The 72,089-nt window shown below is 38.8% G+C and overlaps 4 protein-coding genes across 4 annotated transcripts; all 4 read left to right on the forward strand.

Annotated features, from left to right (window-relative positions):
- The first annotated feature begins 7,082 nt into the window (after positions 1-7,082).
- Positions 7,083-8,114, forward strand: LOC129761058 (uncharacterized). Its single transcript, XM_055758761.1, has one exon. The coding sequence runs from the start codon at positions 7,083-7,085 to the stop codon at positions 8,112-8,114; it is 1,032 nt and encodes a 343-aa protein (XP_055614736.1).
- Positions 8,115-27,727: 19,613 nt separating this feature from the next.
- LOC129761059 (uncharacterized) lies at positions 27,728-29,380 on the forward strand. Its single transcript, XM_055758763.1, has one exon. It carries the CDS (start codon positions 27,728-27,730, stop codon positions 29,378-29,380), a length of 1,653 nt encoding a protein of 550 aa, XP_055614738.1.
- A 36-nt stretch (positions 29,381-29,416) lies between these two features.
- On the forward strand, positions 29,417-30,320 carry LOC129761060 (uncharacterized). The gene is made up of 2 exons (XM_055758764.1): positions 29,417-29,845; positions 29,892-30,320. Exons 1-2 carry the CDS (start codon positions 29,417-29,419, stop codon positions 30,318-30,320), a joined length of 858 nt encoding a protein of 285 aa, XP_055614739.1.
- A 430-nt stretch (positions 30,321-30,750) lies between these two features.
- On the forward strand, positions 30,751-32,193 carry LOC129761061 (uncharacterized). Its single transcript, XM_055758765.1, has one exon. It carries the CDS (start codon positions 30,751-30,753, stop codon positions 32,191-32,193), a length of 1,443 nt encoding a protein of 480 aa, XP_055614740.1.
- The last annotated feature ends 39,896 nt before the right edge of the window (positions 32,194-72,089 follow it).

Here is a 72,089-nt window from a genome sequence, read left to right on the forward strand (position 1 = left end):
GCTGAGATATATAATATTGTGTCGTATCTTTAGTAATCAGTCTCTGCGTAATTCACCACAGATAGGGTTTTGTAGAATCCACCTACTGAGATATAAAAATGTAGCACGATGTAAAATGAAATGACGAATGTCAGTAAACGGGATTCAACACAAAAAATGCATGAGTTTCGTAATCGTCATCGCATGGATTTCGCTGTGATAAACTCCCATATTTCGGTTTTAAGTCTTCAAATTTCTAAAAATATTGCGACCTAAGTTCGTGTGTGCCAATAATCCAAACTTAAATCGCAATACACCGCTGAAAAGTGTTTTATTCGTAAGTTCAACGTGCAACGGATAAAAGCACGGCGTGTTTGTGCGCATAACATGAAGTTTTCGGAGAATTAATTTGTTATTAGCTGGAAATAAGATGTTAACTTATAATTTGGATTGTTCGGGTCGGTTCAGCTGAAGTCGAGAGTGAGAATTGCGTTGAAGTGTCCGAAATTGTATCTGCATGTGATTATTTCCTTTATTCGTTTCAAGTGATGGTCAGCTATTATCCAAAGGAGACATGAGATCGACATTTATGATAGGGTGCAAGAGGAATACGAGAAGTCATACACTGTTCAGAGTTCCCAGGTAAATCTAAAGTTCTTGAGAGAAACATATGTATATAATATGCTGGAATCGATATCACACTACCGATAGTAGGTGTTAAGGTGTGCACATTTTTTTTTAAATATTATTTCAATTTGTCAATGAGTTTCAATTTCTCTAATATTTTGTTTAATTTGTTTGATCATCAATATTGAAAAATTGTACTTAAATTGTGATAATTTGTGGAAATTGTTGAAAAATACAAGTGACAGCATTCGTGAAACAAACTATCTACAGTCGTGAACATATTTGTTGGTTGCTTGAATGATGTTTCACCATAGGGTGAGCTGCTTAGCATTGTAATTCGTGTTCAGTGTATATTAGTTCTGACTGCTCTCTTATTAGTCAATGATTTTGGATTTCGTTTTTTTTTGTTTAAATTCAAGGGTTACGTAGAATACCATTTTACCCGGTGAATAGATGAATAACTGGCTGTACAGTTATTCTCAAGCTAAAAAAAACTTTTCGTTAATGAACATCGTATTTTTTTATATTGTTTGAATTCAAGGATATTGAAGTTCCATCTGGTTGTTGTGCTTTGGACATTTGAATCAATTTAAATGTCAGTAAAGTTCTAAGGAGCTTTTGTAGTATATGCATACAAGTTGTGATAGTTTTCAGAAAAAAACTTATTCAGAATTGATTGTTCAGAAATCGGTGCATCGCGGAAGATTTTCGGACAATGTGACGGTGATCTCTCCGAAGACATCATCCAATCTACGTTCGGCAAGGCATCCAGTTGTGCAAAGCTTCCACGATCGGGTTTTCGAAGCGTTCTCAGCGGTCGTACTGATGCCAGGAAGCGTGAGCCAGTCATGCTACAGCTGGTTGATGGCAACTCACGAGTTACTTCGACGAGAACGCGAGGTTGTTATCGAACTATGTAGGAAGAATCAGGTCACCGTTATTAAAACAACAAAAGTATCGAGGCAATGCTCGGAAGCCATGGCAGCGATTGAGAAAAAAACTGGAAGAGATTCAATTTACGAGGAGATTTAATAATCTACAAGTGACTATAGGAGTAGAGGATGGCCAAACGAAACTGAACAGAGATATACTCTCTTTTGTCTCCAGGAGCATTCCCTGTACCAATACCAGAGATTCCAGGAGTTGGCGGCGAGTGAACGGTTAAAATTCGCTGTCTGAACACCCCTCATTTTGAAGGTGTGTGTGTCGAATGTTGCTCCTATTTTGATTTTGGAATTCACTCTTCAGTTTTCAAAATGCCGCCCAAGGAAGAAGAGAAGCGTATCAAAATTTTGCTCGCGCATCACGAAAATCCAAGCTACTCGCACGCAAAGCTGGCAAAATCGCTAAAAGTTGCCAAATCAACCGTTACAAATGTAATTAAAGGGTTTGGGGAACGTTTGTCGACAGCCAGGAAGTCTGGATCGGGGGTAAATCGAAAACCGGAAGCCGCTGAGACGACAAAGAGATTAGCCGGTAGCGAAACCCTAACCTCTCTCTCCGAGATGCCGCAAATAAGCTGGGTGTATCGTCTACAACCGTGCATCGAGCCAAAAAAACCAGCCGGACTATCGACTTACACAAGAATTTAGTGACTCCAAATCGCGATGATAAACAAAATACGACGGTAAAAGCGCGATCACGGAGGCTGTACACGACGATGCTGACGAAGTTTGACTGCGTGGTAATGGACGACGAAACCTACGTCAAAGCCGACTACAAGCAGCTTCCGGGACAGCTTGCCATTACGGTAAAAATGCCATGGAGTGGTACGCCGCCAACAACGTGCAGGTGGTTCCCAAGGACAAGAACCCTCCCAACACGCCAGAGCTCCGCCCAATTGGGAAATACTGGGCTATTGTCAAGCGGAACCTAAAGAAGACCAAATAAACTGCAAAGGACGAGCAGCAGTTCAAGGCAAACTTGCTTTCTGTGGCGAAGAAGGTGGACAAGGTGGCTGTACAAAATCTGATGGCAGGGGCTAAGTGTAAGGCCCGGCAATTTGGATTTGGAAAAGCGGAAGCCTAACTGAATATTTTTCCTGAATTTTATACTAATTAAGCTTGAAAAAGAAATTTAACATGGTTTTTTAAATAATCGATTTCACCGATTTACACGCGTTTTCCCTTGACCAAATTTTGACCGCATCACCCTTTAGGAAAGATTAGGATTTAGAATTTTGAGGCTAATTTATCGTTTTGCTGTCAACGAGGTTTATTGTTTTTCTACAGGGTCATCATTTGATGTATTTGTAGCTATTGGCATTGGTGTCAAAGTATCTCGTGTTAGGATTCCGGTAATAATTGGTTTGTTGTTTTGAATATCGATGGGTTCAATCGAGACGTATTGAGAACGTTAATTTCTAGAACTTGTGACAATTGAGGTCGATAGGGTGTCATGTCGGGAATGCCTGATCATTGAGATCAGAAGCCCATCCTAGGCACCGTCATTTAGAATGGTGCGTGGAGTCTATACGCCTATACGCCTCACACGAAGTGTATTTTAGCCTGAAAAATTGTCTAGCTGATTGTTGATCGGAAACGTTTGAATTCGATAGAATGCAATATTAAGAATTGAGTCTGTAAAAAGATTGAATTGAGTGTGTAAGCCATTGATTAGTTAGGATTTGAGTTTGGGTTTGTGCGAGAGAGTCTGCAAATGAAATTTGGTTCAAATGTCAGCTACATGTTGAAGAGCCTGGGAACTACTGTGTTCAGCTCATTTTTGAAGTTTTAGTAAAAAACATTGAAAAAATCAGTAAAAATTTGAGTTAAGGAGTCTGGGAACTAGAACGTTTAGCTCAACAATTGGATGGTCTTAAAAGACGAGTATGGGCTGAAAAACTGGCGGAGGCCAAATTTGAGCTTCAAATCAGCACTAAGTCAGCATTGGAGCGCTGATCATGGTCATGGGAATCAGATCAGTGCTCATTGACGGATTTCCAGACAATGAGAACTCCACCCCCACGGATCAGGCTGCTGGTTTCAGGATTACGGTCGCATCAAAATACTGTATAGCTGATGGCAAATACGACATTGTTGATTTTAGGACAAAGCCTGGTTTCGGTCAGTACAACTTTGTCACCGTTGTAGAGCGAGAAGAAGATCGTTTATTTTTGGGCGGATTCCACGGACGGAAATCAGGAATTCGCGTTGTTTGGCATCCGTGTTTCTGCTCGTGATAGGATTCATCGAAACTGAGTCGAAATTCTCGATGAAGGCTTCCAAAAACCTCTAAGATAAGATATTTTTCTACCTGGTTAAAATAAATAAATTCTTGTCAGTCTCAAGAATAATTTCTATATACAGGTTCTTCCCAGGTGCTTCCTTCTCTTGACACTGCAATGAAATAATTACAGCTAGAGACAGTCCTTCTTTTGCTTACTTGCACCGAGCGAGAATAAACAGTACAGCGAAAATGACTCTTTGGGAGCTGCGGTATTATAATTTTGCTCGTTACCATTGTTGGGAGAGATAGTTTTTATTCATCTTTTTGCAGCTTATTCAATTTATACAAAAGTGAGTTCGGGAGCAAAGGAGCTTAGCGGTTTCAAAACAGCAGCCATTCTTAATGGAAGAATTCTCCTTCGCCTTCGCCTCATTGTACCCAATGCACCCTCTCTAAAGTCATTCATGCAAACTATAGAACTCAAGACAAAGATTCGAAAACGGACGCCTCAACGTTAAGTAATTAAGACTGTATTCATCGGAGGAGATGGAAAAAAAAGTAAATTAAGTTGAAGAAGAATTCTCTTGTTCACAATTTCAATTATGAGGGAAATAGTGCCTTAATTAGAAAATTCCTCCCTCGATTGCATTTTATGGTTCTAAAGCTTAGTTCTTTTAGAAATGGGACACTTTCTTTTGCTAATAGCTCGTTTACTTGTAATCGGACAATCCAAATTTCGACAGCATTTTGTTGACTTAAAAAAGTACTATCCGACCTATTTTTTTCATAATTTAAAATTTACGCGTTTTTGAGATATTAACGATGCAAGAGAAAAAGAAAAAAAATAATTTTGCACAGTTTCATTCAAAATCCATCATTGTCAAATTGATAGCCGACAAAACCGTTGATTATTCAAAGAACTACTGTATGTGAGTGGTGGAAAAGTGTGGAAATACTGTCAAATATGTCCACAAAGTTCAAATCAACCATTTGAGTGAAGCATATGATCGGGAACTTCGGCTAAGGGTCATCAGGGAAGTCAAGTCTCAGACCAACATTTTTCATTTTCAAAAAGCGAAAAACTAAGGGTAGATCGCTGAAATTTCAAAAAAAAAATTCTCCGATAAGCTGAAAGTGTTGCCTCTTAATGAGTCATTCAAACCTAACCCAAACAATATTTTTTTTGATAGATCCACAGCTTGTAAGCTGTATATCTTTATCCGAGGCTATGGGACAGATGATTTCTGATGAACGACAAAACTTATGAAATACCCTATTTTATACAAATTCCAGCGTTTGAATCCTATACCACGTCTGCTCGTGGCAAGGTCCCGAGTATATTGAAGTATGTATTTGCTTATTATTTTGTATAAAATAGAATGATTAGCCAAAATTCTGCTCCTGTGGAAAAAAACAACAATTTTAAAAACGAAAACTATGGTTTTCACTCTTTCCAAAATCCTAAAAAGAGTAATCTTTTACGTACCCTTCGCAACCTACGATCTATACTAACCGATTTTACTTTAAGTTCAATCTCCTCATGGTTTTACTTCGTTATTGCCAGATTTTGCCAGCAGAAATTCCATTAAAAACGCTCAAAAAGTGGCTCAAAAATAATCAAATTTGTTAATTTCGAAACAGCGGTATCCACTAAAGTGGCCTCAGTTTCTTTTAAAAGAGAAACATTGGTCCGAAAAGTATCAGAAATTGAAGGAGGGGGATGTAGCCACCTAAAATACAGATTAGACGAAGTATTAGTTTGAAAAACTGATCATTATCATGACTGAAAAAAGTGTGCGCTGGCCGAAGGGAGGTACCAAGAATAAAGTAGAATTTATTCTTCCAAAAAAACGATAAATAATTTTTTTCAAATTTTTTCATGAATTATCATAAAATAACCTTCATTTCCTTCATAGAAAGTATTTAGATCAAACGAAAGGTTTTTGAGATACACGCATTCGTAACTGTCCCATTTCTAAAAGAACTAAGCTTTAGATCTACAAGGTGGAATCTATTTTATATTTCAGTCGAAAATAACACAATTGTACCGAGTGCAGTAAAACTACTCAATCTACAATCAACGTGTTGCTATCATCTTCAATCTCGACCATAACCTTGAAGTACATTTTCTCGAACCGAAACAAAATCAATCAAAAGTAGGATGGCTCGAAACCAAAAGTCAGCCAGCGGTCCGTAATCACAAGCCCAAAGATCATTCGGAATAGGTTCATCATAATAAATTATGTTATATGGCATATTTACTTTTGCCCGAACGTTGATCGCGATCATCATCATCAACATTATAATCATCATAAAAGTGAGTCGCCACGTTGACTCACTCACGGGTACCAATTACGATTATCAATTGGCTTAATTATTTCATGTTTTTCTCCTGCCACAGGTTGAGTTGTTGGGTTCCTGTTTTTATCCCGAGTCGAGTCGAATCGAATCCAAGGCAGGGACCGAGGCCGCCGGAATGTGTTGAATCGTAAATTGCAGTGAAGCCACCGCGTTTCGCTTCGAGTCTTCAATTTCTTTCATTGCTGCTCAATGGATGCCGTGGATGCGTGGTAAAGTCGTATGAGTCCAGGCCAGATATATCCTTTCGCTTCGGTGAGTTTTTTCTTAAAAGTTTCATATCGAGAGCTGGTGGCCACGCAATTAGGCCAAAAAGCCAGAGAGCCCGAAAGGGATGTGTACAGCAGCACATAAGCCATACTAAATTCGGCCTCCGGGATGGAAAATGATGGAAGCAGAAGAAAAGTCAGAGGAAGAAATTGAAATAATGATTTAATTGCGCGCCGGGCTTTCAAGCCCCCTCAAGGGACTCACTCGAGAGATGATGAGGACCAATGTCTGTCCAAGCGAGGAGAAAAGAAAAATGTCTTCGTTACATCGCCGCGCTCAGAGCTTTTTGTCCTTTCGATGATAAACAGACAGAAGGGTTTAAGTTTCAGAGGGAAAATGGACGTAGGTATTACCAAGTTTTAAAATTGGTGTTAATAATTTCATCGAAAAAATAAGGAAAAGCATTAAAATACTAGATTTGAAGGTGTCTGCAGGAAATACCGGAACACGAAGCCTCGGAGCAGGTGTTTTCTTACCCACTACATACCCACGGAACACCTAATCAGGTTGTACTAAGCCGAAAATTGCAGGTCGGTGCTATCGTTTATCTTATTCTTTCCACGTTCGCGCTATACTGTCAATAACCTGTATAGATGCTGCGGTCGATTCAGCACCGAAGAAGTGCAGCAAGCTCATATCTAGTGTTGATTGTTTTGTTTTCTACCTACCAGAAGTTGAGTATGTCCGAAGTGGAATCTGTTTTGTGCGCGATTTGCTCGAAACCGGAGAAGGATCCCAGCAAAGTGATCGAATGTTTGTACTGCTACAAGTCTGAGCATTTCAAGTGTCGGAACTTGGCAGGCGAAGCCATCCGTAAGCTTCGCAAACAACCGTTTTACTGCTCGCTGGAATGCCGGAACTTACATGCAGCTACATCGAAAAGCAACGACGAGGAGTCCCGTGTGCTTAAAGAGCTACGTACTGTGCTGACTGAGATTCGCGAAACAAAATCCGAACTTACCGAAGTTCGAAATACGGTCAAAGAGATTGAAAAGTCGCAGGATTTCGTCTCTACCAAACTGGACGGTATTTTGTCTGAAATTCAGGAGCTGAAAGTGAATCAAAACAAAATGAAAAAGGATGTCTTTACTCTGCAAAGTGACCAGCGAAAAATTGAAGAAACTGTGTCTAACCTGGAGCTGGAAGTCGATCGGATTAATCGTTTGGCATTATCGACGAACGCAGTAATTCTGGGTGTTCCTTTTAAAGCAAACGAAAATCTTAATCAATTAGTTGGACTGATTGCTAGCGCTGTTGGTTACGATCTCCCCCCCAATGCTATTACGGACTGTAAGCGTTTGATTTCAAAGGAAGATACAGACAACGGAAAAAACAAAACCATCCCGATCCGCGTTGTTTTTGCAAGTGAGAAATTGAAGGAAGAACTGTTTGAGAAGAAAAAGGCTCACGGGCAATTATTGTTATCGGCAATAGGTTACGAATCCACAATTGCCAGGAAAATTATCTTACGGGACGACCTAACATCCTATGGAATCAACCTGCTCAAGACAGCTCGTGAAAAACAAGCTGAAGTTGATTTCAAATACATTTGGCCTGGTCGAAACGGAGTCATCCTTGCTAAGAAATCCGATGGATCCAAAATTGAGGTCGTGCGATGCCAGAATGATCTCTCAAAATTGGAACGTTCTACTAACAGGCGGCAACTGGATATTTCTAGTGGCTCATCCGGATCACCATCAACTCCTCATTAAAGCTTAGTTCTTTTAGAAATGGGACAGTTACGAATGCCTGTATCTCAAAAACTATTCGTTTGAACGAAATAGTTTCTATGAAGAAAATGAAGGTAATGTTATGATCTTTCATGAAAAAATTTGAAAAAAAATATTTACTGTTTTTTGTTAAGGAAATTTCTACTTTATTTTTGGTATCTCCCATTGGCCGGCGCACACTTTTCTCAGTCATGGTATTGATCAGTTTCTTCAACTTATACTTCGTAAAATCTATATTTTAGGTGGCTTCACCTTCCTTCTTCAATTTCTGATACTTTTCGGTCCAATACTTCTCTTTTAAAAGAAACTGGAAGCATTTCAGTGAATATACAGTTGTTTCGAAATGAACAAATTTGATTATTTTTGATCACATTTTTTAACGTTTTTTTTTTGTACCGGTTTAACAGCTTAAGAGCTTTGGAACTATCAAAAAATGGTTGTTTGAGGTTGGGTTTCAATGAGTCATCACTAGGCAACACTTTCAGCTTATCGGAGAAAATTGTTTTGGACATTTCAGCGATCTACCCTTAGTTTTTCGTTTATTGAAAATTAAAAAGGCTGGTATGAGACTTGACTTCCTTGATGACCCTTAACCGTTGTTGCCGATCATGTGCTTCACTCCAATACTTGATTTGAACTTTGTGGACATTATTGACAGTGTTTGCATACTTATCCACCACAAAAACTCAGTAATTCTTTGAATAATCAACGGTTTTGTCAGCTATCAATTTGATAATGACGAATTTTAAAGGAAACTGTGCAAAATTATTTTTTTCTTTTTCTCTTGCATCGTACATATCTCAAAAACGAGTAAATTTTAAATTTTGAAAAAAATAGGTCGAATAGTACTTTTTACAGGCAACAAAATGCTGTCAAAATTTTTAATATCCAATAACTAGTTAACGAGCTATTAGCAAATGAAAGTGTCCCATTTCTAAAAGAACTAAGCTTTAGTCCTCATGGCTATCCGGCAGCAAAGCGTTAATAAATGATGATTCTTCGCAACATCGATATTTCTTCGAATATTTTAATCATTTTCCCTTATGTCTAACACTACTATAAAAAAAATTCAACATCACTGTATACAAAATTGGATAAATAATAAAATCAATATTGATAACAAAATGGGTCTACAAATTCTTCAATTGAACATTCGAGGCTTGAATGATCTTCCCAAATTCGTCTGCGTAAAAGATATTCTTAAAAGGTATGCGAGAAGAATAGATATTGTAATCCTGTCTGAAACGTGGATTAAACCTGAGAGAACTTGTCTGTACAGTCTAGATGGTTATCGGAGTTATTTTTCCTGTCGAAATGAATCTCATGGTGGTCTTGCTGTTTTCATTCACACTGATCTTGATGCACTTATTATTCAAAATCGAGTTCTGGACGGTTTTCATCACATCCATTGGCAGCTGCATACGCACACGAGACCATTACACTTGCATGCGATTTACAGACCCCCATCGTTTGAAGCTAGAAGATTTTTGTCCGAACTTGAAACTATCTTATCTGGATTGAAAAGCGAAAAGGATTTCGCAATATTTGGTGATATGAATATTCCTGTAAACATGCCATCAAACAATGTTGTCTCCGAATAATTGAGACTGCTTTCTTCATACAATGCTATGGTAACAAACACTTATACAACACGACCTGCTAGCGAGAACAATTTAGATCACGTTATCTGCTCTTTACGAATCGCAAACACTGTTCAAAATGAAACGATAGACACCGATCTGAGTGATCATTGTATGATTTCTTCCGTACTAGAGCTGCATTGCAAACGAAGTTCTACAACGCTTGTTAAAAAGATAATAGATCACAATAAACTAAGCAACCTGTTCCGTAATTCGATGAGTACAATTCCCACCAATTTAGATGCAAATGCAAAACTCCTTCACGTTATTAACACCTATAATTCATTGATAGCCCAATGTACCAAACATAAAAAAGTTAATGCCAAACTTAAAGATTCGTGTCCTCGGATGACATTTGATCTATGGTGGTGGGTGCGACTAAAGGAAAAAACTCTCAAGAGGCTAAAAAGGTTCCCTAATGATCAAACGATATCCGAGCTTCTTACTCACGTTTCAAAACATCTACAAAAAAGAAAGCAGAGTGTAAACGCGATTATTACGAAAAACTGCTCCTAAATTGTTCTCCACGCAAAACATGGGTGAACATAAACAAAGTTTTAGGACGTAACCAACGCAACGGAAATCCAACGAAACTTATAGTGGACGGAACCACTTTCACCGATACTAATCAAATTTGTGAAATATTCAACGACCACTTCTGTAACGTGGGTCCCAATCTAACGGCTAGTTTAGATAGCGATAGAAATTTTCGTAAATTCGGTACAATCACTCCAAATCATCGTAGCATCTTCCTCCAGCCAGCCACCAATTCCGAAATAATTTTGCTGATCAAAGATCTGAGTAGCAAAAAAGCAACAGGTCCTGACAACATTCCAGCAGCTTTTATCAAACAAGAGCACCAAATTTTCGCCCCATTAATTTGTGATATTTTCAATGAGATAATACGCACCGGAGTTTACCCATCCTGTTTAAAGACTGCTCGTGTGGTTCCTGTGTTCAAATCAGGCAGTTCTACTGATGTAAACAATTAAATACCGATTTCATGTTTATCTGTCCTTGATAAATTGATTGAAAAATTGGTAGTTCAACGGTTGGAAGATTTTACAAAAACATATGATCTTATCTATTCCTGTCAATACGGATTTCGCCAAGGTTCCAGCACTCAAACGGCAACTTCTGAGTTGATCCAGGACATATACGACTCCCTAGACAAAAAGGAGCTTGTAGGTGCACTCTTCATCGACTTGAAAAAAGCGTTCGATTCTATTGATCATGATATTCTAGTACAAAAATTAGATTTATTGGGTATAAGAGGAGTCGCAAACGACTTAATATCAAGCTACTTATCCGAACGACTGCAATATACCACGATCGACGACAAGAGGAGTTCCCTTGGGCACATTTCCACCGGAGTACCTCAAGGTAGTAACCTAGGTCCAATACTTTTCATATTATTCATCAACGACCTGGCAAAATTGCACCTTTACGGGAAACTTCGTTTATTTGCTGACGACACCTCAGTATTTTATCGTGGTGCAAACTGCAATGAAATAAGGTTAAAAATGGAGTACGACATTTTGCAGCTGAAACAATATTTTGAATCCAATCTTCTATCCCTGAATCTTTCCAAAACGAAACACATGTTCATCCGATCTCCAAGGTGTGCATTGCCACCCCACGATCCCGTACAAGTCGGAGACCGCATTATTGAAGAGGTCAAGGAATATCCGTTTCTCGGATTGGTTTTAGATTCCACCATGTCATGGTCTGCCCATATCACATCGTTGAAAGGAAAACTAAGTGCGTTTTGTGGACTGCTCAGGAAAATTTCTGCTTTCGTTCCTGAAGTTTGTCTGAAGAAAATATACTTTGCCATGGTACACTCACGGCTGAGCTACCTTGTTTCCTGTTGGGGAGCTGCTAGTAAATCAACTCTACGAGAACTTCAAGTCATTCAGAATCGCTGTATTAAAGCCGTATTGCGCAAACCATACTTGTATCCAACGCGCCTCCTCTATGCAAACGAAACAGATTCCTTTCTTCCAATAAGTGCGCTGTATGAGCTCCAGATCTTACTACACGTTCGGAAAATTGTGACTTATCCTAGTCAGTACCGGAGCTCGACCCTACAAACTTCATTGAACGCAAGATCATCAAGAAGAGCCGTTACCTTCATTCTATCGCGAACAAGCAACGAATTCGGACGCCGGAAATTATCGTTCATCGGTGCAAAACTGTACAATCACCTGCCCACACCGCTTCTCAACTGTCACACCATCGAGAATTTCAAAAAACTCCTGAAGCTGAACTTCAAAAGAAAGATAAACTCATATCTTACATAAAATTTTCTTTGCTCTTCTCTTCCGCCTCCCCTAGCCACCGCCACACCTCGCCAGCCACCCTCCACCGCCAACCGCCCGCCCACCAAATCAACATGCACCAGAATCACGCAGCATATAAAGAGAAACACATTTCCTTTTACATATTTTGTTTAATGTAAAGTGATAACTGATAGCTAAGTTACAAACCGCCAAAAGCAATCCCTTAAAAGAGTACATCTCACTGGGATTGTATCTGCCTAACTGAAAAACTATTGTAAAATGATTGTAAAACTGATTTGAAGGGTTTTTATGCCAATTGAAGAATAGGTTTTAATATAACTTAACTTCAACTGGCTTTTCCCTTAAGAAAAAAGCAGAAATAAAAAATAATAATAATAATAAGGAACTACCGAGATTAACTTAACTCAACTTTGTTTTACTTTACGCTCAGAAGTTTATGTTTGCTCTCGAGTGATAAGGAAAAAATCCTTTGATTCATCAAGGAGGTTTATGGGAGCGATCGCTTAAGTCAGGCGAAAGTTTTTCAAAGGATCCAAATGTACAATCCTCAAGAACCCCAAGAAATTCTGGGTATATGTAGGTACTGCAGTATGTATACTGCATCGTGATACTGGTCATAGCATTTGTTAAAAGATGATGGGTGGCAACGTGAAAATGATTCACTTTGTTTAAACTCAATCCATTTTTGATTTCTCACGGGAATTAATTTCAATATCTTCTATAAAAAGGTTAAATTACAAACTTAGTACTTGAGTTCAAGTATTTCCCCTTGGTGATTGATGACGGCTCATATGTAGAGCTCGGTTTCTGCTGAAGACGCACGCAGGTCACGTCTTTTTTTTCGGACGAAAAAAAGTTCACTCTAAAGGCAACATCGAACAAGCCAAATGACTGTGTTTATCGAGCCTAAGTATTTTCGTGATATACATATATAATACCAGCCGTTTAGAAGCAGCCGAGCGATATCAAATACCGTATTTTTTTTTACCTGGAGACAAACCAGAGGCAACCTAGGTTCGCTCTAACTGCTGTCATCGTGCTCATTTATTGCTCTAGAGGCAACCTAGGTTCGCTCGAAAACCGGACGGAGTCGCCCTGAGAAGAAAGTCAGTTTTGCGAGAAGTTCACCAATACTCTCAACGTTGTCGTCAAAACATTAAACAGCTGTTTTTGAAAGCAAAACAGTTGAAATAATGAACGGGAAAATGATTATTGCCGCGATTTTGAACCTGCCAGCCAAGCAAAATCGTACTATCTGCTGTCCAGTGCAATCCGGACACGGGGTCCGGATCCAGGGCAATCCGGATGATGAAGAACCGAGTGAAGAAATCCAGAAGGGAAAACAAAATCACAGCTGCATGTAAACATTGCGCTCGTTCTCACGCATAAATACCTACGTATGGAATAACTCTAAACCCGAAAGTCGTTTTTTTATTCGGACGGTTCCATAGCCAAATCCGGAATAAAAAAATGGCCAAAAGACTGGCGAATGGTGAATAATGTACAACACAAGACCCCAGAGTGATCATATCACCTTTTATTCAGAACTCCTATCTCAATCTCTCCGTGGTACCAGCTGGGATGCGTATAACCTAAGCGGAGATCGGGTACCCAACCCCAGTGGATGCTTTGGTCGCATGCAGACTGAAAAGGTGGCCACACGCGCCCGTTCTCCAGGTCAGGGGCGGTTCTTGCCCAGTCAGATAAGCTGACTCAACTTGCTAGAGAAGCTAGCTGCCTCAAGCTAGAGATATTGGGACTGAGCGAAGTCCATAGGCCTAACACTGGAGAACACAAGACACAGACCTCGCAAGTACTTCTTTAAAGCTTAGTTCTTTTAGAAATGGGACACTTTCTTTTGCCGATAGCTCATTTACTGGTTATCGGATATACAAGTGTAAATCTCTGAAATGTCAAAAAAAAAAGTACTCTTATAACCCGTAAGTGTTGCGGCCTGATTATGAGTCATTCAAACCTAACCTCAAACAGCAAGTTTTTGCTAGTTCCAGAGCTCGCAAGCTGTATAGCCCGCACCGAGGCTATGAGACAGATGATTTCTGATGAACGACAAAACTTATGAAATACCCTAAATCAAACAAATTCCAGCGTTTGACTCCTATAACATGTCTGCTCGTGGCAAAGTCCCCAGCAGATTAAAGTTTGTATTTTTTGGTTGTTTTGTAAAAAATATGATAATTTGCCAAAATTCTGCTCCTGTGGAAAAATACAACAATTTTCAAAACGAAATCTTAGCTTTTCGCCATTTTAAAAAAATCGAAAAAGAGTAATCTTGTATGTACCCTTCGCATCCTACGATCTATACTAACCAATTATACTTTAAGTTCAATCTCATGCTGGTTTTACTTCGTTATTGACAGATTTTTCCAGCACAAATTCCATTAGAAGCGCTTTTAGAAGGCTCTAAACTTATCAAGTTTTGTTAATTTCGTAAAAACTGAATCCACTGAAATGCACTTAGTTTCTTGAAAAAGAGAAGCAATGGACCAAAAACTAGCAGGAATTGAAGGAGGAGAATGCAGCCACCTAAAATACAGATTAGACGAAGTATTCGTGGGAAAAAATGTTCAATATCTTGACTGAAACAAGTGTGCGCCGACCGATGGTAGATACCAAGAGTAAAGTAGAAATTTTTCTCACAAAAACAATAAATAATTTTTCTTCAATTAATTCATGAATTATCATAAGATTACCTTCATATTCTTCATAGAAAGCATTTCGATCAAACGAATGGTTTTTGAGATACACGCATTCGTAACTGTCCCATTTCTAAAAGAACTAAGCTTTAATCTGGCATACGAAGAGAACACGCTACTTGGGAACGAGGATTTGGTTTCCCATTGAGCTCACAGGCCCATGGGCCCTCATAGATGTAACATAAAAATATCATGTCCCATTAAATAAAGTTAATAAGAGCGTAGAGGCTAGGGGTAAAAAAGGGGCGGTTCACCACGCTTGGGATCCACTGTGTGGGAAAACGCACTCCACAACATCTTGGAGTTTGCGTCTCGGATGGAGTTTGCGAACTCCCAACACAAAAAAAAAAACACCAAAAAGGGAAGAAAAAACGGAGCTACGCTAGTCTCTTGCCTGCCACTACCGAAGAGCCAGGACGTGTTAGTTCGTGAACCCGCTCAAGGTCCGACAGGCTCCGAATTAAAAAAAAACATGCCGCGACGACTCCGGAATTCGCCCGTAACGGTAGCACCTTTAACCCGTTGTCGCAAAACTCGGTTCGGTCGCGGTTTCTCGAGCACCAAAGGAGCCTAGACCTGGAATTTTAGTGGCTATAGTGAGAGCACGTGTAGTGTCCGAGAGCAAATCTTGTGGTCCAGTGAGATTCAGGAAACACCAAGAACCGCTAAAGAAACGCCTCAGTGACCTAAGAGGTATTCCGGTTTCCAGCTGCCATTACCGGCGGTCCCCAAACGCCTCCAGGCCAACAAAAAATCCCAAATCAAGCGTAAGAGCCCCGAAAAGAGAGTATAGCCGATAAGTCTTATTTAGACCCGCCGTAAAATTGTGTATAAATTATAAACCCTATTTATTACGTAAGATGAGAACCGATAAACAAATGAATAATCGTAGCCAGATTCAAAACACGGGCTGGAAACCTTACAATGGTCCAATGTTATTCGCCTACTGATGTTGCCGATTTGCAGGAGAAAGAGCATTTTTACAGTGAATTGAACAGCGTGGTTGAGAAAATTCCAAAGGGTGACATTCAAATCCACTTAGGCGACATCAACGCAAAGATTGGCTCCAATAATCAGGACTTTTAGCGCATCATAGGGTGCCATGGCCTAGGACAGATGAGCGAAAACGGAGAGTTGTTTGTAGAGTTTTGTGGCAACAACAACATGGTGATCGGAGGATCATTCTTCTCGCATCGACAGCACATAAGATCACTTGGGTACTCCGAGATGGTTAAACAAAAAATAAAATTGACCACATCTGCATCAGCCGAAAATGGAGAAGGAGCCTTCTTGATGTCCGAAAGTAACGAACCGCAGACATTGCATCTGACCATCACCTCGTATTTGGTGAGATAAGACTGAGAATCGCCCGTGTTTAGCGGCGAGAGGAGAAAGTCGGATGTCTATACGACATCCGCCGGTTGGAGAATCCAGATGTGATAAGGGCATACGTTGAACAGGTTGAATCCCAAGCCTCGGAATTGCCGACAAACGGAACTGTCGAAGAACAGTAGTGTGGAATCAAGAATGGCTTTATCGCGACGAGCCATGTTATTCTCGGTAAAGTTTGTGGAAGACATGTACCGGGTCAGCCAAAGCAGCCGCACCCTTACGATATGCGAAGCTGGAAAAGGCAGTTAAACGAGCTTGTAGACGAGACAAGAGAGCCTGCACAAACTCCCTATCCGAGGGAGGGAAAAAGAGCCGCCGCCAATGGAGATATCCGATTACTTTATGACATTTCTCGCCGCCTTAGTGGTGAAGGACTAATGCTGGAATGCCGCTAAAAGACCGAACAGGTCAGCTCAAGCGTTTTACTGAGCATTTAGAACGACTTTCCCGAGTCATAAATAGCGATGGCCAACAAAACTCGCAGCTCGAAGCGCCAACAGTCAGTCGCATCAATGGCGTCAACTTGGAAGCGCCCTCACTGGCTGAAATAGAAGTAGCAATCAAGAACATGAAATCCTTGGAATCGGTTCAATTCCTACTGAGATGCTCAATGAAGACCTTGCCTTGACAGCACAAATGTTGTACCGTCTTTTCGCTGACATCTGGGATACTGAAACATTCCCGGCCGACTGGATGCAGGATATCCTCGTAAAGGTCCCGATGAAAGGAGACCTGACCTAGTGGGGTAACTGGCGTAACATAACTTTGATCTGTACAATTCTCAAAGTACTCTGCAAAGTGATCCTGAACAGGGTCCAGGAGAAAATCTACGCTACACTCCGACGGCAACAAGCTGGATTCCGATCCGGACGATCATGTGTGGAGGGCTGCATTTAAACGTAGAGGAGACCAAGAGAAACTAGTCCATCTCATCGAAGCACAGTAAGAGGCATTTTCTCGGTAACTAATGGAGTGAGATATGGATGTATTTTTTCACCGTTAATTTTTCTCATCGTAATGGATGAGATTCTGACTGGATTGATCGACTGTGCATCGAACCGAGTATTGCCGTGGAGTCCTTCAATAATGCAGCAACTAAACGACCTTGACCTGGCTGACGATATTGTTTTCGCCCAATGGAAACCGGATATGAGGAACAAACTCGACGACCTCATAGAAAGCTCCAGGCAGCAGGTCTCGAAGTCTATGTCGGAAAGATCAAGTCGATGGAGATCAACACAGGAAATCTCTCCAGTTTCATGGTAGCAGGGCAACAAGTTGAGAAAGTGGAGTGCTTCCAGTACCTTGGTAGCCAAATAACGCCTGATGGTGGTACCAAGAAAGACATCGAAAACCTGATCAGAAGTGCTCGATTTGCTTTTGCAAGTCTCGGAAACATCTGGGCCTCACGTCAGATCCTGCAACGAACCAAAATTTGAATCTTCAACTCAAACGTCAAATCCGTACAACAGTAGGGGAGAATGAGGATACTTGATCCCTGGGGATACTTGATTCCTTAGCTATATCTCGAAACTGGAATGTCTTACAAAGATCAAATGTTCTAGAAAAATGTGCCAAAATGAGCAAAATAACAATGCTTGCAGTTTAAAAAATTTTAACAAAATAATTGTTTGAGTAATTGAACTTTGTTTGAAAAATTTCACAAAATGTAACTTGAAGATCTTTTTTCATCACTTTAAAATGTTCCTTACATGGGAAAATTATGAAAAAAATATTTGTTCCAATTTATCAATCGTTCGAGCGTAAAATGAACTTCATAATTCCATATTTTCAAAGCAATGAAAACTCTCAACTTTTTTCAGAAAAAGTTTTCTAAAATGTTGATTATGGGTACAATTGATCCCCTAGAGTTGGGTACAATTGATCCCCCTTCCAAACGGCATATTTTTTTTCTGAATTGATCGTTATGATTGCTGATTACGAAATTACTAATATTTATCCAAAAACTAATATTTATCAAACAATTATCTGAAGAAAAGAGCAACAATAATTGATTTTCTCTTAGTTATAAAAAATAGCGCCTGTAAGTATGCAATAATATTAGCGTTGAGACAAAGTTATAGAATTTTCTGCTATAAATTGTTAAATGAGAACAAACATGACCAAAATAGTCAATTAACATTCTATCTTGGGGTTTTGTTTGATTTTTATACAAGGGTTAGGGCTTCCTGAATAAAAGATCAAGTCTCCTTCAATAGGGGATCAAGTCTCCCCTAACTTCAGAAAAATCGCAATTTTTTTACTCCCACGAAAATGCTTCTAGTTCATCAACGGCTTCAAGTATCGTTCTAATTTTTGGAGCATAGAAACTTGAAGTTACAAGCTGTCAGAAAATGTCAAAGACGGCGAATTGCTAATTTGTTGTTAATAAGAAAAGGGGATCAAGTATCCCCACTCTCCCCTACAGATTCGACGCTTGGTGCACATAGGCGGTAACGACGCGAAAACTTCAAGTATTTGTGAATCGCAGCCCGAGGAATATCATCCGCGCTTGGATCGCTGGTGTCATCGAAAGCCGCTTGAAATCGAATTTCAAGAACGTTAGTGAAGATGGATTGGGCACATGTTGCGAAGAGATGAAAACGAGATTTGCAGAGAGGCGCTTAAATGAAATCCAGAAGGACATCGCAGGAGAGGCAGACCCAAAAGCTCATGGCGGCGCAGCTTAGCCGCCGAAATCCGAACTGTCGACGAGAACCTTAACTGGGACCAAAATGTACTCGCTGGCTCCGGATTGTCAATAGTAGAGGTTTTTCATCACGGGAGCCGGACAATCGACAGGGATCATTAAGTAAGTAAGTTTAGAAATGATGCACCTTACTCGTTGGTGCATGATACCAGAATCATTCATATTTGTTCTCAAAAATTTTCATTGTACATATGAATTAATTATTCAAAGTTCTTTACGAACATTTTTTTAAATTATATTTAAACCACCTTTGTCCAAGGAACGGAAAGCTCACCGGTTTGATTGGCACATAAATTCAAATTACCTCCCCATTTGCAATGTCTTCATCTGGCTCAGGTGCCGACAAACAAACCAACTGGACCACACACGCGCTTGCAGTCTTCCAGGTTCCAGGGAATAAAACGAGAGAGAGAGAGGGGAAAAACAAAAACAAAACCTAAAGTAAACATCGAGCGCGGCCATAACATATCCTCGTCCAGGCTGCAGGACCCCAGGAATTGCACAGACAGAGACCCCCGGTTGTTGTTGTTCGGTTGTTGATTGCCTATCACAATAAAGCGAACTGACAGCTGCCCAGCTTTCTGTCAGAGACGTCCGAATAAATGCGGTCCCCGGTAATTACGCCGGCAAAATTTCACGATTCATTTCATTTCCCAGAGTGCTCTCGGACTCGACTCGATGCGGCCTGGCGGCTTTCTGGGCTGCGCAGGATTATGCGAATGCAACCAGCAAACAAACATCCCTGGGGATTTCTGGCGGGCGAATTCCTTCTTCTTGGGAGTTTTTTTTAATATTTTTTTTTTATTTTGATCGCTGACCAGTGCAATGGATTAATTTTTGTCGAAGCCCAAAAGGCGACTTTTCTGGTTCTCTGCTAATGAAGCTATTTAGCGTGGAGAAAGATATAAAATGAGTTTACTGGAGAAAGGGTTTTTAGTTGTCGTTGGGAAAGATTTCATTATTGTTATTTGATGATGTATCACAGATTATTTTATAATATGAATCTACGAAAACATTTTCAGTATGCAAGTTTTGAACTTGTAGAAGAAAGATGCTTCTGAGCAACATCTTTTAAGATAAACGATGCTTGTTGGAACTAACCCATTAATGTGCAGGGTCCCTTTCAAACTTTAGTAAGAAGGCAGTCTGGAAAAAAGAGAGACTACGATAATCGATTATTACCCAAAAAAAGGAACAAACGAAACTCTAGATGACTTAATAGAGGAAAATTTATTTCACCTAATGAATACTTTTAAGCTTCGACATGCAAGAAGTAACTATAATGATGGTCCCTTATATGTCCTCGGATGGCAGAGGAAGCCCAAAACGCCTTGTCGTGTGAAAAGGATCGGTTTAGCTGCCAGGGATGCTGTCGATATTTATGTTTATCGAAATTTAATGACATACTCACTCCATTATAATTAGCGCCCATCAGCTTGACGAAGATGTGGCAAAAGAAATTGTTTTCCAAGTTGTTTCGCGGGTTTCAATTGATTTGTATCACTCAAGAATTTCGGGAAAAAAGAAACTATCAGAGTACAAATTTCCACACACATTAAAATTTGAGCTTTTTTTTTTATTTTTATTTTTTTTTTTTTTAAAGATGTAAATTTGACTTCAAACCATAACAGCCGGGTGTTTGCTGCCGTGTGTGGGTTCGTCCCACTAAAACCACCTTGGGCTTCGTGTGCCAGATGTGCCCCTTGGTTTCACCCTATGATACTACATCAAGGGGTAGGCTGTGCTCATGCACTTATACATCTCACCCTTTTCCTCTTTCTCAATTTTTCCTCAATTTCTCCTTGATCATCGTTCTGCTTTATCCTTCTTCCTCCTTCTCCTTTTCCTCTATCGTCGACTTCAGACTGGTACGGAAGACCCCGAAACGTGTGCCGGTTAGGTAACGCTTTCATAATAACTCACGCCCGTCACAGCATCCACTATCCCGGGGACCTCGAAACGTGTGCCGGTTAGGTAACGCTTTCAAAGTAACTCGCGCCCGTCACAGCAACCACTTCCGCAGGATTTCCAACCACCAAGGCATGGCCGATTGAGAAACTACCAAGCTAGAATCCCGACACGACCACCCCGAATGGTATCTCCGCTTCCTTTTGCTGCAGGAAAGATCGTAGCTGAGTACGTGAGACCTTTTAAGTCCCACCACACGTATGAGTCCAGATTAGGGTTATACCGCGCCCTAAGATCGCGTTGCTTTTGAATTGAAGTGTCATACGAGGCCCAAGACCTTTCATTAGCTTGTCAAATTTGGTTGACTATCTCGCTCTCTCCGTTCATCATCTTTCCTGATCCTTATCAGATCGCGCATGATTTGCGAGATTTCGTCGACTATAGCACGCCATGACTGTTCGTCGCGACACATTTCACTCACTATGTTTTCAGCGTTCAAATTTTGAAGTTGTTGACGCCTTGAATTGAACCTGGGGCAGACAAAGATAGCATGTTCTGCCGATTCCTCCGTCTCTACGCATTCCGGGCAATAAGGCGAGCTGATAAGCTTAAACCGATGAAGGTATTGCTTAAAACACCCATGACCCGAAAGGAACTGCGTCAGGTAGAAGTTGACCTCTCCATACTTCCGATTTACCCAGTCTGAAAGTCTCGGGATTAGCCTATGCGTCCATCTTGCGTTGTTCGATGCGTCCCATTGCTCCTGCCACTTGAGCATTGACGCTGCTCGTTGAATATTACGCACTCCTCTAACAGCTCTTGCTTTGTAACATTCCATATCCTCCGCCAGAGTTATGTCGATGGGAACCATGCCCGCGATGACAAAAGCTGCATCTGCTGATATGGTCCTGTACGCACAGGAAACTCGCATGGCTATCAACCGATGTGTGCTCCGTAATTTGGATCTGCTGCGCTCTACCTCTATCGCGGAGCTCCAGGCCGCTCCTCCGTATCGTAGTTTCGACAGTGCTACGCTCGCAAGGAGACGTCTCTTGCTACTCTTTGGACCATGGCAGTACGGCATAATCCAGGCCAATGAATCTATGACTTTCGATGCACTTTCGCAACAGTATTTGACATGCGCACCAAAACTTAAGCGATGGTCGACCATTACTCCAAGGTATTTCAGCTGCTGTTTCGAAGATGTCGTGTGCCCTCCAACAGTAATCTCCATGTGCGGCACAACTCTTTTATTGGTCACGAGCAGAACTTCAGTTTTATGGTGAGCTATCTGAAGCTTAACTCCCTCCATCCAGATGCCAACCCTTTCTACGGACACCGTTGCAAGGTCTTCTACCTCCTCGATTGTTTCGCCGGTAATCATGAGCACGATATCGTCAGCAAATCCGACTATCTGCACGCCTGCTGGTAGTTTCAGCGTTAACACCTCATTATACATGGCATTCCAAAGCACAGGACCGAGTATGGAACCCTGTGGAACACCCGCTGTTAGGGCAGTAGATCGTATCCCAGTTTCGGTTTCGTACGTCAGGATTCGATTTTCGAAGAAGCTTCCTATTATCCTGCAGAGAGTATTGGGAACAAGCATCCTGTGAAGCGCTTTGGCAATCGCTTCCCAGCTGGCATTGTTGAAGGCATTCTTAACGTCGATCGTCACAATGGCGCAGTGACGAACACCTGTTCGCTTCTTTTTATATGCGCGCTTCGCGTACTCTGTCACCATACGGATGGCGTCCACCGTAGATCTCCCTTTCCGAAAACCGAACTGTCTGTCCGACAGTCCACTTCCGCCTTCTGTGTAGATAATAAGTCTGTTTAATATTATCCTCTCCAGTAGCTTACCAAGGGTGTCCAGCAGACAAATGGGTCTATATGATGATGGATGCCCTGGGGGTTTCCCGGGTTTCGGTAGTAGCACCAACTTCGCCGTTTTCCACGAATTGGGAAAAGATCCCTCGTCGAGACACTTTTGTAGCACCACTCTGAAGGTATCCGGAATGGTCTGTACCGCCACCTTCAGCACTGCATTTGGGATTCCGTCCAGACCAGGGGCCTTATTCACCGCAAGTTTCTTAGCGATAGCCACGAGTTCTTCGTTCGTTACTGGCTCGATGTCGTGGGCACCCGCGTCGTACGGGGTAAGTGGCCACTGCGTCGGGCCATGCTGCGGGAAAAGATGTGCAACGATCTCTCTCAGTTTTTCCGGACACTTTTCGGTCGGCGACCTTGGGCCACTGAATCTCGCCAGTGCAACTCTATAGGCTTGGCCCCATGGGTTATCATCTACGCTCTGGCATAACGCTCTGTAGCAGTTTTCTTTGCTTGTTTTAATAGCTCGCTTAAGTGACACCCTGGCTGCTCGGTAAACGGCACCTTTCGTTTCTCTGTCGGCTTCATTTCTCGCCCGTTGAGCTCGTCGTCTCGCTTTTAGACAGCTAGTACGAAGCTCAGCTATTTCTGAAGTCCACCAGTAAGCCGGTCGTCGCCACCACTTCGGTGTATTTCTTCTGGGCATGGTCATGTCGCACACCGCTACCATCATTTTCGTCAGCTGCTCAGCATTATGGACCTGGGATGAGTCCTGCATGTATACAGCTTCGGTGCACACTTCCTTGTCGAAAACTTTAGTCTTCCATCTCCGCTCGTGCACTGGCAGCTGCCTTATTGCCACCGGATTTCGGTTTCCTACGCTATAGCGTATCGCCTGGTGATCACTGTGGGTATAATCGTCACACACTCTCCAATTCATATCAGTTTTTAATGATGGACTCGCAAAGGTGATATCGATCACTGATGTTCTGTCTGGTAATCCATGCTTGCGATAGGTGCTGATGGATCCAGTGTTGCACAGCTCAACTTCCAGTCTTGCGAAGGACTCTAGTAGACTGTGGCCCCTAGGGTTGTTGCACCTACTACCCCAGTTTACCGCCCAGGCGTTGAAGTCTCCTCCTATTACAACAGGGACCTTTCCTATCAGTTCGTGAGTGAGTTCGTCCAACATTGTGTTGAACTCCACGATCGTCCATCTTGGTGGAGCGTAGCAGCTACAGAAAAAGATGCCGTTAATTTTGGCAATCACGAATCCGTCCCGAGAATCTACCACTATCTCCTGGATAGGAAAACGTCCCGTGGCGTAGACAGCAGCTGAGCCAGACCTGTCCGCTGCCCAATTACCGTTTCCAGACGGGATTCTGTATGGTTCTGATAAAAGCGCCACATCACACTTCTTTTCGCCTTCCGTTTGCTCTAGCAGAAGCTGTGCAATCTCGCTATGGTTGAGGTTTAGCTGGGTTATTTCCAGTTTTACTGGCTTGCCTTTGCCTTTATATATACCGGACAGTCCAAGCCACCAGTTTCGTGGACATTTCCATCCTCCTGCTTGCATAGCATACATTTCGGCTGTTTTTTGCATTCTCGAGAGAAGTGTCCCTCTTCACCGCATCTTCGACAGCATCGTGACCGGTCGGGTCCGTTGCAGCTTCGGGATAGATGACCAAAATCCCAGCAGTTGAAGCAGCGTTGCACCTGCTTCGGTATCCTGGGTGCGGTTCTGAAATGCCCTATTGACCACCCTACTCTTACACTTCCTACCGTCAGTAGCGTGTTGGCCGCTGTTGGTGAGAGGCGAATCGTTGCAATCTGCATTCCACCGTACGCCTTTCTTAATTTTATAGCTACCGATTCGTTGCTCAACGTTGAACTTCATCGCCGGTGTCATCAAAAGGCGCTAGAAATCGAGATTCGGGAACGTAAGTGGAGATGGATTGGGCACACGCTGCGAAGAGATGAAAACGAGATTTGCAGAGAGGCGCTTGACTGGAATCCAGATGGGCATCGAAGAAGAGGCAGGCCCAAAAGCTCGTGGCGGCGAAGTCTAGCCGCTGAAATCCGCACAGTTGACGAGAACCTTGGCTGGCAGCAAGTGAAGACGCTGGCTCCGGATCGCCAGCAGTGGAGATCTTTTATCTCAGCCCTATGCGCCGGTCAATCGGCGCTGGACCCTTAGGTAGGTAGGATTCGTTGCTCATGCCAGGTATGCTGGAGAGAGCTTTCTCGAGCTCCTCTGCAGTTGTAAACTCATCAAGGTCCTTACATTCAATGGACGCGATCTGTGATAGCGCTCGGACAGTCGCTTCATCGCCTAGGGTGCTTTCGACAAGCTCCTTGAAGTCGGCGCTTTTTACCGCCGGGTCCTTTTTTAGCTCGAAGAGCAGTTCGCCTTTTTGGGTGCGTCTTGTTTTGGTGACGCTCTCACCAAGAGCAGATAACTTTGGCTCTGCGCGCAACTTCCGGAACAAGTCCGCATACATTGTGCCTTCTTTCGCTTCCACGATAAGCGCATCACCCCTGGATATCACCCGTTGAGGTTTGGGTTTTGGGGGTGGTTCTGGTTTCATAACGACCTTTCTTTTTACGTTCTCCTTCCTATTGCGAACCATTCGCCAGCCTCCAGCACTGCTTTCACCGTCGGCATCCTCATAATCCGTGCCCCTCCTTTTTTTGGAGGAATCGTTCACGACGGGGGAGTCGCGGTCTCTTTTTGCGGTTTTTCTTGGCTTGGACTCCTTCGAAAGTCCTTGAGAAGCAATCAATTTTGCTTCCTCCAGGTCCTTCTCTGCAGCCTCGGCCTTCCGCACCAACTCCTTTCGTTCCTTAACGGCACTCTGCAGGAGCACCATCAATTTCGGCACCCAGGTCTTGATGTGCGTGTGCACGTTGTTGGTGCTTCGCACAAACTCCTGCATCTTGTCGACCATGTCGGCTGCCTCCAAAAGGCCACACTTTTTTATGCCCCTTGGTGCACCTCTTCCTGCGATTGGGACCTGCTCCTCTTGCTGGGAACTGCTGAGGTTTTCAGTGGACCCATCCGCGACCGGGCTTCTTCCCGCTTCCTTGGCAACCTCCCTGCAAATCTCCTTTCCTAGCTCCTTTACTACTTTGCTCAGTAGAGCAAAGTGTCAATAGAGTTTGAGCTTAACAGTTCTCTATTGACACATTCTGGGCACATGTGTCATGTCCAGAGAGTCGAAATTTCAAAATTATTTTAACGCTCTCGAACCCAATTTAGAAAGGATAATTACAATTTGTTCATGGAATTCGAATACAAATCAAAAATCTTCTGTGTTTTAAATGAACAGATAAGAATTAATTATTTTTAGTCCTATTCTCATAGTTTCTATGTTACATTCCGAATCAAAGAAAAAATGTGCGCGTTATCTCCATTTAAACAAATAGGAAAAAATGATGAAACCAAACCTTGGGCATACATTTTTTGAAAAATATTGTGATGGTTGTTAGTTCCGGCAACCCTTCCCGATAGAGAGAAATTTATACCAAGTTTTTTTTGCTTTCCATACCAATACCATTGTATTTTTTCTCCCAATAAATCACTTGTTCTTTGACTGTTAAACGTAACAGACGCGTTTTTATTTTGAACGATAATACAGTCCATTTGATCCGAACAGAATATACATATTTTTGGTCCGTTTCGACCCGGATGTTTGTTTCGGAATACTTGACCAAGTTATCGAGCGGAAAACTTGGAACGCGAAGTGATTCGGGCTTGGTGATCGGTTGAACCTCCGGAAGTGAAAAAACGATCGACTGATTGCTATCCGAAAATCGTTGATTGAAAATAGTGACGCCATTTGCCGGCTACGAAAAGTCGATTGGTGTTCGAAGAAAAGTGACGCAACGATTGTACAATTGGCGTTTATCAGCTGCGAGTCAGCTAGATTCGATAAATCGAAAATTGGTCAAATATTGATCGATTACTGTTGAAACGTGAAGCCATAGTGAGACGACCGAGTGTCGACTGGGTTTTTTATTGGCGCTTATCAGTGAGGCCAAAGTTTCCGTGGGAGAGGGACGTTATTTTAGGCGACAGGCGATCAGTGCGAAAAAGACCGCCATTTTGTGATTGGATACGGCCAAGCCGTAATTCAGTGTTTGAGTGTTGCTCACTATACCAGTGGTGATAGTGTGGTTATTTGTCGGAGAGGGGAACTTAGTTGATGTGTGTGCAAGTATTGCCGAAAAGTGAGTTACCCCGGATTTGATTGTTGAGTGTGTTCGGCTTCAAAATGATACACACACCGACAAAAAACCCCACTGGTGTGGGAGAGCAAACGAACGGAAGTGCTGCTGAAAATGCCTTGGGCACAGTGAGTGAACAAAAAGAAAAACAAAAGAAGAAAGTGCAAAGTAAGAGAACTGGCGAAGAACTAAAAGTGATGTGGATTAAATTGAATGCAGTGAAGAATAAATTGAATGGTGTGTACGAGAGTTTGCTGCATAATGCCGAGAATCCGAATCCCAACTTGAAATCGAAGCAGTTCCTTCAGTTGCAGTTACGAGCGGTGGAGAATGTGTACACGGAGTACAACGCACACCATCAGCGGATTTACGAAGCAGACGTCGACGATGAGACCCGAGAGCAAGCGGAGGTAGCGTATGTCCAATTTGAGCAGCAACACGGTGAGTCGTTCATTTTGATTTCTAAACTGATTGACGATCTAACGAGAAACGAAGAGCACGTCGCTCGCTCTGCGATGGCATTGACGACTCCCGTCACCAGCACACACTTACCACCACTGAAAGTACCATTGCCCACCTTTGACGGTACTTACGAGAATTGGTATGCGTTTCGCTCAATGTTTGAAACCGTCATGAGCCGATACAGTTTTGAGTCCCCTGCTATAAAACTGTACCATCTACGGAACTCACTTGTTGACAAGGCTGCCGGTATAATTGGATCAGATTTGAGGACAAACGATTGATAATAGACAAACATATTGATGCACTTTTTAATCTCCCGACTCTGACTAATGAAAATGCAGTTGAGTTGCGAAGACTGATAGATACCTGTACAAAAAACGTTGACGCTCTCAGGAATCTCGGACTACCTATGGGTGACTTAGGCGAATGCATGCTCATCAATCGCATTGCTTCAAAACTTGACCCAGAAACCAGAAAGGCGTGGGAACTATCTCAAACTGCTGGAGAGTTGCCAGATTATGACGACACCATTGAATTCCTTCGTGAACGATGCCGAGTATTAGAAAAGATTCGACTTTCAATAAAACCCGTTATCAAGAATTCAAGACCTACAAGAGATTTCCAAGAAACGAAAGTAAAGGCAAGTGTGCTGGTTGCAACTCACAACAAATGTCCTCAATGTCCGAAGAGTCACAAACTTTGGGAGTGTGATGATTTTAAAAGTGCTAGTTTGTCTGATAAATACGCTACCCTCCGCCGCAGTGGCCTTTGTTTTAATTGTTTGCTGCAAGGTCACAGATCGCCAGATTGCTCCTCCCATAGTACGTGCAAGAAATGCAAGAAACGTCATCATACTTTCCTGCATCCTGATGATGGTTTCAAGAAGCCCAGCAAGCTTGTTGGTAAAACATCGTCTACGAAATTGGAAGAATCGAAACCCGAACAACCGTCGAGGGATGACAACGATGAAACGAACCGCTCCAATTTTTGCGTCCAACCGAGAGATTTTGACAGGCAGATTCTCCTTTCGACAACAATGGTTCTTGTTCATGGCAAAGGCGATCAACTCTACCCCTGTCGTGTTCTCCTTGACTCGGGTTCTCATACTAGCTTCGTGACTGAACGATTTGCGACGTTATTGGCTTTTAAAAGAATTCCGGCTAAGTACAGCATTAGTGGTTTGAATGACATCCAAACTAAGGTCCGTTCCAAAGTCCATACGAAGGTGGAATCTCGTATCGCCAACTATTCTGTTTGTCTTGAGCTGCTTGTGGTACCCAAAATTACTGGCAATCTTCCGTTAACGAAAATTGAAACTGCTGCTTTGAGTTTGCCAAACGACCTCCAACTTGCGGACCCTGAGTTTGATGTACCTGGTAAAATCAACATGTTATTAGGAGCGGAGGTATTTTTCGACATGCTGAAGTCTGATCGGATGCATATTCCTCGTTGTTCCGCTGTGCTCCAAGAGACTCAATTTGGCTGGGTTTTAAGCGGTTCCGTTCCCATTGAAGCAAATTCTGTCGTCCACTCGTTTTGTACCACCGTTACCGAAGAAAATCTAGACCGATTGGTAAACCGTTTTTGGGAAATTGAGTCATTTGAAAACGATAATTTCCCTCCTTCGACCACAGAACAAGATTGCTTGCGACATTTTGAGGAAACACACCGACGTGACTCTGAGGGACGATTTATTGTTCGGCTCCCTTTCAATGACGACAAAAATAGACTGGGCAACTCAAAACGCATGGCTGAGAGAAGATTCTTGGCTCTAGAGAAACGTCTCGATCAAGCACCAGAATTGAAGAAGCAATACAGCGACTTTTGGAAGGAGTATGAATCACTTGGGCATATGAGGGAGAATCGAACAGCCGACGCAGATCAGACTTCAAGTTTCTACTTACCGCACCACTACGTTTTGAAGCCATCCAGCACGACAACTAAGCTTCGCGTAGTGTTCGATGGATCTGCTACTTCGGACTCTGGGGTCTCGATTAACCAAACGCAGATGATAGGACCGATTGTGCAAAATGACTTGATCGCTATCCTGTTGAACTTTTGATCGCACAGATTTGCATTCACCGCTGATATTTCTAAAATGTATCGGCAAGTGGCCTTGCATAAAGATGACGTTTCCTATCAGAGAATCCTCTGGCGAGAGGATAAGAGCCAACCTTTGAAGACCTTCGATCTACTGACCATAACATATGGTCTAGCATCATCCCCATTTCTTGCTACCATGCCACTGCGTCAACTAGCCATTGATGAACAAGAAAGCTATCCATTAGCTGCAAAGATTGTGCAGAGAGCATGCTATATGGACGATATTCTAACGGGAGCAAACACGTTGGAAGAAACTATCCAGTTGAAGAACCAAGTCGTCAAACTACTCAAGAGAGGTTGTTTCAGTGTGCACAAATTTGCTTCAAATTGTATCGAACTTCTGGCGGATGTTCCTGAGGAGCAACGTGAAAGTGGCATCGAAATTGAAGATCCAAGCATCAACGTCATTATAAAAACGCTTGGTGTAGCTTGGAACCCCGTTGAAGACCATCACGTTCGTCCTGTCCAAGTTAACCGAACCTGCAACAACGAAAAGAGAAATCCTGAGCCAAATAGCAAAAATCTTCGACCCGTTGGGCTTCGTGGGCCCGGCGGTTACTGCAGCTAAGCTGATCCTGAGGGAGCTCTGGAATCTGAATCTTGACTGGGACCAACAGGTTCCGGAACAAATTGGGCGATTGTGGCGCGACTACTACAACCAACTGAATTGTTTGAATGGTGTTAGATGGATTCTCGGTGAACAAACAGCGGTTATCGAGCTCCACGGATTTGCGGACGCATCGGATTTGGCGTATGGCGCCTGTCTCTACTCTCGTTTGATACGTCACGATGGAGTAGCCGAAATGAAGCTGATATGTAGCAAAGCACGAATTCTACCCCGCAAGACTGGCAATCATAAGCAAATTACGACACCACGTGCCGAACTGATGGCAGCTTAACTGCTAACTTGACTGACGGCTAAACTATTGACCTCGATCGAAATTCAAGTCCGAAGTATTATATTGTGGAGCGACTTCCAAATAGTTCTGTGTTGGATCCGAAAACCACCTGAAACTCTTGCTCTATTTGTTAGTAACCGAGTACGAGACATTCAGATTATTGGCGATCAATTCGTCTGGGAATACATACCCTCGATTTTGAACCCTGCAAGATTCCCTGTCTCGTGGTGTTCAACCGAAAGATCTTGCTGCCCACACACTCTGGTGGAACGGGCCACCGAGTCTTCAATCAACTGAACCAGACATTGAACAACCGCTTACGATAAAAGACGAAGATTTGCCTGAATTAAAAGGTAACATTTTCCTGACGACGCTACCAAACACTCGGTTGCCACTATTTAATAAAATCAGCCGTTTCCCACATCGGGCTATGGCTTACGTCGTGCGTTTTTGTGATTACATCCGCAATGGAAAGAAAACGCTAACCAAGGGTCTATTGCAAGCTGACGAAATGAAACGAGCGTCAACCCTTATTTTGAGACTTGTCCAAGCTGAAATGTTTGAAACAGAAATCAAGTTAATAACAACCGACAGATTAGTAAAATCCCCGCTCCTCAATCTTAGTCCGTTCATTGATTCACATGATGGTTTGCTTCGCGTTGGTGGTCGTCTGAAGAACGCACAAGTACCCTACGAATATAAACACCAAGCACTACTGCCAGATAAGCACCCACTGACAATAACACTGATACGGCATCTGCATCTTACGAACCTCCACGTTGGACAACGAAGTCTCTTAGCCATCGTCAGGCAGCGCTACTGGCCCCTCAAGGCAAAGAATCTTATACGCAAGATCGTACATGATTGTGTACCATGTTACCGCTTGAAACCGAAAAGATCCACACAGTTTATGGGAGATTTACCAGATTACCGTGTCCAACCAGCACCAGTATTTACGAATACTGGCCTCGATTTCGCTGGACCGTTCAAGGTTCGTGCTACTACCAAGTTGAGAAGCCCTCAGACAACGAAAGGCTACATCTGTGTGTACGTATATATGGCTACCCGATGCATCCACCTTGAATTAGTGTCCGACCTGACCTCTGAAGCGTTCCTTGGTTCTTTGCAACGATTTGTCAGTCGCCGAAGCTTAGTAGAAAGAATTTACTCTGACAATGCTACAAATTTCGAGGGTGCGAACAACGAACTACGACGTTTGGCTGCGTTGTTCCTAGAGGAGCAACATCAACGTATAATCAACGATTTCACCACACAACGAGGGATTCAATGGAGCTTCATACCGCCGCACAGTCCCCATTTTGGTGGTATATGGGAGGCTGGCGTGAAGTCAGTTAAAACGCATCTCAAGTTGATACTCGCCGAACATTGCCTGTCGTACGAACAATTCTCAACGGTACTCGCCCAGATAGAGTCAATTTTGAATTCTCGTCCTTTATGCCCTCTGTCTGACGACCCAAATGATATCCGTGCGATAACGCCAGCGCACTTCCTGATAGGAAGGGAATTCCAAGCAATCGCCGAACCGTCGTATCAAGATATCCCAGCGAACAGGCTCTCTCGCTGGCAATTCTTGCAAGATCTCAAACAGAAATTCTGGAAAATCTGGATGACCCACTATCTACATGAGCTCCAACAGCGTCAAAAAGACTTCAAACATACAACGTTTAAAGAAGGATCTCTGGTGCTGCTGGTCGACGAAAATCTTCCACCTCTGCAGTGGGTTATGGCCCGCATCAAAGAGTTGATTCCTGCTAAGGATGGCCACACTCGTGTGGTTAGCCTTCAGCTGCCCAATGGAAAAACTACAACGAGAGTTGTTAAGAAGATCTGTCTACTGCCGCTGGACACCTAGGAGGAATGGTGTCATCCTGCATTTTGAAATCGTCCATTTCAACGCCGGGGAGGATGTTAGTTCCGGCAACCCTTCCCGATAGAGAGAAATTTATACCAAGTTTTTTTTGCTTTCCATACCAATACCATTGTATTTTTTCTCCCAATAAATCACTTGTTCTTTGACTGTTAAACGTAACAGACGCGTTTTTATTTTGAACGATAATACAGTCCATTTGATCCGAACAGAATATACAATGGTAGCTAAAAAAGTTAAACAATGTTCAGTTCGCTTACAAATAAAAGTATTTCATCGGTTACGACCTTACATACTTTAACACAAAAACAAGAATACATCTAGAACAAACCCCCCCCCCCATGAAGTTCCAAAAATACCAAGGGATTTTTTATGCTAAACATAAAATTTAAAATTTCTAATCAAATTTTGATGAACAACTAAAATCATTCAAGAGTAGCAATAGTGCAACAACCTCGACTCCAAAACTTCTAAATCTCATTCCAAGACTACAATTTCACAACAGTTTTTCAAAAAAAAAAAATGCATTTGTTGATAGTAATTGAGTAACAAATATTGAATCCTAATGAAGTTATACTAGAATTGTCCGGATTTGGATCAGATTTTCTCACTCTATTTGCAGAATCAAACGAAAATTTCAGTTTAGTTATTAGAATTATGTATTTTGCGTCCAAATAGTGTTTTTTAAACCAATTTTGTCAAAATAAACATAAACGATTTTTGGGCAACCTTAAATCTGATTCTGAATTGTTTGATATGTTTCGATTAAATAAAAACAATTTGCCACGTGATTTTTTTTGGCCGAATTTTGGGGAAATTTTAAAACAACACGCCCTAATTCCACAAGGTTTTAGGACAAAATTGCCCGGATTTGCCCAAACCAGATACTTGCGTAAAAATATCTAATAAGTACCGTAATCCGGGGTAATATTGATCAATTTTTTCAATATAGTACGATTATTTTTTCTGTTAAAGGAAATTTGGCATGTTTCATATTTTTAAAACCAGTACTGGACTCCTATGAACGTAAAATATGGATGCAGAAATTTATTTGATCTCTTTAAATTTGATTTAAAAATCGTTTTAGTCTCTGTTCAGAATTTGATGCTTTCGGATGACATTGATCAGTCTCTATTCTGACGGTTTTAACGAGCTTTCTTGATCATAAAGGATACAAAAATCTTCATAATATTTACAAAGGATAGTTTATCAATTTACTCTTGATTTTCAACGTTTTATATTGAAAATATTTATAATCGAAAAAAGATCTAAGATGCTGCCTAAATTTAGGGGCAAAAATAATTATAATTGCTTAATAGTTTGAGCTGCAAAATACAAATGAAACTTTACCTTCACACATTCCCCTAGGCCCTTCCACTATTTCCATTTTCATTTTTTCTCCAAAGTTAACGATTTGATAAGGCTCCTATCCATTTGTCCAATACGGGCTTACTCTTGGAAATAGTCCGTATTTTTTAAATATTAAAATTTTATCATTAAATGGATACAAAAATAGCACTATAACTGTTGATATACAAAGCGAAAAAGTTGTTCTTTCACATTAAGGGGGGGGGGGGGTGGTGTCTAACACTTTCAAAAAATCGATTTTTTTATTTTTTTATTTTCTTATTGTAAAACATTTCAAGAATGTTGTGTCAAATTTTCAAGTCAATTGAAGCAAAACTGTAGAAATTATAGGCCTTTATCTCCTCCTATCTAATACTGCAAGAAAGCAAGGGCAGAAACTTCAAACGCGTTTTTCTCGAAAGCACATTTTTAAAGTCCGTGGACATCGTCATTTGAAAACAACTTATCCGATTCTTTTCAAATTTGGAACATATTTTCTACACCAACGTTTTTCTTTTTTTTTTACTTTGGGGAGATTTTACAGGTGAAAAATGGCGGATTTTTTCGTGGAAAATCGTAGTTTTTACTTCAAACAGCCACAAAAATTTCAAAAAAAATTTTTTGAAGTTAAATAAAAACGTTGGGGTCCAGAAAAACATCTATTAAAAATATTTTGCTCTGATTTTTTGACTTTAGATGATTCTGTGCTGAGATACAGTGTCCACCGCAAATCTTCAAATGTTCTTTTAACAATGCTTTGTATAATGCAAAAAATTTGAATACTTTTTTTTAAACGTTAGCTCGAGAAAAAAAATCGTGAAAATGGTGTTTTTTTATACCCGTTAGACCCTACCACCCCCCCCCCCCCCCCCCCTCCTTAAACAACCCGTTTGCTTCGAAATGCTTTTTGGAATCATCAGGAGAGCTGTTTGCTTGCGAGCCTTGAAAAAATAGATATTTTAAGATTTTGAAACTAGATTTTTTATTAACAGAAAAGAATTTCAAATACAAACCAAATTTTGCCTATTTGATGCTCAGTTAATAGGCTTTCAAACGTAGAAAACAGTTTTCAAGAATTCAAACTATAAACTGAGTTATTGATGAAAATGTGGAAAAGTTTATTGTTGGTCAAATTTACCCCGGTGATCAAAGTTACCCCGTTTCACGGTATCCAGTTTATTATTCTTGATTTCCGGTGTGGATCATCATGGGTATAGAATCATCAAAATCATAATGAAAACGATAAATTCAGAATCAAATAAAATATTTCTGGTTAAGGGTTCTGATACAAATTTCGCTTTTTGGTTTCAAATTTAAAAAATTTCCTATCTGGAATGCTTAAAATAGTTATGCTTCTTCACACCAATAATTGAAAAACTATCTGGATCAACTGTGTTCGATGTTTACTCTTGGGCTCAAACTCTCGGACATTACCACACAAGGCAACTGATTTACCAACTGAACTATATCACAAATCCCCATATTTTTTAAAGCTTCATAAAAAAAATTGCCATCTCCTAGGACTTATTTATAAAATAAGTAACTGTGAATGCAAAACAACTTTTACTTGAATACTTTGTACTTAGTACATATCCATTTTTTTCACTTGTGTGTACATTGTTCAAGTAAAAATGTTGTGGGAAAAAAATTGTCATCAAAACCCCCCCTCATGAGCCGGTTCTTCCTACGGCCCTGCACTCGAGCGCTATTAAATATCCATAATTCGGCTTATAGCAGTGCTTAATGGTTTGCTGGGTAGAATCAATCAGTGATTGATGTTTTCAGTTTGCTAGAATGCAACTAAAATTGGGTATCTTTATCAGTGTTCAAAATTTTTACAGTCAAAGCTCAATCTTCACTCAACTGACAGCATCCTCTCTGTCAAAGTCAAAGCTTTGAAATAGCTTTCATATTAGAATATTTCAAAGTAAAGGAGCTTTCTACCGTATTCATTTCCTGTCTAAATCGTTTCAAATTCATTTGAAAGCCGCTCCAGTCATATTCAGTTGAAAATGAGCGATGTTTTTGTTCATGAATATTTTTGCAGGTCCTTGATGAAAATTTTCGCTTCCTGAATATTTTCTCTTTCATATTCCAAATAAGTAGGCACTAGCTGTAATCGAAATCGTGTAGTCCGTCGCCTACTGAGGACATAGTTTAAAGATCATTATTTTTCAAAACGAAAATTAACCAACATTTTTTTTAATGTTTATTTGTTTAAAGGGTGATACGGTCAAAATTTGGTCAAGGAAAACGCGTGTAAATCGGTGAAATCGTTTATTTAAAAAATCAAATTCAATTTCTTTTTCAAGTTTAATTAGTATAAAATTCAGGAATAATATTCAGTTAGGCTTCCGCTTTTCCAAATCCGAATTGCCGGGCCTTACGCTTAACCCCTGTCATAAGATTTTGTACAGCCACCTTGTCCACCTTCTTCGTCGCAGAAAGCCAGTTTGCCTTGAACTGCTGCTCGTCCTTAGCAGTTTTTTGGTCTTCTTAAGGTTCCGCTTGACAATAGCCCAGTATTTCTCAATTGGGCGCAGCTCTGGCGTGTTGGGAGGGTTCTTGTCCTTGGGAACCACCTGCACGTTGTTGGCGGCGTAACACTCCATGGCCTTTTACCGAAATGGCAAGATGCCAAATCTGGCCAAAACAGTACGGAACAACCGTGTTTCTTCAGGAAAGGCAGCAGAGGTTTATTCAAACACTCTTTCACGTAAATTTCTTGGTTGACAGTCTCGGAAGCTATGAAAATGCTGCTTTTCAAGCCACAGGTACAGATGGCTTGCCAAACCAGATATTTCTTCGCGAACTTTGACAGTTTCATGTGCTTGAAAATATCTGCTACCTTTCCCCTTCCTTTCACCGTTTAAAACTCCTGTCCCGGAAGCTGCTTATAGTCGACTTTGACGTAGGTTTCGACGTTCATTACCACGCAGTCAAACTTCGTCAGCATCGTCGTGTACAGCCTCCGGGATCGTGCTTTGGCCGTCGTATTTTGTTTATCATCGCGATTTGGAGTCACTACCTTCTTGTAAGTCGATAGTCCGGCCTGTTTTTTGGCTCGATGCACGGTTGTAGACGATACACCCAGCTTATATGCGGCATCTTGGAGAGAGAGGTTAGGGTTTCGCTTGAAACCACCGGCAACTCTCTTTGTCGTCTCAGCGGCTTCCGGTTTTCGATTTCCTCCGATCCAGACTTCCTGGCTGTCGACGAACGCTACACAAACACTTAAATTACATTTACAACGGTTGATTTGGCAACTTTTAGCGTTTTTGCTAGTTTTGCGTGCGAGTAGCTCGGATTTTCGCGATGCGCAAGCAAAATTCTGATACGCTGCTCGCCTTCCTTGAACGACATTTTGACAACTGAAGAGTGAATTCCAAAATCAAAATAGGAGCAGCATTCTACACACACACACACACACACACACACACACACACACACACACACACACACACACACACACACACACACACACACACACACACACACACACACACACACACACACACACACACACACACACACACACACACACACACACACACACACACACACACACACACACACACACACACACACACACACACACACACACACACACACACACACACACACACACACACACACACACACACACACACACACACACACACACACACACACACACACATACACACACACACACACACACACACACACACACACACACACACATACACACACACACACACACACACACACACACACACACACACACACACACACACACACACACCTTCAAAATGAGGGGTGTTCAGGTTTTTTATATGCAAAATTGAAAGAAATACGTCAAGTTGATATTGACCAAATTTTGACCGTATCATCCTTAAGGACTAGGAAACATTACGAAACAGCGTATGAATCAATCATCCGTTTAAATAAATCGGTTTTAAAAAAAATGGAAATCCATGTTTATAACTGTTAAGCTAAAAGTTATACAAATTCTTGAGTTTATCTTGATAATCAATTAAAAAATTGCTTCAACTGACTTTCAATGTGTGATAAATTCGTGGTAAGTGAATACAGTTGGACGAAATTTTATAAGGTCAAAATATTTACTTTTTTCAAAATCAATCATTTGCGAGTTAGCTTTAACCCAGTGAACATTTTGTTCTGTATATTTCAGTTGTTTCTGAGATATACACACTTTTGTACAATCTGGAAAAGTTGTATTGAATATTCTATATGAGCCTGTACGTACCAAAGTGGAGGCAATATACGGACCAAACTTTGCTCACCTTGAAAATATAAAACTTTGTATTGCATTTTCAACAATTTGATAGCAACTTTGCTTTGCACAAAATCTTAGGATTGTACAACTTACAACTTTCTATTGCCTATCTTAAAATTTGATTACAATTTCCAAATTGCTTAATTGTACAGTGGGATTAAATATCAAGCTTTACACAATGCTACTGCAATTCAAAACAACTTTATTGATATTTCTATACGATTAACAAAATGTTATCGTATATAATAAACTATACAAACCATAAACGCTAAATTATAACTTGGTTTAGCTACAACATGATGTTTATACAATTCCAATTTAAACTGGATTCTTATACAATCTACAATGAACACTACTTTACGATTTCTGGTTATCTGGGAAGTTGTTCTGAGTTGAAGTTTCAATATAAATTATACATTTCAACAATTTCCATGTAAAAAAAAGATTTATTTATTATATGCCCTTTTGTGATGTTCGTTCACATTTCAAATTCATGAAATGGCGGACATGTCTCAAAAAAGGCTATTTGAGAAACTTCTTGGAACTTGAAGTTCACATAAGGCTGTTTGAGACCTAATTTGTAACTTTGATACTGTGTGGATGCGATTGACATGTCACAAAAAAGCTATTTGAGGAACCTCTTGTAACTTTCATGCTCACATTCGAGAAAATTTGGTACCAAATCCCTTTGGAACCTTTGTTCAGCGAAATTCGAACTTTAGAGGCACAAGTTTAAGTAGATATGAGATTTTCGGTTGCTTGGGTATCTTATTTTACCCCTTTAAGTCTATCCCCGCCGGGTATGCAACAGCAACAAATGTACTGATCAATCCTGCTGCTAAGATCAGTGCAGCTCCCGGCATGGAAGCAGCAGAACAGCAAAAAAAAAAACAATTTGTTGGGCGAGGCCAACATCAGCAGACAAGTAAAGGTAAGCAAAATCTTCGATAGGACCGAGGAAATTATTAATTGTGATTTCCAAATTTCAGGATCGTGGTTGTGGCAAACGATGGCGATCTTCAAGCTGCTGATATTCGTATTGGTTGATGAAAGTGTTATTTTATAAATTTATGCGATAAAATAAAAATGAAACGTAGCCATAAATTTGTTCCAAAAAAAAAAAAACATCTTAAGATATGATAACTTCCAATATAAACAGAATTTAAATATACAATATTTATATTTTAATCTCATTGAATCAATAATAGAAATAAAATTGAATCAATCATATTTATAATTCAATCAATCATATTCTTATAGTTGAATCTATCATATAAATGTATCTATCATATTAATAATCAAATTAATCATATAATTATAGTTGAATCTACTATAATTACTGTTGTATGTATGACATCAATTGTACATTATAATTGAATCTACTATATTTATAGTTGAATGCACAAAATCAATCATACAACTTTAGTTGAATGTATTATATATATTGTTGAATGTACGAAATCAATTGTTGAAATTTTGATGATTAAAGTTGGTCGAGAAGCAATCAGATATATGATTGAAAATAAGTCGATTAATGTTGGAAATACCATACTTTTTTTTTCTCCGTGAACACATAAAGTTTCAAAACTTTTCTTAGGATTTTTCAGTCTCCTAAAAGTAAGGGAAGATAAAAGAAACTGTCGATAAAGAAATCACAAACTTCAAGCATTTTGGATAAAACTTCTACATTTATCCATGGCCATCGATTCCTTTCCGTAAACGATGTATCTGTTATATTTATGTGGTATGGAAATATTTCTTTCTAACTTTGGTACAGCGTATCTCTTTGGGAATCGCTCGAATAAATAATTGCTAAGTGCAATAAAGATTGATCTTGATGTGTGAAATCTATCCGATGTGCTTAGAGTGTGAGCCCAGAAATTGAAATTCTAACTGCCCCAGGATTCTCGTGTGCAACCGAAAAATTTACATGTGTGAACCTACTTCTCATCTCTTATCTTGATTTGTTCGGTTGTACGAAACTAACACTCTACAGAACGCAGTAAATTATCGCACTCCAGCTCCGACAGCCTTTAGCAAATGAATCCAGCACAAGAGGCCCCAAATGTAGGTGGGTACCTTTCTTCGGACAATCGTTCAGGCCATAGGTACCAAACCAGACATATCTTGCAGGGGTGTGGATTGTGTTCGAGCAAACCTACTTACACATTTTTATCGAGCGCCAGGATCTTTACCTTCGTTCTGGCCGAGTTGAGGTAGGTTGGTGAATTTCCGAATGCACAGAGCACATTTTAACAGGTCCCTATCTTCCCTACCTTCGACTTGTGGTGTGGACAGCATTGGCATCGCTACAGAGCTTCGAACTGTCGATGACAGCTTTAGATTTGCTGATAGGCGGAGATGTTTAAGAGATGGAAATGAGAGGATAACTAACAAGGTCGTAGAAGGTCCGTTGAACGTGTGAAGAATGGTGCTGTTGGGGGCATGTTGGTATGACACTACCGATGGGAGCTCTTGCGCTTTTCTCGGTTTGCAAACCACGGTTGGTACAAATTCAGTAGCTCATACCATTTAATTCGAATGTGGAAGCTATAAAATGTTAAAGACTAGCAAAAACTTCATGCGTTATTAACACTTTTAACTATTTCTTCTTTATTTAAATTCAATTAAAAAAAATTACTGTATATCAAAGTATTTAGAACAATCATTCTCCTGGCTGAGTGTAACCATTTTTCCAATTTAGGTCGTTAGAGTGTCTACAGGACTCGAAAGAAAATATGGGGAAATAACATATTGGTGGGTACCCGTTAACTCAGTTTGGAGTCTCTTCAAAACAATGTAAAAATATATTTTGAAATATATTCAAGAATAACGTAGAAGTCCAACACCATATAGTTTGTTAATATACTTTTTGTAATTCATAAGAACATTCAAATGAAATTGGACAATTTCATGACCTTTGACAGTAAATTTACATATTAAATGTAAGATGATCTTGGGGATGTATCTTTTAAACAACCTTTTGAGCTGACTGACTGCGCTGAACATGAAATATAGATTCTAGAACCTGCTCTTATCCTACTTCTGAGTCGGAACTTGATACTTAACTTGCTACTGGTCTACAACCTTAACCTGATCTTGGGCACGATCGTTATCGTTATCCTATTCCTGATACTATTAACAAAAGAACAAAAATGACGAAAATGACCAAAATAATAAATTTAACAAATTTGACAAACATGACAAAAATGACAAAAATGACAAAAATGACAAAAATGACAAAAATGACAAAAATGACAAAAATGACAAAAATGACAAAAATGACAAAAATGACAAAAATGACAAAAATTACAAAAATGACAAAAATGACAAAAATGACAAAAATGACAAAAATGACAAAAATGACAAAAATGACAAAAATGACAAAAATGACAAAAATGACAAAAATGACAAAAATGACAAAAATGACAAAAATGACAAAAATGACAAAAATGACAAAAATGACAAAAATGACAAAAATGACAAAAATGACAAAAATGACAAAAATGACAAAAATGACAAAAATGACAAAAATGACAAAAATGACAAAAATGACAAAAATGACAAAAATGACAAAAATGACAAAAATGACAAAAATGACAAAAATGACAAAAATTACAAAAATTACAAAAATGACAAAAATGACAAAAATGACAAAAATGACAAAAATGACAAAAATGACAAAAATGACAAAAATGACAAAAATGACAAAAATGACAAAAATGACAAAAATGACAAAAATGACAAAAATGACAAAAATGACAAAAATGACAAAAATGACAAAAATGACAAAAATGACAAAAATGACAAAAATGACAAAAATGACAAAAATGACAAAAATGACAAAAATGACAAAAATGACAAAAATGACAAAAATGACAAAAATGACAAAAATGACAAAAATGACAAAAATGACAAAAATGACAAAAATGACAAAAATGACAAAAATGACAAAAATGACAAAAATGACAAAAATTACAAAAATGACAAAAATGACAAAAATGACAAAAATGACAAAAATGACAAAAATGAAAAAAATGAAAAAAAAAAATGTCTAATAAAAACAAAAGTGACAAATATGACAAAAAAGAAAAAAATGACGAAAATTACAAAAATTACAAAAATGAAAAAAAAAATGTCAAATAAAAACAAAAGTGACAAATATGACAAAAAAGAAAAAAATGACAAAAATTACAAAAATTTCAAAAATGACAGAAATGATAAGAATGTCAAGAATGACAAAACCATTTTATCGTTTTTAATTTCTGGTAATTATCTACTCAGCAAATTTTTGCCTCGATTTCCAGAGAAAAATTGCTGGAATTTAATTTTTTTGTGGGATTCAACAAATATTCTCCGTCTTGCTGATTTATTCCTGCACTTGATCTGCATGCTGAAAATCAGGATTCGATCTGTCAAAACTGGAACTTTTGTTATTTTTAGATGTATTTAAACTAGAGAGTTTTTTTTAACTTTATAAATTATAATAATAAATTAAATAAAGTTAAAGGTTGTCATAATTTAAAATTTTACTATCAATGGACTTGCATTTATTCAAAAGAAAAACACAAAACATTCACATCATATTTTTTATTCATTCTTTTTTTTCTCAATCGCACCTATTTTATCACCAATCCAATTTACGCACAATAATTTACACATTGATTGGATCATAGATATTCTAGGATTTTCGGAGGTCATTTTGACGACGGGAAAATTGTTGATTATGATTAACAATTTAGGCTCGCCCAGGCGGAGCTGCCTGGTTTTTACTGTATTCATGCCGATTAAGGGGTTCCCTGACCAGATCCAGTCAGTTGTTGATGCACCCCAAGGGCTCCAAAGTAATTTTATTCTTCTGGAGGTTAATCTCACTTCTTCCTGGCTAGCACAAACTTAAAATCATTGAAATGCATTGAATTTTATGCCTATGTAAACAATCCGAAAAAAATGACAGAAATGTCAGAAATATTTGACAAATCGCTTGAAATTCTCCTAAAAGTTCCAGATGTAATCTTATTGGTTCGTTAGAAAGAGCATAGCAGACACCATGATTGCCTTTAAGGAGATGTCACATAAAAAGTGCATTGAAGTTCCATTTTTAATGCTTTAGCCCTTGAAAAGGCGATAGATGTTTCTGAGAAACTTTTACGTAGTATGAGTTCCTTGGAAGTCCCGTAAAACCTTAGAGGAACCAAATGAGAACTTCGGAATCCCGTGTTCAAGTTAGTATGCGACTTTTGGTTGCTTGGGTATTTTACGAGTTTCGGTAAAATCGAGGTTGGAGTTTCATAACACATTTGTAATAATGCAAAATGAAATTTTTGAACTTAAAATTTCATTGCCAATTGATTCAAGTTCGTTTGAAGTATCGTCGTTTGAAGTATCATGCAATACAATTGGGGCAATTGGGATGCACTGGACGCTTCCAGATTCTCGATTCTCGATGTCGATTTGGCTCATCTGCATCCCGTTCCCGATATGCAGTAACTCGACCTGCCTATAGGTCCCATTGGCCAGGGGGCTATCGAGCAGGGTGTGGATGTGACAACCGCTGGGAAAGTAATTACTCCTGGATTATACTGCTGACTTCTGGCGTTTCCAGCACCCATCAGCCTGAGCGTCCTGATGTGGGTGATGTTGAGCTCCTGGATGGCATAAATCTTCAGTATGTTGAGCGTATCGACGTGGTTCATCCCGTCGAATGCTTTGGCACTGCGATGATCCCGAGGTCGGATTGCTGCAGCGAAAGAATCTTCACGTTGTTCAGCCAGTGAAACGTGAACGGACTCTCACGGGCTTCCCTGTCTTTGGGACGTTTCCGTCCTGTTTGCGAATTCTTCCTGCCGACGCTGGTTCTTCGCTTGTTCTTTACCGCGATGTTCCTCCTTGGCTGCTATCTGTAATAGCAATTTTGAAAAGTTCATCTAACGTACAGTTGTAAATTACAAATTGAATCTTTCTCACCAAGATCCAACACAATCATCGGGAACGGGTGAACCAGATTGCTTGTATAACGGGTGTTAAATAAAAAATGAGAATTTTTTCAATCACATATAAAAAAAATTGTTATTTTTTTTCATCGATTTCAGTATTTTTTATTAATACATAATGTATTTTCTTCAAAAAAATGTCAGTGAATGTTTGAGTAAGGGCCGTAGTCTGATGTTCGCGGAGCACGTGCTGTTTCGACGCCATCTTTGCTTTGACTGAATTCAAACTAGCAAAACCAAACACGCCTACTGTTTCTAGGGCGCCCAAGGAGCAATTTTCTTGGAGAAAGAAACCTTTACGCTCTTTATTTGAGTTACTGAAAGGTATAGAAAACATTCTCATTTTTTATTTAACACCCGTTACAAATGGCGAGGCCGGACCAAAAGTTAAAGTTTTCCTCTTCTGATGATTTCGAAGAAGCTTCCTCCTTAGATCGTTCTTTAGTGCTGTCGACCATTTTCTCCGGTTCCGGAGAGGATTTAAGCTTCTGAAAGTGGAACAGGTTTTGCTTCTCATCCCCGCCTTCGTTCCTCTCATTCTCTACGGTTTCGTACTTCCTCGGGGATTTTCGTCCAGGAAGCCATGTACGTCTCGAAGCCTTCTACGGTGAAGGCTTTGCTTTATCGGTCGCAAATGCATAATTCACATACGGCGTATTAGCGGCTGGGTAATTGTTGATGTTACTCAAACCGATTTTGCAGGAATTTTCGTCTCTTTCGCGATGCCAAAAGGTTATGGTAATCTAGGTATGATTCCTTGGAAGCCGAAGAGCAGCAGAAAAGAATACTATCGATTATCTGAAAACAGAAAACATTAAAGCAGTTTTTGTTTGGAAACAAAGTGAAATGATCTTACCTCTGTAGATGCTTCCAGCTTTGGTCCACGTTTATCCACTCCGTTGAAATATCCTCATGAGTGATATAATGCCGGAAAAATTAACTGTAAAAGTCAAACTCTCGCGGGCATCTTGAACGTCTATTATTCCCTGTTGAAAAATTGTTCGTCTTCCGCCTGAGCATCAAAGGTCATTCCGGAAACAGCCTATCAGATGGAGGCTATGCGATGCCGACAAGAATATCAAAAGGCACCAGCTACTGCTACGAAGGCATCCAAACTGCTTCATCCAACTGCATCGTGAACTGCTTCACTAGATGCTGGTTCAACGATGCCAACAGGGGCACTAACGGATTTTTTTGTCCACGGAAACTACAGGAAATTTTGCAGACCTAAACCTGTGAAGGAAAAGGAAAATAAAAGTTTAATTACATAATACCAAAGGTTAACGAAAATAAAAAAAAATCAAACTGCTTGGTAACACAATTTACTCGTGCTTTGGTTGCTACCCTCGCTTGGTTTTTCGGTGATGATTTTCGGCTATTTTATCGAGGAAGTCTAAATCTTACCACCGTTTTTTAGCTCTGCTAGCACCGTGTTTCACTCAATTGCTGACTATTTTCCACTAGCACCAGTGTATCGTAGATGAAAACTCGTTCCTCACGGGTTTCCGGATTTGTGGAACCAGGATTTCGAGATCATTTCTATTGTAACATTTAATGGGCATAATGTAATGGTGCGATCTTCCGAAATCATCCGTTTGCATCGGTCCACACCTCTGTGATTGTTGCTGTTGATGTTGCTGCACAACCCAAGACACTTGGCTCTTGTCCGACGTTAGCTTCAACTCGATGGCAGCACACCTAACAGACCGGTCATCTGATTCAGTACATGGAGACTGCTGAAGGTCCACGCATTGATCGCAAACGGAAGCCCATTTAAGTGCCGACACAGGAAATCGTTACAGGACCGGAGGAAACGTAGAATCACCTCCGAGGTGCGGGAATTGTAGCAGAGCATATTTCTAAGAGAATAGCCATGCTCGTTCAGTCGCTCTTGGGCTGGGAAGTTGGGTTGGCCTGATTTGTTGGCCTACCATAAAAATAGTTAAAAATAATAAAACACAAAAATAAATCATAAACCTACCTCCAAGGCTTGATTCAGCATCAAAATTTGGATCAGCAGCCTTATGATTTGCTAATTTACGTTAGGTTGACGCATTTTGGAAGTGAGAATTTTTATGGAAACTAGAGCGTTCTCCGGAAGCAACGAGTTGTAGGTAACTCGGCTACTCAGCGATTTCCTGTGGGTTGATATTTCAGCTGAGGGCTTTGTTGCGGCAAAATATTTCACTGCCGGGATTTTGCTCCTGTCTCAGTTTCAGACTTCGCTACTATCAGAACAGTGAATTGAAGAAATGGTCCCATGAAATGATGGCCGAAGCTCCCCCAACCCCTCCACAACCTTGTTTCAGCTAATTGAACGCGTTTCTAGCAGACATTGGAGAGCTTGAAAGGCCAGCTGCTTAATGAGAATGCTAACAAGCGTCGAATTTAATGTTTTTACCGGAAACGGAAATGCTGCGTGCGACAAAAAAAAAGGGCTATCATTCGTCCTTCAAGAAAAACTGACAGAATTCGAATCGAAACCGAACCGATTCGAACTGATCGATTTCGATTTCTGTCATTGTATACTATTTGCATGGCAGCGGAGAAATGATCCGGAAAATCTAACAGAATTCGAAAAAAAAAAACGGACAGATTTAAACTGACAACTAATATTTTGACAGTAATCAGTTTCGACGGCATTTTGAGCAAAACTGTGCAACAGAGATGCCAATGTGACCGATTTTTTTGGATTTGCCGGATTTTGAGAATTGAGATTGAGATTTTTGAGAATGTGATAAAAATGGGTAGTAAGAAACTGCATCAGATACCATTGCTGAAGTGAAAATGTTAAGCGACGATCACAAAAAAAGATCATCACTGCGAGCGAAATTTCCGTTACTTTGATTACTTTGACGTAGCCTGATTTTCATTTTCACTAGGCCCTGATTTTTGAAAAAAAAATTGGCAAACCTGCTGGGCAAACATAAACAAATCGAAAAACACTGGCGAAAAGAGGAGAAGAAAAGCTAACACATACACACTCTCATTTTTTTCTGAGCTCGTTTATATTGGAGTAAAAAAATTTTAGTTGCCACCCGTTAGTAGGAAGAATTTACCTCCTTTGTAGAAAACTCAAAATGAATACCAAAATTTCCCCCGACTTCACCAAAAACACAAGATCAATTAAAGTTAAAGCATGTGGTATTGGCAAGTGGTGGATCAAGTGGATCAAGTGGATCAATTCAACGAAGATCTGCAAGACTTCTTTAAACTAAGATAAACTGTTTACACACCACGGATTTGTCCTACGAACTTTATTCAAGACCTAGGATTTTAGCAGCGATTCGATTTTTTTTGCTCAAGAAGTTTAGCATACCAGCGCCAACCGAAAAAAAAAACGAGATATCTCGTATTTGGTCCACAATGTGTTAATATGAACAGCAGATAGCATTCCAGGAAGAAAGAAAATGGACATGGTTTGGAGATTGGACATCTGGTGAAGTAAAAATATATGAGTGAGCCCATGATGATTCGAACTTTTTCACTATTTCACTTATTTTACTATTAACACTATTTATTTCAAAATTTTGCCACGCTGAAAGTTCTAAAAACTGCATAAATGGTGTCAATCCCCCTTATTCTGCGCCGCGCGTGAGGTGACGATTGTCGAGTCACCCTATAGTCACCCGATTCCAGTAGTCGCTTTGGGTGAGAAACGTCTTTGAGAATGAACTTTTTGAGTTCTTATCCTAATCTAGTCAGCTGGGCATGAACCTCTGTCACATCGGCTTCGGGAATAGCATGACCAGACTCACGTGACTCCGACTCGAATCGACTATCGTCACCTCATGCGCGGCGCAGAATAAGGGGGAATGTGTCAAGTTTTAAAAACAATATCTATGGGAGGTATTTATAAAAAGACAATATATACAACACAAGTACAATCTTCTTACTTCGATAGTTTAACATGTCCTACAGTCTATGCTATCCATTCTAGTTATTTTAAAATGTCTTAGTATTTGAAAAATTTAAAACATGTGAATGGCAGAATACAAATGTGGGAAAATTCTTACAAGTTTCTAATCCGCGTGAAACGGTGAGTACCCACCACATCCGGATCTTGATGGATTGGAAAAATGCTAATCGTCCAACCTTCACACGCCGAGGCACCTCCTTTCAATGGTCAAAGAAAATCAAACCAAAAAGGTGCCAAGGATGCATTCAGACAGGCAAAGAGAGGTGAGAACTTGCAATAAATATCATGCAATATCTCATCATCGCCATCAGGAAACGTCGTTGTCGTCGTCTTCGGCACCGCCATTCCATGGTCCGTTCTTCCAAGGTTCACCTTTTGACTTCGGATGAGGCTTCTGGTTCTGATTCTGGAATTGTTTTGCTCCAACATACATATACTGATATCTACCTGATGCCCACGATGGGTTCCCCCTTGAAGGGCAGAAAATACCCAGAAGGCACACAGAAGGAAGGAAATCGTCCACACGTTCCTGGTGCACGTCCAAATGTAAAACGACCGACACTCCGGTACTGTCCGGATTTGCTGTTATTGGAAAGTGAACAACCAAAGTCAAGTGTTTGATTTGCTTGAGGAGGAGCTAAGAGGTGATATAATGGTTTAGTTATTTCTTTCTTGAGTTTTTTTTTCAGTTTGAGATTTTTCCTTTATTAATCTCAAGTCCGTGTTTCTTCAAAAATGTATAAAAAAAATTCAAATCAAAATTGAGACAGGCAAATCTCCCATTCGGATCAGCCAACCCACCAAGCCACAAGGAAGTCCGTTCCACCGGCAGTTAGCTCCTTGTGAACAATGTTGGGATTAGCAAGCAGCCAGTACTTCTAGTAAGACGAATGCAACCGGAGATTCCGATAGGATGATGATGATTTTGATTTGCTTTGCTTTCTGTATGCGAAGGTGCAACGATCCTATTTACTCCGACCGAGTGAGATTCCATTCAATCCAATCCAATCCGGCCGCTAGAGTTTTCTATGAGGCGTGAATGAATGGCTTAGCTTTGAGATCGAGAGATATTTAGCCCCTAGAGCTGACTACATAAGGCTAAGCTTCGGTGGATATCCTTTCATCGAAGTGTCTGAAGCTATTGCCGAAGGTGAAAAGTTGGAATCGAGATTTCTTAAATAGCTGATTGCGATTGATTTTTTTTTGTAATCACTTGAACTTTTGGTTCAATTGAATCAGTTACTATCACATATGTGAATGTAAAAATATATATAGCTGCAGCTGGAGTTTCAAACTACAATACAAAGATGACTTAAACAAATTTTCTGAATCTCGATCTATAAATTTGTGTAAAAGATTTGATAATTTGAATATGTTTCTTTAAGCTTTGTCCTGAAAAGGAGAGTCTCAAATTATTCGTACGCAAACAACCTAGCTTGTAAAAAATGGTTGTTTTTGCTTGATATGATCTGAATTTATGCTAAAAAACTGATAAGAGAGGCCTCCTTGTCATTCCCATCACTCCCAGCTGAAGGGTGGTCGTGGTCTTTAATAATCATACTCATTTTTTTCGTACCCAAGAATTCTCTTACATCGAACATCGAACAACAAAATTTATATGGATCCCCCTCATTTCTTCCCTTCTCTACACTGTAAAGGTTAAGGATCTTTTCGTAGAAACATATGTATCTCGTAACCGCCAAATACCTTTCCATGCCATATTTGTTTCCATTTTTTGGCTTCGTTAGCATAAACTGAGAACGTATGCTAACAAAATTGTATTGGGCCCACCTCCCTCTTACTATGTACCTCATCACTGAAAGGAGGATGGTGTGTCAAATAATTTTGTCCATTTCTCGGATTTTGTAAAAAAAATTTAAATGCAAGCTTTCCTCTTCCTTTCCTATATTCCTAATTCTATCCTCCTACAGCAAGAAAGGAATTGTTTCACATAGAATTATTTTCGTATTGAAATTCCATCCCATGCCAAATTTGGTTTTATTTTCGTAGTAATTTCTTTAGTTATACATATGCGTACTGAAATACCCTTTCGATGCCAAATTTGGTTTCATTTGCTCGATTAATACTCAAGTTATGCAAAAAAAAAATTGAATGGAAGCCCCTCTTTCCCCTTTATATCTTTCCGCTGGAAAAAAGGTGGGGCTTCAATTTATCATAGAAACATTTCTCGTATCGAAATACCCTCACATACCAAATATGGTTCCATTTGCTCGATCAGATTTACAGTTATACTGAAAATTGTCTCCCCCATTCCTCACTTAATCCACCTCTTTGAAGGAGTGAGGGATACCAAATATTCATAGAAGCATTTCTTGTTCACCATTCCGCGCAAAATTTGGTTCCATTTGCTTAATTAGTTTTTGAGTTATGTGAAAAAAATTAAAAGAGGATCACCCCTGATGGCAAAGTCGATAGCATCAGAATTTTCTTTGATGAATAATAACCGCACACATTCTCAAAACATTACAACAACTTTACTACTGTATTTTACTCCGATAGACAAAGACTTTCAACATTTATGGACTTCTCACAAAATGGTCCCCTTGGACTTCTGACACTGGCCATTCTGGCCTCTGACTCTGGCCACTTAGGCCTCTGATTTTGTTACCGTCTCCGCTGGTGGTTGGCTGTGAAAAAAGCCGAGCCTCGGGCTGACTTTGGCTGGACCTTTCGGAAAAGCCGATGCTTTTGGCGCGCATTACTGCCGTTAATGCGCGCAGCATCGCCATGTTGCTACTGGGTCATTTCGTCTAATGTTAGGGTGGTTCGTTCCAGAACATACCCTCCCATGCCAAATTGAGTTCCATTTGCTTAATTAGTTTTTGAGTTATGTTAAAAATTATAAAAGAGGCCAGTTTTTTTGAAGTTTCGTTTACCGAATAACATGGTTTTAAATTGTCGGGTGCTTATGTTGTGAAATTTAGCTACATACATTACGTGCGTGAGTGGATTAGAGTGATTTCATATGGGCAGGAGCATTCGAAATGTGAAATGTCAACAGGTAGAAGGATGGCATTAGGAAGAGCTCAATTACACTGTATCAAAAAATTGTCCGTACAGCACGTACCTTGAAATCCAAACAATCAAAAAGTGCACCTTTTCAGTCAATAAAAATACTACAATTACATCATTCGCTGCAGAATCAAGTCCTTTTGGTAGATCAGTATTGAAAATGTTTATGAATTAAAACTTAAAAATAATATAATTCATTTTGTTGAGAAAGTCTCAAAAACGACGCCAAAAAATTGTCCGTACACTGAGGCCTTTGTCAAATATTAGTCAAGTAAACAGTTATGTGTCAGTATGTCTAACGCAGAAACGTGAGTTGAATCTCAGCAAAGACAATTTTCAGTGGTCTGAGCGATAAATGAGGTAAAATGAACCTTATTTAGCATAAATCAGTAGATTTCAACAATTTATGGACTAAATTAACAGGAAAATGTCTGCTCCTCACAAAAAAATACCCGTTGACATCCGAAAACTGATTGTTGACCTGAAAAATGACGGTAGAAGCTTGTCCGAAATTGCAAGTATAGTAAAACGGCCACGATCGTCGGTTCAGTATGTCCTTCAATAGAACTTTAAGAAGACTAACTCTCTGGAGACTACTCGTATAAGCTGATGGTTGGTTTGATCGTATTTTCGGGTCAGAACCAAACGATCATATTTATAGAGCGCCGATGTGGTCTAGTGGATAGGCTGGCGCGAGTCTGGTATTGGTACGCAAGGCGTACTGGGTTCGATTCCCGGTATCGGCAAGAAAAACTTTTGGGTTCGAATCCCACAAGCGGGCCGACAGGTAAGATGTGTTTCATTATTCCAATTATCATTATTTCATATAATTGGAATGTCCAATCAGTTGCCAGCTGGCCAGGTATATACACGGATGCCGGAATACCTGTAAGTAAACTAGCCCACCTGATTGATTCGTTCTTCCAAAATATACCTACATCAACACACGCAATACATTCACCACATAACAGTTCATACGAAGCCATGGGGTCCGGGTATGGTGGTGCGCTGCATTGGAGATTTGTCGAACCTAATAATCTAAGGAATGTATGTGAACCCATACTTTGGCAGAAACTGCGGTGAATCCGTGCACCCATGGTGGATTACCAACATACCATACCAGAACCAAACTATCATATTTGAATGAATGAATGTCAAGTTTCCGGTGCCAATTGCGCTGAAAGCACCCCACACCATTACATGGCCACCACCGTGCTTAACTGTCGGTCGCAAATTTGTCGGATCCAATTCAGTATCTGGATTATGCCATACTTTTACATGTCCGTCAGACCCAAAAATATTAAATTTGCTTTCGTCAGTGAATATGACGTTCTCCCAGAACTCTTCCGGTTCCAGGACATACTTTTGAGCGTATTCCAGCCGCTTTTCTTTATTCTTAGCAGATATAAACAGCTTCTTATGAGCAACACGACCTCGGTATTTTTTCTCATGGAGTATGTTCCGTACCGTTTGAGGATTAACCTGTATGTTTTCAATATTCTTCAGGCTGTCAGCTAGTTTCGGAGCACTGATTTTAGGATTCTGACTGTTTTCCCTGACAATGATGCGATGGTGACGATCCGTAAGCTTCAGTTTGCGGCCTCTTCCTGGAGTAGTCTCCAGGGAGTTAGTCTTCTTAAAGTTCTGAAGGACATACTGAACCGACGATCGTGGCCGTTCTACTATAACTGCAATTTCGGACAAGCTTCTACCGTCATTTTTCAGGTCAACAATCAGTTTTCGGATGTCAACGGGTATTTTTTGTGAGGAGCAGACATTTTCCTGTTTATTTTTGTGGATTCAATAAACAGGAAAACGTCTGCTTCTCACAAAAAAATATCCGATGACATCCGGAAACACGAAAATCTAATGATTTATGCTAAATAAAGTTCATTTTACCTCATTTACTGCCGCTCATAGCAAGTCCGTCCCATTTGCGTTTTTGTCATTTTTCAGTTTATCGCTGGAATCACTTTAATTTTATCTGAAGTTTCAATAGAAAATTTTGTTATCAGCACTTTGTTCTGATGAACATTGAAAAAAACCCCAAGTCATTTTGTCCCATAGAGTTGTTTTTGACATTTCTTACGCACACTTGCTGAGCGTGTACAGATGAGACGGGACAATTAACCTCAAAAACTCTCGGTACAAAAAACGAACAGCCGGTCGACACACATGATCGTTTTTGAGGTTAATTGTCCCAAAACTGAAAAGGCTTGGAAAAACAACCAGCATATTATCACGAACACTACCAGCGGCAAATAGGACTATTGCACAAATCATCGCAAGTCGGTCCCATATAGCTTAAATCATCGCATGTCGGTCCCACTACCATAAGGGCCCAGCAAATGATTTTAAACAGAATTAAAACGAAAAATCAAACCTTATAAAGCAAAAAACTTTAGATTGCCGTTGCAGTGACAGATTCTGGTGTTTACTTTGAATAAAAAAGCATACAAGTGGCGAATTTCGATGGACCGTTTTACGATTTTTCATTGTCGTTTTTCTCAATTCAACAAAAACGCAAATGGGACGGACTTGCTATGAGCGGCAGTTTATCGCTCAGACCACTGAAAATTGTCTTTACTGAAATTCAACTCACATTTCTGCGTTTGACAGACCGACACATAACTGTTTACTTGACTAATATTTGATAAAGGCCTCAGTGTACGGACAATTCTTTGACGTCGTTTTTGGGACTTTTTCAGCAAAATGAATTGTATTATTTTAAAGGTTTTTAAAGGTTTTAAAGGTTTATGAATTAATAAACATTTTTAATACTGATCTACAAAAAGGACTTGTTTCTGCAGCGAATGATGTAATTGTAGTATTTTTATTGACTGAAAAGGTGCACTTTTTGATTGTTTGGATTTCAAGGTACGTGCTGTACGGACAATTTTTTGATACAGTGTAGTTGCGGAAAAAAAACTTTTGATGAGTGTTAATTGAAGCATTAGAAGATGAATTTGAAAGAATCATTGATTTTTTTACGGAATCCATTGTAAACGTGGAGTATGAATGGTTCAGTGAATGTGAATTGACGAAGTTGTTTCGTTAAGACATGTCCGAACGTGTCTTCCTCCTGGGTCGTAGCAGGCCGAGAGCTTCGTCATCTGTGAGAGCCAGACCAGCAACAAATTCGGTGAGAAGTTTCCGATTTTATGTCTTTTTCTTTCTTCATCTCATCTAGTTCTAGTACTGCTAATTTTATCATTTTCTCTCCACATGCGATTTTTCGCAGGCGATGGAAGTAGAATGCTGTTCTTTCCCATTAATTTGTATGGTGTTCGGTGGGTTTTAGCTGCGTCCCGGACGCGCTTGTGCAGGGCTGGCGCTTGCGCCCACACTCGACAGTGGAGTTAGTTTTAAATTGCACATCAGCTTTTTACTTCCATCGCGCATTGCTTATTTCATGAATGTCTATGTACTCAAATCTCGACTCTATTTAGATTTGTGCGTGGAGTGGAAGGCGCTTCCAAATTTTTAACGCATATTTTCATTAGGTTCTTTTTTTTTGTCAGTTGTTTTGTTCATAATCTGTTGTCCGAACGAGACATCAAAAGAGACGTCATAATTCAACAATATAAAGATTAAATATTTTGAAAATAAAATTATCACATTGACTTTTCAATACGTTTCTAGGAATCTTCAATAAGGACCTACAGCTGTTTTATCAAACGGCTTAATAACTTATTCTCATCTTTCCACAGCTCAAACTATCAATCCAATTTTTCGGTAGTTAATTAGTTTTTAATATTATTATTTCAAACATTTTTTTTTACATTATTTTAGTTAAAACTTCATACACTGTAACGCAAGCTATTTTTAAAATTTGAACTTTTGAAATGTTTTCAGCTATGGTGATTTTAACGCTTATCAGAAAACAGATTGTACATTTCATTGATTATAAAAATATCAATTAACATCATTGATAAATTAACTTTTAAGTTTTAAGGCTCTCTAGTCAATATATTTTTTTTCAAATAATAATTGCGTCGGAAATATCTAAATTAACTTCTTTTCAGATTCGGAAGTGAAGTTGTTCTTCCTTCATTTCATCCATCAAGTATGTTTTATACTATTTAACATCTTTTCTCATTAAGATTTCTTATATGGTATTTAGAGAATTATTTAAAACTTCAAGCATTGTTTTTTAATTTTACAAGTTGATTTTTTTTTCAACAAAGCAAAGGAAGTTCCACGTCTGCATTTCTAAATATGCGGAGCAATAATAGCATCAACATTTTCAAGTGATAGTTATGTTTGTTATTTCTCATATACAGTTTATTTCTCATGCCAAATGTGTTAAGTTATTTTGTAGTGTCGATCAGCATTTTATCTTAACAATCAAAATAAAAATTATTAAATGCTCTAGTTTTCAGATAAAGAGTAGCAGTGGGTCCAAATTATAACGTCAAAAACTGAAATATTTTACTTCTTTGAATTCCAGTTAAAGCAACGAAAAATTTAGTGATTGTTATTTATTAGTATTTAATAGCTTATATAAAAGTATAGTTTCTCATAATTCATTAACTCTTCATTTCAGATCTTTTTTGCCTAGATTTATAATGTTCAGCTAGTCACTTTCTTGTATTCAACAGATTATGAAATTATTATTTACAGAATGTTTTTGCGTGACCAAACATCGAATTTCATTAATATCATAATTTCTTTCAGGCTGATGACTATCTGGTGACATCTTGAATATTTTGTCAAGTTATTTTCTTATACCTGGAAGATATAATGATTGCCGGATTTAATATTATAGTCATTTATTATTATTTTTTTATGCTATATTTACCTTTTTATTTATTATTATTACCTATTATAATTTTTTTATGTTTTATGTTATTACATATAATTGTTATATTGTATATATGATATTTCTAAAATGATGCACCCGGTATCCTTTTTTTTATCTTCGGCAAGATATTTTTATAATTAAATGTTTTTGTTTATGATTATTATATATGACTTCTATTTACACTCATCGGTTGCAAAAGTCATATTTTTTTTCACATGTCTGATAGAGCATTTTATTCTCAAAAATATAGTGGTAGCTATCGAATCCTGGCATGCTTCATAAAAATATATATTTTTCTGCCTTATACAACTGATTTCATTAAATAGTTCAAGTGAATATCATTTGAACTATTTAATGAAATCAGATGTATAATAACATATGTATATAACACGTAAATTAATACGTGAAATGTTGATCATTGATTAATAATGATTTTTCATAATGTTTTATTCATTTAAAAATGATATTTTTCTTAAATTATAAACAATCTAAGTTTATGGCATTTCGGCAAATTGAAATTCTAGTTAGAGAGCAATTAAGACAGAAATGAAAATTGATAGGTGGAAAGGTCAAAGCTAGAGCGCTTTGGGTAGAAGAAACGAATAGATGGTGAAAATTGTGAGCAGGGCATTGTGTTATCGACAGCTTTTACTGCTTGTGTGATTCTTTACCCGGCACCTGCTGGCTGTTTGTAGTAAGTGACGAAGAAGCCACATTGCTACCCACAACCAGCTCAGATGGGTCGAACACATGAGGTTGCGTCCGACCGGGCAAAAAATCACACAAGCAGCGCTCACAAGTGCTGTTTTTATTGCTTAACCAATTCTATCGATGCGTGCTACTCGTTCAGGTACATCAGATGGTTGCTACTTATTGTTTTTCGCATATTATCCATCCGATGCCTTACTTTTTCGCCAAGTGCCTCGTGTTGAATCGTATTGTTATTTGTTTTCCCATTTTCCCCCTTCTTTAGCCAATTGATTTTGTTATCTTATTTTGATCGCCGCTGGGATATATTCTTATCGCAACCTCATGTGTTCGACCCATCTGAGCTGGTTGTGGGTAGCAATGTGGCTTCTTCGTCACTTACTACAAACAGCCAGCAGGTGCCGGGTAAAGAATCACACAAGCAGTAAAAGCTGTCGATAACACAATGCCCTGCTCACAATTTTCACCATCTATTCGTTTCTTCTACCCAAAGCGCTCTAGCTTTGACCTTTCCACCTATCAATTTTCATTTCTGTCTTAATTGCTCTCTAACTAGAATTTCAATTTGCCGAAATGCCATAAACTTAGATAAGAATATATCCCAGCGGCGATCAAAATAAGATAACATAAATTATAAACAAATGTTTTGATAGAATTTCTTTGTTAGGATTATGTAAGAAGTATGCATATCAACATATTAACAATGATTAAATTAAACTTCTTTTCAGCAAATATTTTAGATGATTGTTTTATTGAATATTTATTGTTTTATATATTATTTCATATTTATTATATTTCATTTCATATTATATTAAATTGTATTATATTTGGCTGGAATAAATATCAATTTCTTTTTTTGTCATTACCTCCCCCTCCAAAATTAATTTAAAAAAAACCCGAAGGGGAAAATAAATAAAAGTTAAAGTATTTATGTAAATTTAAAAAAAAAAATCAAATATCCGAAAAATTACTAGTCCAAAAAACTTAATTCTGGAAGATAAGAGTTATTGCACCTTTTGTATTCTTGATTTTATTAAATTTTTGTAAAAAAATCTACTTGATTTCCAGGTTTTGTGCAATGATATAGTATGTAATTTTGCTGCATACAACATTTCGTGCAATTTATTTGTTTTTCTAATTATTTTTTACTATACCCCCCCCCCCCCCCCACCTCGCGATGTTCAAACTCCGAGTGACAAAAGGAGGATTTGAAATTTGTTCGAATTTTATTTTATATGATATTTCATTGTATTATATTATTTTACTATATTATATTTTATTGTATTATATAACATCATATTTTATTATTATAATATTATTTATGTTGTCATTATTACATATTTATCTAAGCAACACGGGCAGGGGCATCTGAGTATCCTCGTTTTACAAAAAGAGCGGGTTACCGTGTATGCTAGTACCGCATTGAATACTAGACGTTCCTCAATTTATGTCAAGGGAATTTGGCATGGTTGAGAAAAATAAAGTATTTGATTACTTTTTGTAAAATAAGGACGCACTCTTTTTTCGGAAGCCTTGGCGGCGGGATTTTAATTTGCATGCTATCGTGGTTAGTCAACAATATGGTTATAGCTTCTCGAGACTTTCCCCCTTTTTACCCTAGATACCGTTAGTGCCTCTGCTTACGATTCCATTCCTTTAGAAGTCTCATTGAGTGGTTATGATTGTGTTGTGTGGTAGCCAAGATGGACGTGTGGGTTATTTTTTTTGCCACAACCGCGGCGCTGCCGTAAACCCAAGGTGGATACAATACATACATACATACATACATGTTAAAAATTATAAAAGAGGCCCCTTCTCCCTTCATATCTACCTATTGGAAAATGAGAGGGGACTTGAATTAATCATCGAAATATTTTTTGTATTCAAATACCTTCCCATGTCAAGTTTGGTACCATTTGATTGATCGGTTCTCCAGTTATACAAACATTAGTCTTTTGTTTGGGAGACCCCCTCACCCTTACTATTAGGGGGAGGGGTCTCAAATCATAATAGGAACCTTCACCGGCCTCCAATATCCCCACGTGCCAAGTTTAACGTAAATCGGTTCAGTAGTTTCCGAGTCTATAGGAAACAGACAGACAGACAGAAATCTATTTTTATATACATACAGACCCCGTTTGGTTTTGGCAACACGCCCGTACATTTTGTGTTGCCAAAATCGAACGGGTTTTTTCTCATCTTATTTTGCAGTTATTTTTATAAAATTAATATTATTATTACCAATATCGTTATTTTTAGTCAATTTCCGACCATTTGTATGATTTTTTTAAATTTTTTTTACCATGGTTTTGATGCATTTTGCACCTTTCATGTTTTTTTATAATGATTGTTTTCATTTGACATATTTGCTGTTTTTGTCATTCTTCATTATTTTTTAGTTGTTTTTCATCATTTCAGTCTTTTGTTTGAATTTGTTTTTTTACTTTTTGAATATTTTATCTTTTTGTCATTTTTGAGTACTTTATAAATTTATTAAAAAACTTTTGTTTCCATTGTTGCATTCTATCACCATTTCAGAACATAAATACGTATGTATGGTGTTTGTCTAAATTATATTGATCCTGTTATAACGACAACTAAAAGGTAATGTTGTTTCTAAAAACCGTTGCCAAAATCGAATGTTGCCAAAAACGAACGGGGTCTGTACATAGATTTTTCATTTGTTTATGCTGTGTTATTCTGGGATTTCTATTTTAGAGACGTGAAGAAATGCCAAGGTGGTAGAATCAGGAAAATAAATAACAACAACAAAAAAAAAGCGTTTTTACTTAACCCTTTCCTTCCCACGAGGTTTTTAACGTTTTAAAAATAGAAATATTGATTTACAATTAAAGCTCTAAAAACAAAAGATGCATAATTTAAGGCTACTTTAATGATCCATTCGATAAATTTGTGTTTTGGAGTGGATCATATATGCTCCATTGGGAAGATAACAACACATAGGGTGTAAATGAAAAACAAGAAATAATTGCAAAAAAAAACATGGAATTTAACCACCTCAATGATCACAAACTAAAACGATCCTATTTGGTAAAAAACTTCATTGGTATACCAATCCCTCAATAGTCTAATTATTAAAATATTGGATAATATCATTTTTGCCTTGAACAATGGCCGCCATGACACTTTGCGTCAGAAATCAAAACATGCCGTTTTTCGAAAAAATCACGAATTTTTACAAACATTTCGAGACATGTGGTCATTTGACAGATTAAATAACTATCCTGAAGCGAAAACTTTTTTTTTGACAGAATGATTTTTGTGAGTATTGATAAAAAGCTTTACCAGAAGAAAAGTACGTTTTGTTCCCAGTGTATCACCAGTGATCCACTTTACTTACTCGAAAATTTATATGTTTTAGTTGAAATCTAAGTAAACCATCATTGGATTCTGCTTGCATAAGCAATCTTCTGCACGCCAGTATTTTTATTTGAGGAAAATTGTAAAAACTTGTCATGCTATTGAACAACTAATGACGACTTGATTTAAGTTCGAAAAAAAAATCCGACTTTTTTACAGTTTTTAATCTGCTGAGCAAAACTTAGCGAATCGAATTTCTTCAAATTTCGTGCAATGTTTCTTCTCTCATATCTACACATTCGGTGAGAAAATGGTGTTGATCCAAAGCGCACAGTTCAAATGCGAGCTGTGCAAAGTCGTGGATCACCTGTGCTACCATGGGAAGGAAACGGTTAAATTTGTTGACCTGGGGCGAACAAAACACTATTAATCAAGGCAAGATGAGCGTTTTCTGCCGAATATTTTTGCAGCGAATTCAACTGGATGAAGTCAACTGCACAGAAAAAAAATCTGAATCCTTAACAACACTGAAATTGAAAACCTGTATCATTACATGACGTGGAACGCGATTTATTGATGTAAATTTACAAATTAAAAAAAGTTGAATCCTTAACAGCACTGAATTAGTATGACACAAACATTACTTGACACGGAACGCGATTATTTGATGTAAATTTACATCACATATGATGTAAATAAAAAGAAGCATCACATACGACGGAATTTTTAGTGCGAATTAAATATTACACGTCTTTAATATTCTACATGTCTTTAAATTTTACACGTCTCTTGAAGTTTACAGACGTGGAATATTCAACTCGCACTGAAAATCCCATCATATGTGATGCTTCGTTTTTGTTACATCATATGTGATGTAATGGAAATAGAAATTTCTTAAAATTACACGTCATGGAATGTGATGAGGACATTGAATTTCAATTTAATAGGATCAGACAAATTTAAACAAAGTGTCAATTCAAAGGCGTGCACCAAAAAGTATTTTTTAAGCAGTTTTCCCGCGAATAAAGTTCCCAGAGATCTTCGTGAAGCAGGAAGCGGTTCTGGAAGCAACTCCAAGTTATTCAACTTTGGATCCGGTCTTCGAGAAAAAATAAAAGTGTGAATGTGACTTCTAATATAAAAAATTGTGAGATTAAAAAAATCATTGTCACCAAATGAAATAAATTAAATTAATTACAAAAAGGTTTAATTTTAATTATGACATGAGATAATTCCATTATTGAATCATTAATACCAATAAATAAAACAAAACAGATTCCAATTGGAAAGTTTTTCTTCCAATATCCAGTGGTTTTATAATTTACATCATTTTTATTTTACATGTTGCCATATTTTACATCATTTTTTATTTTACACGTTGCAACATTGCACTGGCGTGTAATTTCCAACTAGCACTGAAAACTCCGGCATATATGATGCTTCTTTTTATTTACATCACATGTGATGTGATTTTACAGATTTTTTTCGTTGTGTGTGATAAATAGAGCTACAAAGAAAAAAAATCTGAATCCTTAACGTCACTGAAATTGAAAACCTTTATTATTACATGACATGGAACGTGATTTATTTATGTAAATTTACAAAATAAAAAAGGTTGAATCCTTAACAGCACTGAATTCTAATGACACAAATATTACTTGACACGGAACGCGATTATCTGATGTAAATTTACATCACATATGATGTAAATAAAAAGAAGCATCACATACGACGGAATTTTCAGTGCGAATTAAATATTATACGTCTTAATATTTTACATGTCTTTCAAATTTTACACGTCTTTGAAGATTACAGACGTGTAATATTCAACTCGCACTGAAAATTCCATCATATGTGATGCTTCTTTTTCGTTACATCATATGTGAGGTAATTTTACCATTTTTTTTGGTCACTCGAAATTCTCAACAACACTAAATTGGAAATTTCTCAAAATTACACGACATGAAATATTACAATACACTGAACGTGATAATGTCATGTAAAATTATAAACTGTGAAGAACAGGACCAGACAAATGTGACAAAAACTGTTAAGTCAAGTCGTGCGCCAAAGTATTTTCCCCGTGCGCGAGTAAGTTAATCGGTGTTGATGGTTCCCAGAGATATCCGAGAAGCAGGGATGCGGTTCTGGAAGCGGATCCACGTTATTCAACTTTGGATCAGGTATTTCGCGGAAAAAATAAAAGAAATAGAACGTAATGTGTGTTAAAAAAAAATTCGCCGCTTAATAAAATGAATCATATTAATTATAGATGAGTTTTATTTTTATTAAGAGACGTGAAAATTCCAGTATTGAATCATATTAACAAATAATAAACAAAACAAATTCTAATTGGAATGTTTTTCTTCCAACATTCAGTGATTTTATAATTTACATCATTTTTATTTTACTCGTTGCTTAATTTACAATTTTACATCATTTTTTATTTTACACGTTGCAAAATTTTACTGGCGTGTAATTTCCAACTGGCACTGAATATTCCGTCATATATGATGCTTCTTTTTATTTACATCATATGTGATGTAATTTTACAGATTTTTTTGGTAGTGTGTATTGTGATTTTTATATGATTCGGTGATTTTTTCACGGTTTTTTAAACGAGTTTGATACAGTTTTACTGTCTTTCTGAGGCTATCCAAACTCCTCAATATTAAAACTAGAGTTTGCTCGAATACTCTTCAAACCAAAACTCAATCTTTCCGATTGGGTTTCCACATTGAAAAGTTTGTGATGGAATTTACAGATAATGCGTCAAATACTGTACAATTTTGAAAATTAAAAAATTGTAATTGTAATCAAACTCAAAATGGCGAGCGTGAACGTTCAGTCGTGCATCAAGTGCAAGAAAAATATTAATTCTAGAAATGGAAAACCACTACAGTGCGATGGAAAGTGCAAACAATGGTTCCACAAGGCATGTGCATCTGTCTCCGATGCTGATTATCAGGAAATAATCACAGTTCCGGATAAATTTTGGCTTTGTGCTCCATGCAAAGAAAACCGAAACAAAAGCAGAAGGAGTACGCTGAACATGGTGGAATGTTCTTTGTCTACACCGATATCAACCTGCAAGTCTGCTGTAGTATCATCCAATCTGGAGGCCACAATCGATCGTATCGAGTCAAAGCTAGACCGGCTGATAAGCTGGCAGCAGGAAGTCGTTGCGGAAGTAAGAGGAATCCAAAATACCCTTGAAGAGCTACATACAACAACAGAAACCCTTATGGATGAACAACAGCAGCTTCGTGACAGCAACGCGTTGTTGCAAAAACAATTGGAAAAAAATGAAATTGAAATTGATAGGCTGAAACAGGACAAATTTCGAAAATCCTTTGAAATATCGAATGTTCCAGCCCAGGAAGGGGAAAACTTGCTTGACATAGCAACCAAAATATGTCAGGCAATGGACATCCCATTGGAAGCTGATGAGGTACAGGAAATCTTGAGGGCACCTAGTAATCTGTCTTTCAAGTCTAAAATTCCCCCCTCAATACAGCTTAGATTGAAGTGCAAGGAAAAAAGAGACGAGATTTTAGCTAGAAGAGAAAAGAAAAATTTAACCACTGCGATATTGAACATGGCAACCGAAAATTCGCAAAATACTAACATCTACATCAACGAGGTGTTAACTAAGCGCAATCGGTACTTGTTCAAACTAGCAAGAGATCTGAAACACAAAGGCAAAATAAAATTTGCTTGGTTTAAAGAAGGCAGACTTCTAGTTAGGAAAATAGAGAAGGGCAAAGTACACGAAATATCATCCGCAATAGCACTAAATGAATTCGCTCAATGATCCTAACTTCCATCTGCCATTTACACCAAGTACCAGATCAATCTCTTCAATAGCTAATTTAAAGTTTAAAAACAACAAAAGTTTGAAGGCATTCTACTTCAACGCTAGAAGCCTTAATGAAAAACTTACCGAGCTTGAGTTCCTTTTGGATGAAACAAAATCTAAAATTGACATTCTGCTTATCTCCGAAACATGGACAAAAAAAGGTTTGGAAACCGACTCAACACTACACAACTACAACTGCTATTTTGCCTCAAGGTCAAACCGCAGAGGCGGTGGTTCTGCGATTTTTGTCCATAAAGATTTCTCCAGCACCCTTCTATATTCGGCATGTGATGAGCACAACAGCATTGTCGCAGTGGAAATCAATGATCCCGAAAAAACAACACTCGTCAGCATATATCGTCCACCAGAAACTTTATCACTTCGAATAGATAGTTTCCTACAGTTGTTGGAAACTTTCTTCACGAAATGTCACTCCAAAACCGTTATTATGGTTGACGATTTCAATTTTGACCTGCGCACATCAAACACCAACGTAGACAGATACAAGAATGCTGTACACTCCAATGGATTCTATTTCTGCAACCAACAACCTACCCGATACGAAGCCTGTTTAGACCACGTCCTCTCGAATAGAACTGACCTTGTTTTCACCATTCAGCAGCTGCAATACAATCTGTTTGACCACGATGCACTTTTTATCGAGGTTGACCAAATTATTACTCGACCAAGAGTGACCGGTGAGTTCTATACGAGAGTCAACGAAGTTCATCTGCGAGAATACATCTCCAACAACCCAATCGACACAAGTTCCTACCTGGATGCTGAGTCCATCTACAACTGTTTTCTCTCGCAGCTCAAAGTTGGTGTGGAGCGTTCCTCTAAAAAAGTTAAATTCACCCGAAGCAAAACCAGGAACTCAAAACCGTGGATCGATAGTGAGATGATCGATTGCATTCGCTGCAAAAACTACTGGTACTCCAAATGTCGTCGTAACCCTACCGACGATTTTCTCCGGGACATGTATGTGTCTTGGTCAAACCGGGTCACCAAAATGAAAAGAACAAAAAAGAAAGCTTATTTTGCTGGTAAATTCTCACAAGCTGGGAATGATCTCACCAAAACGTGGAACGTGATAAAGGAGATACTAGGAACAAAAAATAAGCAAACTCAACAGTTGACTTCAGCTCTTAGTACACATTCCGACAAACAACAACTACTGGATGATATCAATACCTTTTTTGTTTCTGCTTGTGAGGATTTAGCGAACAGCATACCGTATACAGCTGTTCCACCCATCGATCTGCAAACAAACTGTATTTTTGCTCTCCGACCAGTTACTATCGACGAGCTACGAAAGACGTTGTACGCAATGAAAAACTCCAATTCATCAGGATACGACGGAATCCCATCACGTATGTTAAAATCATGTTCTTCTCAACTACTTAACGGCATGGTTCATGTTGTTAACAGCTCAATTGTACAAAACTGTGTCCCCAACTCTATGAAAATATCTAAAGTAGTAGCTATAGGTACCTAAACAACCAAGAGTGAAACAGTTTGCTGATTATCGACCAATTAACATTCCCAGTGTCATTGACAAAGTTCTACAAAAAATGATTAATAATCAATTCACAAATTACCTAGAAAACAGAAAACTGATTTCATCTCGTCAATACGGTTTTAGACGCAGTTCAAACACGGAATCAGCACTCTTTGATGTCGTGTCAGAAATACAAACGCAATGCGACAATAGAAACAAAGTTGCGGCATTGTTTTTAGACCTCAGCAAAGCCTTTGATACTTGTGACAGGCGTATTTTGCTCAGAAAACTGAATGAACTGGGTGTGAATGGATCTTCTATGGAATGGTTCAAAAGTTTCTTAAACCATAGAGCACAGTTTGTTCAAGAAGGTGAATTGAAAAGCGAGCAGAGAGAAATCCATTATGGCGTGGTTCAAGGAAGCACCCTAGGACCAACCCTCTTCAACTGTTATGTTAACAGTATTCAGAATCTCCCCTTGCGTGGAACCCTCTACATGTTTGCAGACGATATTGTTCTCGTTTATGCTGGCGCATTCCTCGATCAACTTGAACGCGGGATGAATGAAGACCTGCGAATCCTTCATAGATGGATGAACCAACATAAACTAACAGTGAATGTTTCTAAGACTAAATACATGTTATTCAACACAGTTGAAAATCGTCGATTGGAAATAGTTTACAACGCAAAGCAAGTAGAAAATGTCTCGAGCTACAAATATTTGGGAATTTGGTTAGACTCTGGACTAAGATGGAATGTGCATATACGACATTTATGTACGAAGCTGTCACAAATTGCCGGAATATTTCGTAAGATGTGTGATTCAGTTCCGGAGACCACAAAACGCAGCTTATTCTTCTCGTTATTCCATTCCCATCTTTGCTATGGCATAGCGGTATGGGGTTCAGCCAACAGAACAGCCATGCGACCAGTTCAAATTCTCCAAAATAAGGCCATCAAAAATTTGTTTGGCTATAATCAACGAACGGGCACCGAGTACATTCATAGAAAGCACAATCTGCTTTCTGTAGAGAACGTGTATGCAGTCGCGGCTTGCGAGCATGTTCACCGAATTTCGAAAGGCACGATACACACGAACACAACACTCAGCAGAGTATCACAAGTGCATCATCATAACACCAGGAGCAGGCACCTTTTAACCGTCAACAGAAGTTATTCGACAGTCTACGGTTTGAATTCGGTTCTGGTACGAGCCTCAACGATGTACAACACGTTACCACCCACCATGAAGGACTTAAGTGATAAACAGTTTAAACAAAAGATAAAGCTACTCAAGCTCAATGAACTATAAATCTTAAAATTTGCCTTGTCTTGTCAAAAAATAATTCATTTTCCTCCATAAAAATCAAATAGATCAGTTTTTTTGCATCTCATTATGAAAATTATGAAATTGTAACATTGAAATGTAAAACTAGTTAGTCTTTAAGAGCCAGCAAGGCTCATAGATAATCAATAAATAAAAATCAAATCAAATCAAAATTTTTTTTATTCAGTGACGGTAACTTTTTTATAAAATTATATGAGGCCCTCAGAGCCAAAGGAGTGTAAGTGCTTTAATGATCGATTTCGAATAAATGATGCCAAACTATTCACCATGTATCAAATTATATTTGTTGAGTTTTTCTGATTTTTAAAATTATATTCGCATACTTTTACGTTCGAAGAACATTGCAAATGTTCGAAAAATGTATGAAAATGGCCACACACAGCAGTTTAGAAGCAAAATTATTATTATACACTTTTATCCCTTTGACTTACATGTGACTCCACATGTGGCCCGCGGGCCATGGTTGGCCACCCATGGCATAAAGCCACTCCCCTCATCCATCGAGAAGCCCGAGATTTCAACAGAGCCAGTACAGAAGAATCAGAGCAAAGAAATTATATTGGCATTTTTGCATTCCCTTGAACAACCGCCTGAAACTTCGGTTGGCGCTACTCGTCAACTCTCCGTTTTATAAACTTACAAAAAATCTTTTGGAACTGCCTGTGGTTAAAATTTGTCGTTTTGTCCATAAAATGTCCGGAATAAGTATTTGGAAATTTATAGAATGCATAGTAAGCATAGTTTGGAAACAGGCAGAGCGTTCAATCATGATCATGCCTGTGCATTTATTTTATATTGAATCGAAATTAAAATGTTCACGTCATTTTTTTTCTGTCCCAACCACTGCACTGTTCCAATTCACAGCGCGCGATGAATCTCTCCCGATATGGCTAAGTTCGGAAGGTGTCGGAAAGCATGTAATAACATACCTAAATACACACACTCATCCTTCTTCCTCTCTTTCCTCCGAATGGTGGTAGACAAACTTGGCACTTGGCACGAACAAGTGGGAAAACGGTCCAGTTCCAGCTGCTTCTCCTTCCTTTGCAAACCAAAACGTTCCCTAAGGGCAAACAGAGGAGAATTTGCGTGCCCAGCCTGGATCCCAGTCCCAGACCCAGTCCGAAGAGATCCTTCCGATAGCAGCAGCAGCGAGGCGCGCGGGTCCTTCTGCGACTTCTCCCCCCTCGGGGGTCCTTCTTGCTTGCGTGAATCTTGCGTGTCGATTTGACCGATGATGGTCCCACACCAGATTGCAATCATTGGAATAATAATAAACCCACTCGGTGCAATCGAATCGAATGCAAATGTGCGATGCATGCATGTAGCTTTGCTTGTCTCTTCTTCCTTCGTCGTTGCGGTCTTTCGGTGTGGTTTCATCTTATTTATTGAAACTTTCGTCCCTCTTGAGCTTCAGCTGCACTTTCTGGAACCCAGATTCACTAGCAACGCCAAAGACCTACCTACGAAACGAACGACGACGGATCGGTTTTTGGTGTGGATGATATCATGAATTGATTGCCTCTATAAGCTGCAAATCACGTACGGAGACGTTTTGAGAAGATGAATGGATTTGTAACATGTGAGATATCGATAACTATGTAAGCTGATATCGATCAGGTACCTATCCAAGTACCTACTTCAAGAAGTCAATAAACGCATGCATGCATCTCACTACCAACAGCTGGAATAGATTTTATTGGCCTCGTCGTAATGAAATGAAATCGATTGAACTGAACGAACCAATGAACGTCTTTGTCCCCTGGGAGATTTGTCTCGACAGCCGGAGGTATTTGCATATTAAGAGCTTGTAAAGTAAAAAATGTCGAAGATTACAAACATAAGTAATTAAACAAAATTTACTTTTGTTAGCTTGAGCCCACTCTTCCAAGAAATGTTTTAAATTAAATTCGAATGATATCTAAAACTTTCTTCAAATCTCATGAGACGTGAGTGCATTTAGCAAAAAAAAATTCTATCAACCCATATCCTGTGTTGACAATGGCTAAACAAGTTCAGTGCTGATTTTAAGCAGTAGGTATTAGGGCATTTAATTAGAATTTGGTAACTTTAAGAAGGTGAAAGGTTTTTAATTCATAATTTTAGTGGCATTGTTCCTTATTTAGCGCACAAGGTAAAATTTGGGATCGGTTATAACACTTGTTCGAACCATTCATTTTAGGTTATAATATGTTATCAATAAGTGTTTCGCGTATTAAGTTTGAAATACTCACGATATCTTTTCTGCTTCCTAAGCTTATATCGTAGAACCATCGAGATTTTATTTCCCGATTCACTCGGTATCAACTTTAGCTAACCTGTATTTTTAAATAAGAAGTGATTTTTATCAATGTGTTTTTCAAATATTCGACTTATTCAGAAAGTCTGAAAATGTTGCCTTGAATACTAGGGTTCACGAAGGGAAATTACCATAATTGTAGCTTTTTAAGCAAATAAAACTCAATCAGATATAGTAATAAAGGGTGTACACGATGAATTTGCCACACACAATTCGAGTTTTCATCCGATTGCCATCCAATTTTCAAAGATTGAAATATAACTATTAAACTTGAAATGGTAAACTCGTATTTTATTTACAGTCCTGAAAAACAGGTTGCCGGGGATCTGTTTGAAGTCGGCTTTCACATACGTTTCGTCGTCCATGATGCAGCATTCAACTTTCGTCAGCATGTTGAAGTACAACTTCCTGGCACGGGTTTTGGCGGACTTGTTCTGCTTCTCGTCGCGATTAGGGGCCACATCCCAAACGGATACGTTCGGGTTTCGGTTGAAGGCCCCAACTACGCGGTTGTGATTTTTGGTGTTGTACGGTATACTTTTTCCCAACGTTTTAACGATGGAACGATGAATGCGCAAGATTTTATCATGCACGAGCTGTTCTTTCAACTCCATTTTCGCGAGTTTTGATCACAGGACTTTGAAACTTGCAGGATGTAAACAATGCACTATGAACTAAATCTACCCAAATGTTCATTAGGTTCTACCCAAAGGTTAAAAAGTTAGAGGATTCATAGTGTGGCAATTTTATCGTGGACACCCTTTAAAAACAACACGCTCCTTTATTTAAACTCAAAATTTAGTGATTTTGGTTCAAAACAGCACTTCAGTGGCAGCCCTCAACTTTGAGTACGACTAGGCAACCGCAAAATTATGTTCTGATAGGCATACTACTACTACAATACTAAGTTCGGCAGCCAAACTAAAATTTATACTTTTTTACGAGGGTTGTTTCTTTTCAGGGAATTAAAGGATGGTTAAAATTTTTTGTATCCGGATGTTGCTGATCCGGTACATTGCATTGTAATTACAGAGCGATGGAAAGTTTTGACACTCCCGGTCAAAGAAAAATTCCGGATGTTACTTCCCACGGGAAGTAAATAAGTTCCTGGACATTCCAAGCCGCTCACCATATGATGTCAATGACGGACAGAATTTCATGCTGACACGGTGGACGTTCCTTCATATAGTCTTCAAGTAATTGTTCCGGAGTGACAAAATTTTGCGACGTGTTCGTTGGTTGCTGTTCCGGTTCGAAGTGAACTCGCTAAGTGTTTTCAGTCCAACAAAGAGAGTTCAATTTTTAGTTCATAAGGTCAAACTCAGATTTGCTCCCTCGCCGAAGGAAAAAAAGGGATCAATTATGAGTTCGCAGTTCGAACTCCGTTTTGAACCATAGCAAGGAGGAAAAGGGGTATTCAACTTTAAGCTCATAGAATAGAACTATGTATTGAACCCCGGTCATACATAATTTTGAGTTGAAAAAAAGAGCTTGAATATACCTCACTCTTCAAAAAACAAGGCGGCACATCAATGTGGAAAAAGTTCCAAATATTATGTATAAAAATCGACGATCTAAATCACTTTCGTCGAATTTCTGCTTTGGTAGTGGTAAGTGAGAAGCAAAGGAAATCCGTTAAATCCAAATTCCAATTTTGATGCCAAATGACTTAAAAATGCATGAAACGTCGAGATCTAGTGTTATCTTAAAAAAAGGTTTGCAAAAATTCGACTTTTTCTGAAAACCAGCCGTTTTGCGAAAAAACGACCCAGGTAGATTTATGGCAAACCATTTTTTTTGAGATAACACCAGACTTTTCATGCATTTTCAAGCCATTTGGCATCAAAATCAAAAGTTTGATTTTTCCGACTTCTTCTGGTAAAAAATCAAAACTTTGAACGCCTTGAGGCACTTCTATATCAAGTCCGATTGAACTTGAACTTTGCTCAGGTCTGCTTTTGGGCCAATCTACAAAATGTAGTGGAAAACGGTACAGAATGCACCAGTTAAACTATAACGCTATTTACAGCGCTACCAATCATTTAAGAACCAAATTGAACGTTTTCGACGATTAAAAAACTAATAAAAAAAACTAATACAGCTAGAAAACACACCGTGGCACAGTGGTGCAAACCTGACGAATCGATGGTCATAACCTTATAACTTTTTCCAAATCAAATCCTACTGGGTTGAAGTCTTCTAAAAAGTTGTTCATCTGATCAAAATCTTTAATTTGATGTAACTTTTTTTTATCTAGATGTTATGAAATTTGATCTAGATAACTTTGTTTAACAGATTTTCCTTATCAACTCGAAGGCTACTCTTTCGATGGGCGTGAAAATTATCATGTATGAGTTTTTAGGACCGTTAAAAAGTTCAATGATGTTTTAAGATTCCTTCGCTCACAAGAATAGGGGTCCCGCATACAAATGTTACCTAAATATCTACAAAACTCTTGAATTAATAATGTCGAAGGATCCAAATTTGTCATTTTATTTTAACGCTAGTTTTAGACTCATCTCTTTTCTGAAAGAAGGAAATTTTATAGAAATGATATAAAATTTCCACAAAAGATCTAACAACTGGTAGGAACTTGTCAAAGATCAAATCAAGCAAATTGGACCAAATTTCACTTCTGAGGATTTCGAGGTACCGTAAAACGGGGTGACTTTGATCACCGGGGTAAATTTGACCAACATTAAACTTTCCCACATTATCTTCAATAACTCAGTCTATAGTTTGAATTTTTTTTAAACTGTTTTCTACGTTTGAAAGCCTATAAAATGAGTATCAAATAGGCAAAATTTGGTTTGTATTTGAATTTTTTTGTAAGTAAAAATTCAATATCAAAATCTTTAAATATCTATTTTTCCAAGGTTCGCAAACAAACAGCTCTCCTGATGATACCAAAAAGTATTTAGAAGCAAACGGGTTGTTTAATGTGAAAGAACCACTTTTGTTCTTTGTATATGAATAGTTATAGTGCTATTTTTATGGTCATTTAATGATAAATTTTTGATATTTAAAAAGTAAGGACATTTTCCAAGAGTAAGTCCGTATTGGACAAATGGAAAGGAACCTTATCAAATCGTTAACTTTGAAGAAAAAAAGGAAAATGAAAATAGTGGGGGGCCTAGGGGAATGTGTGTAGGTAAAATTTCATTTGTAAAACCGTCAGAATAGAGATTGTACAATGTCACCCCAAAGCATCAAATTCTGAATAGAGACGAAATCGATTTTTAAATCAAATTTAAAATAGTCTAATAAATATTGAAAAAAGTGATCAATATTACCCCGGATTACGGTACGACAAATCGTTTATTATGATGGCTTATTTATTTATTCCATCTATGAAACGAATGCTTCCATACAATTTAAATTTAAAATTTATGTATAACTCAAGAATATTAAAAAAAAAGTTTAGAGAAATAAGCCTTAAACTCATATTGGTACCTTATATAAGTAGCTAA

The sequence above is a fragment of the Uranotaenia lowii genome, chromosome 1, assembly GCF_029784155.1.
Source record: "Uranotaenia lowii strain MFRU-FL chromosome 1, ASM2978415v1, whole genome shotgun sequence".
Lineage (NCBI taxonomy): Eukaryota > Metazoa > Arthropoda > Insecta > Diptera > Culicidae > Uranotaenia > Uranotaenia lowii.

Coding starts and splice junctions, on each gene's coding strand:
- LOC129761061 (XM_055758765.1), top strand. CDS start 30,751: ATGGCTTACGTCGTGCGTTTTTGTGATTACATCCGCAATGGAAAGAAA.
- LOC129761059 (XM_055758763.1), top strand. CDS start 27,728: ATGGGTGACTTAGGCGAATGCATGCTCATCAATCGCATTGCTTCAAAA.
- LOC129761058 (XM_055758761.1), top strand. CDS start 7,083: ATGTCCGAAGTGGAATCTGTTTTGTGCGCGATTTGCTCGAAACCGGAG.
- LOC129761060 (XM_055758764.1), top strand. CDS start 29,417: ATGTATCGGCAAGTGGCCTTGCATAAAGATGACGTTTCCTATCAGAGA. Junction 29,846..29,891: donor TCATTATAAAAACGCTTGGT/GTAGCTTGGAAC, acceptor GTCCTGTCCAAG/TTAACCGAACCTGCAACAAC.